This window comes from Neltuma alba, unplaced genomic scaffold, assembly GCF_004799145.2.
Source record: "Neltuma alba isolate B1F8T4 unplaced genomic scaffold, ASM479914v2 tig00010114_pilon, whole genome shotgun sequence".
Classification (NCBI taxonomy): Eukaryota; Viridiplantae; Streptophyta; class Magnoliopsida; order Fabales; family Fabaceae; genus Neltuma; species Neltuma alba.
The window spans coordinates 117,343-189,431 of NW_021635066.1; the positions used below are offsets into that span (position 1 = coordinate 117,343).

At 35.4% G+C, this 72,089-nt stretch overlaps 2 protein-coding genes across 14 annotated transcripts; one reads left to right on the plus strand and one right to left on the minus strand.

Moving 5' to 3' along the window:
• The first annotated feature begins 22,240 nt into the window (after positions 1–22,240).
• Positions 22,241–37,265, plus strand: LOC114754215 (O-fucosyltransferase 1). Of its 13 annotated transcripts, none has more exons than XM_028942984.1 (13): positions 22,283–22,300; positions 22,368–22,472; positions 22,609–22,727; positions 22,821–22,983; positions 24,059–24,137; positions 30,312–30,382; positions 30,625–30,713; positions 33,607–33,897; positions 34,571–34,694; positions 34,795–35,078; positions 35,963–36,092; positions 36,189–36,238; positions 36,341–37,265. In XM_028942984.1, exons 3-13 carry the CDS (start codon positions 22,720–22,722, stop codon positions 36,897–36,899), a joined length of 1,848 nt encoding a protein of 615 aa, XP_028798817.1. In that variant the 5' UTR covers positions 22,283–22,300; positions 22,368–22,472; positions 22,609–22,719; the 3' UTR covers positions 36,900–37,265. The 13 variants fall into 13 exon arrangements, with proteins under 13 accessions (XP_028798821.1, XP_028798829.1, XP_028798820.1 ...); XM_028942986.1 differs by having other exon boundaries at positions 22,372–22,472; XM_028942988.1 differs by having other exon boundaries at positions 22,241–22,472; positions 36,189–36,217.
• Positions 37,266–38,069: 804 nt separating this feature from the next.
• LOC114754218 (uncharacterized) lies at positions 38,070–38,537 on the minus strand. The gene has a single exon (XM_028942998.1). The coding sequence runs from the start codon at positions 38,535–38,537 to the stop codon at positions 38,070–38,072; it is 468 nt and encodes a 155-aa protein (XP_028798831.1).
• Positions 38,538–72,089: the final 33,552 nt, after the last annotated feature.

Sequence of the window (72,089 nt, forward strand, 5' to 3'; positions counted from 1 at the left end):
TAGAGAAAATGGTTAAGCCATCCAAGAAGGACTGGAGTTCACGTTTAGAAGAAGCATTATGGGCTTACCGGACTGCATACAAATTGCCCATTGGCATGTCTCCCTACCGCCTAGTTTTTGGAAAGCCATGTCACTTGCCAGTAGAGCTAGAACACAAAGCATATTGGGCGATCAAGCAGTGCAACATGAATATAGAGTCCTCTGGTATGGAAAAGAAGCTGCAATTGCAAGAGTTGGAGGAGATTAGACTTAAAGCTTATGGGAACTCCAGACTCTACAAGGAAAAGACCAAATTTGTGCATGATCGGGGTATCTTGAGAAAGGACTTCAAGGAAGGTGATAGAGTGCTACTGTACAAGGCTCGGTTGACTTTCAACCAAGGAAAATCCAACACCAGATGGGATGGGCCATACACAGTCACTAAAGTGCACAGTTTCGGTATAGTGGAGCTGCTACATGAGGAGACCGGGGCCAGATTCAAAGTTAATGGCCATCTACTGAAGCTCCACCATGAAAATTAAAAGCCTCCTTAATTCCCTGGTCGTTTCTTTCCTTCACTCATTTACATGCTTTTTCTTAATTATTGATCTTGCTATGTTTTGTGCATTGTATGTTGGATGAGTGTAGGGGAGAAACCATTTCAGTAGTATGGTAATGTAGTTGTTGTTTGAATTCAATAAGACCCCCTGCAAGTTTTGATCTCTACCCTATCTCATTTTATGCTTGTTGGTAATGTGGTGCTTGTAATGAATTATATGAATTAGATTGATTGAGAAAGCTTGTTTGTGGTATGCTGCTTAATCATGGAATTATTGAGCGCCTTTTGATCTCTTTTGGTGCACTTCAAAGTTTTTTGAAGTATCTAGCTGTCTCTGTTGTTTGTGTGTTGTGTTTCTCTGTTGTTTGGCTGTTTTTGTGCTGTTCTGTGCGTCTCTGTGACACTTCGCCGTGGCAAAGTGGTTCTTTGTCTGTTAGGTTGCTCTCTATGACCTTTCGTAGCAGCGAATTCCAGCCTTCGTCGCGGCAAAGATCATCAGTTTCTGGGTGTTGCTCTCGGGATGGTTTGGCCGCGACGAACTTCTACCTTCGCCGTGGCGAAACATCCTTTTCTCCCTTTGCTTTTCATCTCGGGAAGGGTTCACCACGGCGAAGCTGCCGCTTCAGCGCAGCATATTTTCATTTTAACCCTATTTTCCATGTTAAATCCCCACTTTACCCTCCATTTTTGTCAACCCACTCACTTCTCTTAATTCCATTTCTGTCTTTTCCCTTCCCCATCCCATTAAACTCCCACATTCCCTCTTCGCCTTCAATTTTCAGAAATTGTCGGCCCCCCTTTCCATATTCTTTTAGTTTCTTCTCCCTTCCTCTCAACGCTGTGCCTCTTTAGTCGCCCCTCTCCCTCACTCCTCTTCTCCCATTATCTCTTCCCTCTTCAGTTTTCTAGCCTCTCATCCCATCTCCGTATTGCATTCACTCCTTCTCTTCCTCTGCTTTCCTCATTCTGCGCTGAAGACTTCCCTTAGTTGTGGTATGATTCCTCTCTTTCTTTGTTCTTTCTTTTGTTTTAGTTCAGTTAGTTGTTGGTCTGTTGGTTTTGTTCTGCTGTTGTGTTGTTGGGTTGGGTTATTTTGATGTCAGTTTGTAGTTACGTAGCTCTTAGGCTATCTAATGATTCATGGTGCATTTTGTTTTTCTTTAATCTCTTTACTTAATTTTAAAAGTTTTTGATAAACTGAAAACCTATGAATCATTACATAGCCATTTGCTACTGTCTAGGTTGTGATTTTGGTTTTTCTGGGGTAGTGTTTGTTGCTATCTAATGATTCATGGTGCATTTTGTTTTTCTGGAGTATGCCTCGTACTAAGAACCTTGCACCTGTGTCTAAATCTGATTCTGGGGATGAGTATACCTTTGAGGAGTTATATCAAAAGATTGACCAGAGACCTCTCATCAAGGAGCGACCTTTTCCTTTAGACCCCCCTGATCACCCTTTTGTCCGCCAGCTCCATGCCTCCCAATTGACCGGTTTGGTCCAAGAGCATTCTATGGGCAATGACGCTTTTGTTCTCCATTTTTACACCTATGCCCGATTCCATGGTTCCATGATCGTCGACTTTCGCAATGTCCTTGTTTGCCATTCCTTTACCGCTGAAAACATCCGTTTCCATTACTGCCTTCCCCCTTGTCACCATTCGGGTTATTCGGCTTACAGAGACAACTACCCTTTTGATGATGTGGTCTAAACCTTGTGTCATGACAAAGCCACTTGGCATCGCCCCTGCACTACTAAGCAATACCTTAAGCGATCCGAGTTCTGACCTGAGGCTCACCCTTGGCTGTATTTTGTCTGCAACAACCTAGTACCCACCACCCACCTAGCCAATATTCCTAAGCGCCAAGCCCTTTATGTCTACCTTCTCATGACTGGCCGATCCTTTGATGTAGCCGACACCATTTACTCAGCCCTCTATGATGCCATCAACACCCCCAAACTCACCAACAGCATCATTTTTCCCCACCTAGTCACTGACCTTTTTCGCGCTGCCTGTAACATCTAGACTTTTAAGCCTAGAAGCATCAAAAGTAGCCTGACTTGGATAGGCTACCAGACCCTTTTTGAGCATAAGTCCCAAAGATGAGAAAGGAAGTCAAAGTAGTTTCAGGGACTAAACTGCAAAGTAAAAGTTTTTCAGGGGCTTCAGTATGATCAAGGTCAGAGACTCCAGTAAAGTCTTGAAGGCCTAGAGAGAGAAAAGAGACTAGATATAGGCCAAAGGTTAAGTTAGAAGCCTCAAAGAGATGATTATATGAAGTTAAGTCCAAGCAGGGACTAAACTGTAAATTCAAAACGTTATGACCAGCAAGGGCAAAAATGGAAGAGTGTACACAAAATTCCAAGAAAATCCCAGAAAATGGGAAATAATATTCTAAGACTCTTCTATTAAGAGAAAAGATGAAAATACCCCTGAGATAGCTTAGATGGAATTTATGAGATTATGACCAGTAAAAAGTACACTGTTTGAGCTAATTATTTAAAATAGCAAGAGACCTCAAAAATGTACGTAAAAATGAGGATTTATTTGGTTGAAAGGTTGTACTAATTTATAAAATTAGTCCTGTAACCAAAAGGCCAGTGGAATGGCTTTAATAAATTAAAGAGTAGATTATACCGATAAAAAGGTATTTTAGTAAATGATTTTTATACAAGGCTTAGAGGAAGTGTTATGGCCTAAGAAAATTCATAGATACTCTCTAGAATTAAAGGGAATTTATGAATCTGACAAAAAATAATTACAGAGGCCAGAGCACTGTAATTATAGAAAAGAAGTTAAACTCGGAGTAAAAGTGTACCGATAAAGTGTTAATCAGAGTCTTGCACTTTACTTGGCCCACAAGTCGCCACTTGTCAAGCCTTTAATTTAATGGATGGTAATTAAAGCTTTCCAAGTGTCAAGCTACCAATGGAGAGGATCTTGACTTTGGAATGTAATTATATTATGAATTAAGTTAATTAAGAGAGAGGTTTCAAGAAGGCTTAGGCATTTGACACTTGGACTTTCATTAAATGTGGTAGATGAGATATTTTGAGAGCACTAAGGAGCTCATCTCTCCCCTAAATCAGATGGGAATTTCGTCCAAGGCAAAGAGGAGAGGAAAAGAGAGGGTTTTGGAAGGAGAACCAAGGAAAGCTATCAACTTTGCTCATCAATCAAGGATTCAAGGTGAGATCTTGGTTCTAGATGTGTTCTTGTCTTGTTTTCCTTCTCTTTTAAGGTTGAAAAATCTGTCTTCTCTCCCTTTTGATGGCTGTTCAAAATGGTTGATGAGTGGGGAAGGGAGTTTGGTTGTTAGATCTTACTAGAACACCTCAAAGTATGGTAGATCCAAGTGGATCTATGTGAAAATTGGAAGAATTACGTGCTGATTTGATGCCTATTTCAAATTATTTACTGTTCATATCTGGTTATGAAATTTGGGATGCTTAAAGTACACTCTGTGAGCTTTAAATCCATAGGTAGAACACTTTATTTGGATATGTGTACGATTTATGGTGATTTTTCAAAGTTAGGGTTTGAAATCTGGAAACAGTGTTGAACTTTTGAAAGAGTTTCGAGTTCCGTACAATTCTGGTACTGTTAGGCATAGAATTGGTTCCTGAAACTATTTTTCCTTTAAATTTAACTTAAGGAGCTTTCAGTGAGACTTGGAAGCACTCAATTTGGATTTTTCTAGATTTAATTATGAATTTTCAAAGTTGAGCAAAAATTCTGGAGTTTCTGCGTGAACAGTACCCGCGAAGCATAATTTCCAGATTTGATCTTCTTGAATCTAAGGCCATCTAAAGTGGTCCTAGTTGACAAGAAATGGATCTTAAGGATGGGAAATGATGAAATTTATGTTAGAAAAGTTAGAAAGAAAACCCTAAGACTAAGAGAAAGGGTTAAGGTTCAAGAGAGATAGTCTTGAACTTTATGTAATCTAGTGGTCCTAATGGATTGTATGATCATTATGGTTATATTTAGGACCTCTGGAACATCCAAGAGGATGTTTGGTGATGTTGACCAAATGCCCACATGGTTGGAAAGTCAAGGGAGTCAAAGGAAAAGTAAGAGGAAAGTTTGAGGTGCAAGGTAGTGAACTTACCCTTTATGTACTTGACATGGTATGCTCATGTGTTGGTTTGTATTTGTTGTTTGAATGATGTTGTGACATGATGATTGTTGCTGGAAATGCTGATTTTAATATGTTCCCATGGCCATTCATTTTTATACCAAGCATAAAGCATGATGGCATGTCACTAGTTAACTTAAGTTTATTAAAAACTACATACCATACACTAGCATCCATCTTGTGCATGTATGTGGTAATGTTTGCTACTGAGATTCCCTCGAATCTCACCCCTCCGTAACCAACCATTTAGGTCAATCAATGATGGGTACTAATGGCATGAGAAGCAAGGAGAAGAAGTGGAGAATTATTGATGCTAATGATTGATACTAATATTCAATGTATAATTCTCCTATGTTATAATTATGTTGTGAATGCCATGTATTTAATTATAAAGCTTATGGCATGTATAGGAATGTATGAGAATGAATGGGAAAAAGTAAGCCCATGTTAGGTATGCCAAAGAAATAAAAAGAATTAAAGTAAAGAGATGTTAAGGGATAAAACGTAGGTCATGGAGCAGTTAGTTTCGAGCTTCAGTTTGACCTATCATATGAATTAGTTAAGCTACGGAATTTGGTATACTTATAGTACACATCCCAAGCTTTAAAATGAGTGGTGAATCACTTCATTTGGATGTGTATACGAAGAGATATGAATTTTCAAAGTTAAGGCGCAGAATCTGGAAAGTCCAGATTTTACCAAACGAATAGTAATATTAATCCAATAAACTATACGTTTTCAATGAGGATGAGTTCAGTTGAATATTTTTCCCTTAAAGAGTATTGAAAGAGCTTTCGGTAGAATTTTGGAACACCTCCATATGATTTTTCTAGAATTAGTTATGATTTTTCAAAGTTAGACCTGTAATATGAAAACTGGACAGTGAACAGTAATTTTTCGAAAATTAACGTCAAAATTGAAATTGTTAAGTGTAAGACCATCCAACATGGTCTGGAATGGTTCTAAATGAATGCTAAGGTATTATATAAGTAAGGTGTGACACTGCCAATATCCCTGAGTACAACAATGACAGTTACTTTGAGCCAACCCCTTTGTTTCGATATAACCGCCTTAAACAGCCTATCATTGGACCACCTCCACCCATCCACCTTGTTTATGATGTTGGCGCAGCGTATGCAACCGGTGCACCAGCTTCTGAAGGCCAAGAAGGACAGGAAGATCCTGAAGCTCCTGAACCTGTCACCTTGGACACCCTGGCTAATGATATCGATGAGCTGGCAGACCATGTCCACCAGTTGCGAGTCACCCTCCTTCGAGAGATGAAGAGGCAAAAGGACTGTGATACTCTTTATGATCAAGACCGATGTTACCGCCGTCGTGTGGATGCTCTGATTGCTGACCAGTTAAACTTCCTCCTACCTCTCAAAGAGGAAGACCCTTAGAGCGGAGCTGGAACATCTGGAGCGAGCACTTCTGGTACAGGACCATCTGGGTCTGGGGCGGATGATACTGGGCCTCAGTAGTAGTTCTTTCTTTGTGTTTTGTTTTGTTTCTTGTTCTTTATGTTTGTTTTGAGTCGGTGTCGCTGGTTACTTGTTAAGCTTTTGGTACTTTCATTTCTGTGATACATTGGATGTTGTTTAACTGTTTGGCTACTGATGGCCCTTTCATTTTGCTGTTACAATTACATTGTTCCCAATTGCTATTTTCCTTCTCCTCTTTGTTTTGCATGCAACCTATCACCTTCTCCCTTCTTTTTGTGAATTCGATGTGTTGTGCTTCAATTTCAATTGGACTTCACAACTTCCGGTTCACTTTGTGATTGGTTTGCCTATACCGTTTAAACATTGGGGACAATGTTGTGTTTAAGTGTGGGGGAGGGACCTATTGTGGATTCTAGCAAATAATTCTCATGCATCTATTTGATTTTGAGGTGTTTTTGAACTGATAAATTGGATGAATTGTGAATATTTTAAACTTAGTTTTCTGAAGAGTTGAAAATTGCACTGAATACTGCTCTCTGTCACCTTTCGCCGTGGCAAACATCTGACTTTGCCACGACGAAACCCCTTTTATCAGCGTTAATTTAGCTCTCGGCCATACTTTGCCGCGGCCAACTTATGTTTCACCGCGGCGAAGCAGGCCCTATCTCCAGGTTTTGCTCTCTGTGAGCTTCGCCGCGGCGAACCAAAAAAAAATTTAAGATAAAAAAATAATAATAAATAATAAATGCTTTGCAATTTCAGTTGCTCTTCAGAAATTTTTCCTGGCTTAGATTCTTTATGCTCCTGCATCCTTTTGAAATTGATGGAAAGTTCAATTTGTACTCGTGCTTTTAGAAAACTTTCCATGCTTTTAAATGAGGGTTGAACTTAGACTAGTTATTCTCATGTTTTTGACAAATAGTAAATGATGATATGCTTTGAAATTAGGACTATGTGGTTTTTAACCCTTGAGATTGATTAATTGAGATTTTAGCCTTGTTGGAAGGATTTTTGGGCCTAAAGTTATTAAATTAAGTGAATCTGCTTATTTCATATTTCTCTAGAACTAGTTTTAATTCTTAATCGAAGCTCAGTGAATCAATTTTTATAAAGATGATAGAGGCATTCGATTTCAAACCCTCACTTCCCAAACGCAAACCCAATCATTTTACCATTGTAAACCCCTTTAGACCTTCATCTTGAGTACATGCATGCAATTATTTTGTCATTATTGTATTATGTTAAAAAAAAAAGAGAAAAAAGAAAACGAGAAAAAGAAAAAAGAAAAGAAAAGATAGAGACATAAAAATAATAAAAATAAAAATGAGTAGCATCTCTCCTCATGTTTGTTTAGGTCAATTCTGTTTTAATAATTTGTATGCTTGTACTCATTTCTGTCACATCTAGCATTATGATAATTAGAAATAAGAAATATTCTCAAATTATTGAGAATTAAAATGATAAGGAGAAGTAGAAGAATTTTGGTGGAAAATAATTACAGTAATTTTTCAAGCCAATTATAGGAATTTGACTAATTAAGGAAAATTGGTCAAAAGTAATTATGGAGAAATATTTCCAAGTCTTGGAAAATTAAGAAAAAATGAGGATAATATCCCTTGAGGGTTATATGAAATTATAAAGTTGGTTTTATGACCAAATTACCCTTAGAGAAATTATAAGAGAATTTAAAGGGTGATTTAGGCAAATTAAGGGATTCTATTTGGAAAATTCCAAATAAATATTTTAAGAGGAATAAAATTCCAAGAAAATTCCTATGAGACTCCAAGGAATTATATGAGATTATGGAATTAAATTAAGACCCTCAAGTATCTAAGATTTTTCCCAATACTTGTGAAAAGTGGAAAAATCCCTAAAGAGGAGGAAATTAATTTTCCTTTTTATTTAATTATTAGGAAATTAATTTTGAGGAAAAGAGGGCAATTTGGGAAGATAAAAATGAGGAGAATAAATTAAGGATCTGACAGAAAATAATTATAGAGGCCAAACTACTATAATTATAGAAAAGAAGTTAAACTCAAAGCCACAGTATACTGATAAAGCGAGACTAGAGTCTTAGAAATCAAATGAATCACATTGAGCCATGTGTCAAGCCCCTAATGGAGAGTATTTGAACTTGCCAAGTGTCACTCCTCAAATGGAGAGGATCTTGACTTTTGGTAATTAATTTCATTTAGATTTTGTTAATTATGAAAGATTAAGCAAGCACTTGACACATGGCATAGCATTAAAGGGCGTGTCATAGCATTAAAGGATGGTAGTTGGGATATTTTGGCTTGAAGAGAAAGCCATTCCTCCCCCTAATTCAGATCCATTTCATGCAAGAGAGGAAAGGGAGAGAAAAGAGAGAGTTTTGAGAGAAAAGCAAGGGATAGCAAGCACCTTTGGTCATACAATCGAATATCTAAGGTGAGTTTATGGTTCTAGATGTGTTCTTGCTTTCTTTTCTTCCCTTTTTGTGGTTAAAAAATCTGTTCTTCCCTCCTCTAATGACTGGCTAAACTGGTTTATCTTGAGGGGAAGGAAGTTATGTTCATCACACTTGCTAAGACACATAAACACAAGTTAGATCCTAGTGTTTGCAAGTGAGTATAGGTTGTTTTAAAGCATTTTTCATGGTTGTTTCTGAGTGTTATTTTTGGCCAAGTGGTTGATTGAACCCTAGGATGATTTTTTCAATGTTTTAAGGCTTCCATGATGCTTAAAATAAGAAATGGTGTAGGGTAAACCAAAAGAAACAAGTGTTGGAAGCTTTAAAACAAAGTTGAAAATTTTGGGTCAAAACCCTCTTTGGTTCGTTCAAAGGGTAGCTGAAAGAAGCAATTTTATTTTCCTAGATCTAAGCACATATTTGGAATCTACATGAAAAACCATGTAGGAATGAGTCAAGAAGTGATTTTTAAGGTTAAAGAGAAATATGTCCAAAAATGGTGAACAAAGAAGGGAGCTTTATGGATCAAGAATCATTTTTTATTTATGTTCTTGCTTTCTCTTGGTTGGTTAATGATTTCTTGCTGCCCTTTTTGATAGATTGCATTGTTAGGGTTTGATATTTGTGAAGGAAAAGAGGAGAAGGAAAGAAAGCTAAAGCTTTTGGAGCAAGGTAGCAAGTTAAACCTAGCTACTAATACTAACTTAGCATTATTGATTATTGCATGATTAATTGCTATTATGTGGTTGGACTTTCTTGATTATAATGTGGCTGCTCTTTGTACTTCTTGCTTTGGCCTTTGCATGTTTGAGTTTGCCAACTGATAAGCATGCTAGTTCACCAATAGTAGTTAATATAATTGTGCATATTGATGATGCTTATTGGTGTTATAGTTGGTTAATTTGCTATTAGGATTTCTATGAAATCTCATTCCACAAATGAAATATAATATTTTAGGGCCTAAATCCTCTAAGGGAAAGCTGCATATTGAAGGCTAAATTGTGGGGTTGAGCCACAAAAATTCGTGAACTCATCTTGGTTATGTACATATTATACTAACAGTGCTGTAAGCACACTGACCCTGTCTAGTTCACATGACTTTTTGATTATGCTCCTGAATGCGTTTAATCATGAATTTTGGCATGATGAAAGATAACGTCCTGAGCTTCAAATTGATATCTAATATGTTAAAAATGGCCAAGTATATGATTTTTAATAATTTTCCAAAGTTAAAGGTCAGAATCTGGGAAAAAGAAATTTTGGCAATGGATAGTGCGGTATTTCACAAAAACCTAACGCGTTTTCATAAATAATTGGATCTTGAGATTATTTTTCCTTGAAAGAGGACTTAAATATATTTAAATATAATTTTGAACCACTCCAATTGGATTTGTTTGGAATAAGTTATGAATTTTTAAAGTTGGGCCAGAAAAACTGGATTTTTACCCGATGAACAGTAAAAATCCAAAATTTAGCGTTTTTGTGGTAAAAAGTGAGCCCAAGACCATCTAATATAGTTTAAAATGGTCTTGAAAGGAACCTAAATCAATATAATAGTAAGGTGTGACAATTTTCGTTTTCATTCTCATTCCATTCATTTCATTTGGCCTTCATTCAAATTCTGACCCCTAAAAGTCCTCTTGATTTGCAAAGTTTGCTTCCCGTGGTAGAGAGGTAGAATTATTACAAGCCTATGGTAGAAATTGGATTGAGTAGATTTAGAGTGAAATAATCCCAAAACAAGTGAGTTAAGAGCGAAACACTTATCCGTGAGATAGATCTCTTTTGATCAATCTTTTGGGTTAATTGTCCTTTGTGCTCATTTTCTTAGCATATCCTTGTTTTACTGTTGTCAATTCTTGTGAGAATTTCTTACTAATCTTCTGCTTTCATCTTTAAGCATGGTAGTGTTTCTCTTTGTGCTGGTATCTCTTTGAATTATTTTTGAGCTTTGTCCAAGAGTACAAAGGTCTAAGTGTGGGGGAATTTGATTGAGCTCAAATTATTCTTATCTTTTGATTACATCATCCATGGTTTTGTTGCATTTTCTGGCTCTTTTGGTTATAATTAAGCTTATTTTAAATTAAGAGTCCATGCATTGAGTTAGTGTTTTTTTTAGGGTAAAATCATCATAATTAGTTATTAATTGTATTCAATTAATTTCTAGGACAATTGATGCCTTAAATTGTTGCTTTTCAATGTAGGACACCTGAGATTGGAGCCAAGGTTGAAGACTCAAGGCACACAGAGCAAAAGAGGAGCCTCTGCCATGGTTCGTCGCGGTGAGCCCCTCATATCAGCATATTTAGACCTAACCATTTTGGGAAAAATTGACTTGCCCACTTCCATGAACCGACCCAGACACGTCATATTCGGGTTAGAAACCCTATTTTCGGTATAAATGAGGTCACACACTGACATCTAGCAAAAAAAAAACGTTTCTCTCTTTATCTTCTCTTATCTCTCCCACCAAAAACCTAATCCCTCACCTTCCACTATCACCTTCATCCATGGGCAACACTGAGTCAATTTCGGTGGAGATGTTTCTGCACACCATGAGTGGCTAGGCTTCCTCCAGCTCTTGAAGATGGATGATTGGCATGAGTTCTAAGAGCTTCAAAAGAGGAGTTTTAGTTTCGTCTTAGTTCTAGCTATGTATTTATGAATTCCTAGGTCTAGGGTTTGTAAATTCTTAGTGAAAGACTTTGATTGATCTATAATCATTAGTTGATGATTTACATTTGTAGTTGGATTGGTTAATGTTGAATTTCATGCTTCAATATATGTAGTCACATATATGTTCTTTGTAGCTCTCTTGATTCTCTTCATCTTGCATGGTCATGTTTTGATGATGAGTTGATTTTCTGTTGCATTGAACCAAATCTTAAGAGAACTATGATTGCCAAGAATTTATTTTCAAGAGGTTTTATCAATTGATTCAGTACTTGTTTTCCATCCATTTCATCTTAATCTCCCAAAAATCCAAAAATACATTTACATTCTATTGTATTTTATCTTAATTACAAGTCTCAATGAAAACCCCCAACCTTTTCCAGCTCAATTTGCATTACCATGGCATTTAGTTAATCTAGGATCATAATTTCGGCTCCACAAGTGAAATGACCCGAGGTTGTGCCTATAGTACAATCCTTGGTTTAAATTTTGAAATTGGCCCCAAGGTGTAAGCAAAGACAAGACAAGGCTATTTCAACATCCTGGTCGCACCTTTGACTATTATGCCGTCTCAGGCATATTGTGTATGTTTTTAGAACTCCATTTTTGCATTTTGGAAGCTCCATCCAGCTGGCATTTTTCCTTGTAATCTCTATCCAAATACTTCCAGATTGAAGGGGAATAAGTTCCAGATTGATTCAACACATAAATATACTCTTCCTCCTTTGTTTTTTTACACATTTCTTCTCATCCTCTCTCTCTCTCTCTGCGTTTTCTGTATATTTCTTGTGTTTCTCCACATTTTCTTTGTATTTTCGCATCTTCTCTTGAATCTACCATGTAAAGACGTCTATTGAAGCTTGGTGAAGTAAAGATTTCATCCATGAGTGGCTAGATTTCTCATTCTTCTCTCACAGTGCCAATGGCTAGAGCTTGGGCAACCTAGAGGAGTTTTCAACCGATTAAATCTCTTCCTTTTCATTGTTTTAGTAATTATTATGTCTTAAGATTGCTATTTTTATGTTTAGATAGATTGTATTGGATTATATTTGTGCTAGGGATTTAATTGTGTCTCTTTGGAATTTCAAGAATTGTGTTTGGCACTTGAGCTTTCATATCTTCAATTGGATTAGGATAGCCTTTGTATTGGAATTGTTGAGACTATCTAGTGGCAATTTAAGGTGGCTTAATTGTTAGATTCCTTTTATGTGTCTAATGCAATTTTTGATTCAAATTTTGCTAATTGTGCTTAATTAACCTAATTGTGGTTAATTTGTAAAACCCTTTACCCCAAACATTATAATCTCGTCATAAAACCACTACTATGGTAGAAAAGGAAAGTTGTTAAAATGAACTACCATAGTAGAAAGAAATTTGCATAATTTTAGAAATTGACTTTCAAACTCGGGTCAGATCCAAACTCAGTTGCATGCAACTAACATCAATCATTCACAACCACTGGGCTTCCGAGCCTCCAACCCGGGTAACACAAGATATTAAAATCAGCCCATATAAAAGGTTTCCAACAACGTAAATCAAAGTTCCACAAACAATAGAAAGGGCCTCCGGCCAATTAAAAGTGAGAAGATACACTCCCTCCGGTTTACAATAAAGCCGGGCAATCAAAATATTTCAAAGGACCTTAACTGTGGCAATATACAACTAGCCATACATAAACAAAGGCTAGAGGCCTAAAGCTAACCAAGCTCAAGCCTCTATGTCTCTTCCCAAAGGCGCACGCCTAGCACCTTCACCTGAAAACATTGTAAACCACGGGGTGAGACAAATGTCCCAGTAACCAACCTTTCCAATTCAAGGTACTACTGAAGAGAGCCTTTCTTATCGTTTGCTTTGGGGTTCTTAATCAAAAATAAATCCAAGCTATGCAGTATAGTGCAAACTCAGGTCGTTTCACTTTTGGGAGCCTTTATTAATTACCTAAGCTAGACTAAATGCCATGCAATGCAATGAAATGGGGTTTTTGGGTTTTTAAGATTTAAACGAATGGACCCTAAACTAAATGTAATGAAAACAAACCTAAGATACTATATTTTTGGTGTTTTAAGATAGTAATGATGAAATGGAAATTAATGATAGGAAATCTCTTGAAAATGGTTTTGGTGGCAATCATAGTTCACTTAAAATATTGGGAGTTTCACAAATCCATTAGGCTTTCTTAATAACAACCTCAATAACTCATTGAGTCCAAAGCTTACATTAATGAACTCATTAATGAAAACTTTGTTAAGCTTCCCTAATGTGTAATTTTGGAATGATCATGCAATTGGCTCAATGTAACACACAATCAACTCAGTACCGAAACATAACCATGCAAGATAGGAGAGAATCATGAGAGTTACAATAAGCATATATGCAACTACATATATTTAAGCACAAAATTCTACACCAATCAATCCAAATTACAAATGTAATCATTAACCAATAATTACAATATCAATCCCAAGTTCCTAACTAAGAAATTACAACTCCTAGACCTAAAAAGCTATAAATCATAGCTAAAAATTGCAAACTGAAACTAAACTCCCCTTTGAAGTCTAGAAACTCATGCTACTCCACCATCTTCAAGAGTTGATAAACCCTAGCCCTCCATAGCTTCAAGAAAAACTCCAACTAGAGTGAATCTGTCAACCATAGCAGCTGGGAATGGAAGGAAATGAGATGGAGTGAAGGAAAGGTGAAGGAAATGGATGGGGAAGAAGATGGAGGTGGAGAGGCAAGAAGATGAGAGAATAGAGGTGTTGGAGATGATAGAATGGAGTGATAGGTTGAAAATAGGGTTTCTAAGGGCTTTTGGGGTCCATCTGGGTCGGATCATATGAGTAGAAGGTCCATTTTTGCGTTCTGGATCTGAATCTAACGTTACTGATACGAAGAGGTTCGCCGTGGCGAACTCAAAAGTTTGCCGCGGTGAACTATTCCAGAGAGGTATTCTAGCAAGATTTTGAGAGTTTGCCCCGGCGAACCAAAAAGTTTGCCCCGGCGAACTATTCCAGAATAGCCACTGATGCACATTTTCAGACTTTTTGCTACAGCACAGCATTTTCTTGGAAACTCTCATGTTGTGTAATGTTTTGGTCTTCAATCTTGGCTCTAATTTTCAAGTGTCCTACAATGAAAAGCAACAATTTGAAGCATCAATTGTCCTAGAAATCAATTGAATACAATTAATAACTAATTATGACAATTTTACCCTCAAAAAGACACTAACTCAAAGTAAGGACTCTTAATCAAAATTAAACACAATTATCATTAAAAGGAGCCAAAACCTATGATAAAAACCCTTAAAATGATATGAAATAACATAGAATAATCGGGTTCAATCAACTACTAAATAAGTGCTCGTGAGGTGTCAAGTGGGGCAGTTCACAAGTAATATTATAACTGATAGCCACAACAATTCATGCAAGTGCAATGATGCAATTCCCATCAATCATATCCCTCACTTTGGGGGATTTTCAAGAGCCGAACCCGGCCTATCCCTCACTATGAGGGACGTAAGGAGCCATAAAAGGCCTATCCCTCACTCTGGGGGACGTAGGGAGCCAAAAGGCCTATCCCTCACTATGGGGGATGTACTGAGCCAACCATCATGCATTAATAGAAGCCTTACCACGTGGTAGTAACTATCAAAAACTCTCACCAATTCCCTATTCATGCATCATGCTCAAACCATAATTAGATAGTAATTGAACATTTCATAATTAACTTCATTCAGTGGCATATCTTTCACAATTTCAAGATTCATTCATCATCAATCGAAACCCCACAAGACGGTTTTCCTTTTTATATACAACATACACTTTGAACATAATTGTTACTCGAAGCACAAAACATAAATCTACTCACAATACCACAGAAGCATGTACTAAGGATTGGAAAGTGGTTACCTCTCGCCTGAGCAAGGAATAACAACCAACGATACGGTCCGTGCACCAACAAGGCTCACAACCGGTCTACACAAGCACACAAACACATAACCATCATGTATTAGCTTTCAAACTAATAATGTGGCCAAAGCAACACTTGGGGACACAAAATTCCTAGCTCCAACCAAAACTCTACCCAACTCAAAGGGTATAACCATCAAAACAACACTCCAAAGTCATAAAAGTCTATTAAAACATCAAATCCCCTTCCAAGCATCAATTAGGGTTCTAACCTCAAGAACCCACTATAGGAATTCTACACCCAAACATCCCATTTGAACAATTGAAGTTCTAACAACAATCTAAACCAATTAAACACCCAATTTAACCCTCCTTGACATAACCCAATTCACAAAACTCAAAATCAACCTCTACATTATCATCCTCAATCACAAACCTCCCATTTCCATAAACCCTAGCTTCAAAACTCAAGGTTCCTTAAATCCAAGAAAACTACACCGATTAAATACTTAGACTAACCCAAAGCAATCAATTAAACTCAAAACAATCGGTCAAAAACCTCAATTTCATCACAACCTAGAAAACTCTAGGGTTCCACCATAAATCCTCAGAAATTCCAAGAAAGAAAGTAGATTAGAGGTTAAAATCACTTACTTGAGGTAATGGATCCTTAGAAATGCCCTCTCCAAGCCAAAATACCGAAACCCTAGCAGAGCCTCTCTCTCTACCTCAGACTTTTCTAATTTTCACACAACTGAACCCCTCCCGCGACTATATAGATTCGGACTCCTTCGCCGCAGCGAACTAATCCCAAGAGGGATTACCCGCCTGAAAACCCGACTTCGCCGCGGCGAACTCCAATCTTCGCTACGGCGAAAGATTCCCGAGAGGAAACTCTCGCTCGCCCAGAAAAAAATCTTCGCCGCGGCGAAACCTTCCCGAAAAGATATTCTCCCCTGGAACTCCCGGTTCGCCGCAGCGAAGGGGTACGTTCACCTATTCCTCCAACATACGTCAATTCCAACCCAAACACCAAGATCAACATTTAAATCACTAATCTATCCTCAAAATAAACCAAAAGAGGTTATTAAAACCCGATAAAACTCAGGATGTTACATAATTCATATTCAAGGTGGCTTAGTATGTGTTAATTCATTTAGATCTAGGCTAAGAGGTAGCTCTTAGTGTTTTAATTGCTAGCTAACTTCTAAATCATTTGAAGTGAGGGAAGTCTAATTCATTGTGAGAGAGGAACATTCATATTATTGTTAAACTCTTATGTTTCATTTCTATCATTCAATTAATTTAACTATTTCAGTTCATTCTAAGAGATAAAATTCATAAACAAGTCATTTTAATTCATTTAGAATTACATAAAAGAAGACCCCCCAAATTTGTTAACTTTACATATAGTTTACTTAGATAATCATGGCATTTTGGCTCCGTAAAGTGATACAACCCGAATTGTGACACTTTATTGCATATTTATTTCCGGTTATTTGTTTTGAACCCCTAACGTGACTAAATGGGATTGTTCAATGTTATCAAAAAAAGGCCAAAAGAGAGACGGTGAGGACAGATTCTCAAAAAAAAAAACCCTAGAAGGACAAGAAGCGCTAGCACGTCGTTCGTGATTAGAACGTTGTTCATGTGGATATCGGTAGAGGAAGCCGATTTAAGTTGTCGACTTCTCATGAACAAAAAAGGAGAGCATAGGCATCCCGAACGTCGAAATCCCCGAGCCACCAACAATTCGAATACCGCAGGTAACACCTCTTACTACTTAACTTAAACACAATCGGTAGATGCAGGCAAGGGATTGGAAAATTTTAAAGTTATTTTCCGCTGCGTGTCTTTTAATTCCTTACAATGAGGTCGTGACTTGAGTATGTGAAGTGAAGCTATGTGTTTTGGAATAGGTTTTTCAACTTCTACACTTAGGGGGCAAACACCACGAAGAACAGACTCTCCATTCTGCAGATTTGAAAAGGGATGAGCCTCCACCATATTCTCTCAAGTCTCCATTGATCCCACAGTCCAAACCTTTATTTTTCCTCACTTCTTCATCATTTCCAGTGATTCTGACTGATTAAACTACTCTCAACCCCTTCTTCTCTATTTTTTCAACCCCTTTTTAGCATCACTCATGGCTGATCATACCTGGAGCGATTGTGACTAGTTTGAAGACATGAGAGGCTAAACCTTTAGCCTTTTGATGATGGAAGACGAAGCTTGAGCTCAAGGACTTAATAGGGGAGTTACTTAATCTAAACCTATGCGTAAATTTTGTATTGAACATTTCTAGATTTAGGGATTTCTACACTTATATAAGACTTGATTTATGATTGTAAATCTTGCGTTTAGACTACTATAATGTATTTGGATTGGATGCTATTTAATGTTGAATTACCTATATGAATATTTCAGTTTTGAATCCTTGTGTTCAATTGATTGTCAATGATCATTGATGATTAATCTGTTTACTTGGTATTCTTTGGTTGCTGATTGACAATTAGAGGGCGTTTGCACCATCCATTCATTTACACTCTAAGTGGTTTTCAACAATGTTTTAAGACATGTTAATCAACTTTGATTAGAGTGAGTTTTCATTAATTAAAACTTTGGACCCAAGTGATTACTCAGACTTATAAATTTCCAAAACTCCTAATTAATTTAAGGGCAATGATAGCTGAGTTTTTATCATCAAGAGACTAATCCTATCATAACTTCCCTTTAATCCAAAGCATATCTTCATTCATTTAAAATACCAAAAAGATTTACTTCTTTGCAATTTACATCTACTGCACCATTTTTTGAATAATTAAACCCCTTTTTTTTTATAACCAAATCATCATGTTTTTGATAACTAGTTTAATCTAGGTTTTTCCAATAAAGCGCTCCTTGAGAAGAACAATTGGTTGTACCCTAGACTACATTATCTGGTGCAATCACAATCTTGATAACCCAGAAGGCGACATTCTGGTCTGATCAGGGTTTAAGGAAGGATGTTGTACAAATGCTTAGTGATTTTTGGTCTGGAAATTGAAACTTACTACAATTTCGATTTCTCCTCCTTCTCTGTAAGTTGTTGCTGTTTGTTGAAGCTTTGTTCGAGTAACTAAAGGTGTATTTGTTTGAATAACTTAAAGGAGGAAGCAAAAAATATAGGAATGAATAAACAATGAAACTGAGTGGATGGCAATAGAAAAAGCCAATATGAGTTTTTTGTTGCTTCTAATTATTTCTTCACCCTCTTTATTTGAGTTTTTTTTGTTGATATTGTTATGGTACATTTATTCAAGGCCACAATAGAAATAAATTAGTCTTCTTTGCATCTTGTTTGTAAACTACTTAACTAATAATAGCAAAGCACTTAATTGATAATGCCTATTTTCGACCTTGAAGGCCTAGGTAGCCTGTTTATGGTTTTTCAAAAAATACAGGCTTTCAAACAGGTTTTAAGTTAGGCTAGGCTTGACTTTTGTATAGGCCAAACTTAAACTGAAAAGTAAGCCTCTAACAGGCCACAGGCCAGGCTTAGACTGATTTGTTACGAGACAGGTCGAACCTGTCAAAAGGAAAGCCTGGCTTGGTCTAGTCTGTTTTCACCCCTATTTGTAAATCCCCATTTTATAACTCATAATTAATGTTAGAATAATGTATTGAAAAAATGTTTTATTCTTGCAAGTCTTGGAAAATAATGTCTTGATCTCATTTTATTTTTGACAAACTATCAATGGTAGGGAAGAGATTTGCATTATCAGCCTTGATGCTCTGGCGAGGTGATGACGTGATCCCTTGTTGCGCATCTAACAATAATAGACGCTTCTTTCATATCAACAAGCGTATAAGAAAGATGTGCTCAAACTTAAGTTATATACCGTGATACTGTGATGCATCTCTCAGCAAGGAAGCAAATTTGGTTGGTGGAATGAAGATTAATGGTGAGGCAGCTAGCTAAAGCTATCGTTGACAGTGTCATGCTTGGACATAACTTACTTACTAAACCTTGGAATGCAATGAAAGAACACAATGAAACGTGGGCACTAAATGCTACCGTTAAGAATAAGAGGTGCTCAAACTTAATTGCCACCGTCTTTTGCATATAGCATGTGATTCTATTTAGAGCCGGGAAAACGGGCCGAGCCCGTTGGGCCGGCCCATTTAAGCCCGTTTAAGTCGAGGGCCGGGCTTATATTTTGGAGCCTTGAAAGGGAAGTCGGGCTTAAAAGGGCCAGCCCTGTAGGGCCAAAAAATAAACGGGCCGGCCCTGTAGGGCCGCGGGCCGGCCCGTTTAGGCCCGCCAAATTATTTTTTTTTTAAATTTCTGTCTTTTTTTCTTAACTTAAAAAAGAAAACTCTAACATTTTAAACATAGCATACTCTTAGTTTTACTTATCTTGGCAGCTCACATAGATAGCATTCACAAAAAGAAAAAAAGAATCACTATAGCTGTGGGAAAAATAACCAAAAAAACATGAAAATTGCAAAATTTAAAACTAGGTATATTCATAAAAATATATTGTTATTTATAAGTTGTCAAAACCTATTAAAATACTGTATCTATAATTTTTACAGTCTTTATTTATCATTCTCCCATATTTTTTTATACTTGAAATATAATTGATCAAAAAATCTTTTAAACTAAAATAAAGATCTATATCATTTTTATAGTAGAAACAAATTTAGAACTAAGAATGATGGACTCTTTTCTTTTTTGTCGGTATGATAAATGATTATTCTTTATGTATACTATGTTTGTTAGTTAAACTTTTTTGTTAATTATTTATAATCAAACTAGATCATCCGTATTGTAATTATCTACTGAACTTAATGCTTATTTAGTTGTTTATGTCTGTCCTCTATTTAGTTTGTTTATTCAATAGACTTTATTATACTGTAATATATGTTTAGACATGATAATGTTTATATTTGTGACTCAATTTTATTTATATTTATACTTTTTATTAGTAATTTTTATTGTTTCATTTTTATTATTTTGATAAAATATATAAAAAAAATAAAAATAATTATTTTAATTAAAAAGACCAGAAGCCCGCGGGCTAGCCCGAGCCCGTCATCTCACGGGCCAGGCTTGAAAAAATGACTTATTTTTGAAACTCGGGCTTAAACGGGCCGGCCCGTTTAAGCCCGAGCCCATCACGGGCTGGCCCTGCAGGGCCGGGCCGGCCTGTTTTCCCAGTACTAATTCTATTGTGTATGATGGGAATCTCCCATGTGAATGTGCCTGTGTTTCGTGTAGAGATCTGATACGAAGCTCTCTGGCGAAGCTCCTATTTTGCCCTAACTCCTTTTTGTGAACATCTCTGTGTTTTGTTCTCTGCCCTCTTTCTTTCTTTATTTTTTTTTTTTAAATTTTTTTAAACATCAAGATCACACATCACATTAGTCACTTATTTTCCGCATCATATAGCACAGTCAGCAACCAAATCAGCAATTTCAACAATGTTAGTGATAGCTAAACGTATTTAACAGTGTTAAATTTGAGGCAAAGTTTTTTTAAAAATAGAAAGACTAACGTTTTAAATAGAATAAACTAGAAAGAACTAAATAATGATTTGAAATTTTAGAGACTAAGATTAAAATAAATAAAAATCATAAGGACCTATTATTATATTAACCTATAAACATAAAAAAGCTGTGAAAATCTAATTAGCAATAATATAAAATTATAAGCACAGTTAAATTTAGTTTTTAAAAATGTTTGATTACAATGGGGAGCGGCTTCTCTCTGTTGCTGTTATAGTCATGCCCTCTCCTGTTCTTGATGTGCACCGTTTTCTTTATAAAATGATGGTAGGAAATTCAATAATATTGTGTAGACATCAGTGCAAAGCGATCTAAAACGTGAGAATTAATGACTAATAAAAAGTCAGCCACACTTTTCAATTTTGAAGTAATAATTATTAGGGTTTAAAAAATTGGAACTCAACATTTTATATAAGGTGTATTTAATATCCTAAAGTATTTTCTAATATCACTTAATATCTTAAAATAATTTTTAATACAATTTTACCCTTAAAATATTTTTTTCAAGAGTAATTTTACCCTCCTATTTTCCAAAAAGATAAAATGTATTCAACATCCTAATCTAGTATCCTAAAGTATTTTATGTAATATCATAAAATATTTTTTTAAGTAAATCTAATATCGTAAATATTTACTTTACGGTGTTAGGTGTATTTGGGAAAAAGTTTCATGATGTAGAAATACTGAGAGATTGGGGACACCTGAAAAACATCTTTACCTTTCTTGAAGATAAGAGGGTAAAATTATTTTTGAAAAAAATATTTTAAGGGTAAAATTATATTAAAAATTATTTTAAGATACTAAGTGAAACTAAGAAAATATTCTTTCCAGTTCAAAATATAATATAAACTTTATCTATTTATGTTTATTAAGAAATTAATTAAAATTAGTTTAAAACAATAAATATGTAAGGTATGTATTTTTTCTAAATATATCATTATTCATGAACGAAAATAAGTAAAAAAATACAATAAATGGTTTAAAGAGAAGAATATGGGAAGCAAAATTGGAAAAAAATTACTAAATATTTAGACAAAAGTAAATGTTATTTTGTAAAAAAATTACACTCCTCCAACAAAGTTTACCTATACTTTAAAATGGAGGGAGTACTTATGATACTAAATACGCGTTATACAAAACTTTGAGTCCTAGTTTTTTAAAACCCAATAATTATTAGTATTTTTTAAATTTCAGGCCTTATGTCTCCACTCTCCACAACGTTGTTGAATTTGCCAATATCATTCTACAAAGAAAACAATGTGCATAAAGAAGAGGAGGGTAGCCGTTGGTAACAGCAGCGCATAAAAGCTGCTCCCATTACAAAGATATCTGGATTAAGATCAAAATTATTATTTTAAAAATATTTTTACAGTATATAAAATAAGTATGTAAAAGGTTTATCTCGATAAAAAGTGTTTTTACTGAAATACCCTTTACATTGCATTGCAATCCTTTGATTCAGCGAACCAGACAGGCGGTAAATAAATAAAAACAAAAAAACAAAGAAGAAAAAATCCCCACGTTCCTTCCCGAACTGCCTGGAGATCTGAGTTACGGGGAAAATCATTGGATCATATCCGTCGAGTGCCCGACCCACACGGTGAGATCTGTTCTGTAATAACTAGCCAGCAACGCATAGTGATGGAATCTGATTACTTTTGTCACAGTCAGACTCTTGCTTCCATCTTCGCAAAGTTACGCTTCGCCTAAGAACTTGTTTGTGATCTGCATCAACCTTCGTCTTTCAAAGCGGAGTGCTTCTCCTCTTCATGGTGCATGTCTTCTCATTTCTGATCTAGGCTTCACAATTTGCAAATTAATTGTAGCTTGATGAGCTTTCAGCTTCTTCTTCGTATATGCCAATGCGTAGCATGACGTCTAACCAACTGGTTATGCCATTTATTGTAGCAATTGTTGGTGTTTAACTGGCGCATCAGTCACTGACGGGTAATGCTGGAGAATCATCGCGGTCGAAGAAGGGAGCAATACTTCTCAAAACTGCGCTTCTGAATTTTAACTATGAGAAGGTAGGCAGAGACAAAGATTAACGCTGTATTTGATTGTTTATCTTTGTAGGGGTTATTGTTCTTTAAGCAATGCTGTTTTGTTATTCTTTGCAGAGCTGGGTTTCACAGGCAGTCTGTGAGGCAGGGAACTGGGGGAGGGTTGAAAGGGATGATTGCGAAACTATCAATTGCCGTTCTTGTATTTTTAATCTGCACAATTTCGTTCTTGTTTTCCTCAACAAGCACTCATAGTGGTCAATCCAACTACCGCTCGGAGGTTAGTGAAAACTGTGTTGTGAACCAATGTTTCTTACCATTACCTAAAAGGGAAAAGGAAAGAAAATGAAAAAAGATGTTATGACCAATAAAAGAAATTTCGGATTCTTTTATTGCTTCATTAATCTAAGGTAAACAATGAAATCTCAAATATGAATGTCTCACAATTTGACATTTCATATTAAGAAGCACTTTGGGTATATTTTCTAGGCTTCTGGTGTTGTATTATGAATTAGCTTCATGTTGGAGATGCCGGTGATTGTGAAAGGCTTTGCAGTCGGCATTTCTGAATTAAAAAGGTGATACATTTGAACCTCTGGAGTTCGACTGATAGGACTTTGCAAAAGTTGTAAAAAGGATTCTATGCCACTAGGTACTATGACAGGAGGCATGGCGCCTCTAATTGTGTGCTGCGATGGTGCTGAGCATTAATCGTTCAAAAGGATGATAGATAAGACGAGTCTAATAGAATTAGAGTTGGCTGTTTCAAATTATTGGATACCCTTTTCAAAAGACTATCACATGCCCAACAATGCTTTGCACCATAACCACACTAGGTTCAGGTTCGGCAACTTGGAATAAGCATTTTATAACAACTTATTAGAAAACTATGGAGACTTATTGACTATATTTTGATTATTTATGTTATGATTGTTATATATCATGTCCTATTCTATGAGTAACAGAGTCATATTATGTTAACTTTATTTTGGTTTTTCCAGTGCTGTGATTTGTTTGTATGATTTACTGAAATTAAAAAATCAGCAATTTTTTGTACAATGATTGAAATTTCAAAGAGTTATTGGATTATGGTAACGAGGTACATATTTTTAACATCCATGTTTTAGATGAGGGGTTGAGGAGAAAATTGTTTTTGTTTCATAACAATAAAACCAAAAGATCAAGTGTCATCATGGTTTAACTGTGACCTATAACAGAGTACGCAGCAGTAAAGAAATTTATTTTTATGCTACAAAAGTCTGGTTCAAAAAATGGCATTTTTGCAAATGTTTATTGAGAATACATGTGCCATTGATTGAATACTTAGTCATTCATTCTCTTTTGTCTTTGAACAGATCCGTATAGAAGAACTCTGGAGTAATGCTGATTCGGGTGGTTGGCGGCCATCATCAGCTCCGAGATCTTACTGGCCTCGTATTTCCTTTTTCTTTCAAGGGTAAATTATATATTTGTTGTTCTTGAAAGATCACAAAATTTTCAATTTGGCCCTCTAAATTGTAAGCCTCTCAATTTTGTTTCCAAATAATTTTTGGGCAATAAATTTGTAGTTTTGTAATTTGTACTATTCGTTTGTTAAGCACGACCAACTTGATGCTTCTGTGACCTTTTAAATATACAGTAACCAAATTCGTGAAATTCTTGCAATTTTTTTGTTGTGATACAGGACGGGCTTAGCCCGACAACTAGAAATTAGAAACTTGTGTTGGAACTCCTATTCCATCCAAGTCCTCTTTTAGGATCTCTTGCACAGCCCCTGGGGGTGTAACCCAAATCATGTATTGTTCAGTTTGGCACAAGCAGGGAGAGGCCAATTTATCTGCGCATCAATTCCCTTCCCTATAAACATGTTTAATTCGAGCTTGCCATTCCTAAAGAAGCAACTCCTTAAGAAGTCAATGAAGCTCACTATGCGCTTTTATATTACTCCCTCCGATTCAAAATATAAGATAAATTCTGTTGTAAGGGCTTGGTTTTTTTTATAAGATAATATTCACTTTTGTCTAAGCATTTAATGAGTCCCCCCCCCCCCTAATTTTACCACTAACATATATTCCCTTTCCGCTTTGATTCATTTATTGTATTTTTTTACTTATTTTCTTCATTAATAAGGGTATATTTGAGAAAAAACATACGTACCTTACATATTTATTGTTTTAAATTGATTTTAACTAATTTCTTGATAAACATAAATAGATAAAGTTTATCTTATATTTTGAATTGGAGGGAGTATCATTGATATCTTCGACTGCTTGTGAAGAATCACATTCTACTTCCACTTTCTTAAATTCTAGTTGCTGCCATAATTTGAGTCCCTCATCTATTCCCCACGTCTTAGTTTCCAGTGTGTTGTAGTTTTCCAATTTAACAGAGTATCCATGTAGCCATTCTCCATAATCACCCCTTATAACTCCCTTGCATCTTGCCTAATCTCTATAAGAGCTCCATCTATCAGTGTTCAATTTACACCAATCTTTTTCTAGAGGTTGCCAGCTGATCATTCTTACTTCCTCTGTTTCCTCTGGTCTTGTAATTCTATCAGCTTTGTTCTTATAATTCCTCAGGTACTATGTGATTGCTTTAGCTGCATTGTAAGGGTGAGTGTACTGCTCATCATGCATTTGTAAATTTCGCATCTCTAAATCAACCAGCACCCCATAGCAATTCTCTTTGGCCAGTCATAGTCTTCGACTTTTTTCTTGCGATTGCTGTTCCTTTTCAACCATGTTCGCCCATTGACATGGAAGAAGAGTCGATCATGTTTATGCCACTCCAACATCCTCCAGGCGTATTTTACTTGAGGGTAGTCTTGTGATGCATGCATCCATTCCTCTCAAGCACTGTGACACAGTTCACACATATCAAAATTACTGTTCCACTTGCTTGTAACTGCTTTAGTAGGTAGCCTCTGATTGAATGATAGCCATATGAAAACTTTGACGTGCTTCGATATTTTCCATATTCATTTCCAGGGACTAAGTGGGTTTGTATCTCTTTTATCCTTCAGCCATGCATAAGCACTTGTTGTAGTGAAAGTGCTGTCGTTTGTTAACTTCCATATAGGTCTGAACTCTTTTTCCTGTATCTTCTACTCCAGTTTTGACTGGAATTGCTTTCTCATTTTTGCTAGTTCTTTCCATAGCCTGGAGTCCCCTTGTTTGGTTGCAAACTCGCTTCCTTCAACCTCTTGCCTACCATATTTGCTGTGAAGCACACGAACCCATAGCTCATTTGGTTGTTCGTGAATCCTCTAGAGCAGTTTAAGGAGGAATGCTTCATTCATTGTTGATAGTGTTTTGATGCCTAGTCCATCTGTTTTTGGTTTGCAAACTGATTTCTAAGCTATTGGGTGCCACTTCCTTTTTCCCTCTTGTTCATCTCACAAGAATTGTCTTTGCGCTTTTTCTAATTCCTCAATCACCCTTTTTGGAATATGATCACGTTGGATGGGGTAGAGTGCCATCAATGAAGTCACTAAGTTAATGTCATTCTTCCTGTTAATGACAAGCTAGATGCTTTCCATCCTTTTAATTGTCTTTGTACCTTGGCCACAATTGTTTTGTACCTATCCTTGTGTTTTCGAGGAAATGAAATTTCGACACCCAAGTACTTTCTCAACTCATCAACCTATCTAAACTTACTCCGACTACTATAATTTTCCTAGTTTGCAAACTCACATTTTTGGAAAAATAAATGAGTTTTCTCTTTACTCACTTTATGCCTAGAGATCTCTCTAAATACCTACAAACACTAAGCAATTATATCAATTTGGTCAGGGTTAGCTTTCGTAAATAAAACTAGATCATCTACAAACATTATGTGAGAAATGATTGGGCCTTTTCGACTCTAGCTCTCACACCTTTCTATTTTCTCTCACTCACTCTATCATGTATTAAATGTGAGTTTCTCCCTGCCAAGCTCAAGAAGATGGGGGAGATAGGGTTTTTTTGCCTAAGCCCTGTCGATGAGTTCAATTCCTCTAGTTTTTCTCCATGCCCGAGTATTTTAGTGGAAGAAGTGTGAATACATTCCATGATTCTTCTAACGATATGATCAGGATAGTCAAACTCCTTTAATACTTTTTCCATGAATCCCGAATTTATTCTATCATAGGCTTTTTCTAGATCTACTTTGATTGCCATAAAGCCTTTCTTTTCCATCTTCTACCACATTGAATGTATCATTTCATTCACAATAATGATGTTATCATTAATGTTCCTTTCTGGCACAAAGCTCACTTGAAAAGGTGATGCAATCTTGCTCGTGATATTCTTCAATCATTTTACAATGATTTTGGAGATATATTTGTACGTGATGTTGCACTAGGGGATCAGTGTGAGTTGGTTGACTTTTTTCAAGGTAATCAACTTTGGGAATAAGAGATATGAGGGTTGTATTGACCTTTCTTAAGTTCTTAGTATTATTCTACATGTTCTTCACCTCTTGACACACACTATTTCCTACTATCTCCCAGTTTTTTGGGAAGAAAATCGCTAGATAACCATCAGCTTCTCGAGTCTTTAATCTTCCTGTTGAAAACATTGCTTGTTTTATCTCGACATCAGTAACAGCTTCAAAGATTCCTTGCCATTCATCCCTCAAAACTTGCAGTCAAGAGTGGTGTGTTTGTATCCAAGGCTTGTTCTGGTTATCTTCTTGAAATAAATTCTTGATGAAACCATTCACCACCTTACCCACTTCTACTTTACCTTCTACCTAATTATTTGCTTCATCTTTCAACATCGTTACTTTACTTTTCCTTCTCTTGATGTTGGTTTTAGTGTGATAGAAAGAAGTGTTCTTGTCCCTCTCATTAAGCCATCTTGTTCTAGCCTTTTGAAACCAAAGAATTTCTTCTCTTTCTAGTACTTCATTAAATTCTTTTTTGAGCTGTAATTCTAGAGCTTCTAGATGTTCATTCGGCTTTCTTTGCATTGCTTTTTGAATACCTGGTATTCTTCTTAGTAATTCTCTTTTCCTCTTACCAACATGCCCAAAGACATTTTCATTCCAATTTTGCAGCTTTGGGATTAGAGAGGACAATGCTTGCCATATTTCTCCTAAGCTAGACTAGCATGCTTGCAAAAATTGATTGAAACTAGAGTGTTTTAACCAGGCTGCTTCAAACCTAAAAGGCCTTTTTTCTCTATTGCCTTGTTCATCTGTTAGATAGATCAAGAGTGGATGATGGTCCAATTGTATCCAGGGTCTAACTTTTACAAAAGCTCCATTAAATCTTCTTCTCCCTTCACTGTTGCATAAAGCTCTATCAAGCTTCTTGTATATAGGGCTAGCATGCTTGATAATAGGGCCTCTCCATGTGTACCTTGGCCCCTCATATCCTATATCAATCAGATCACAACAATTAATATGTTCACAGAATCTCTGGCATTTTCTATCATTTATTCCCACACCACCATGTTGTTCTTTGTGATTTTGTATGTCATTGAAGTCTCCTGCCAACATCCAAGACTTAGAAATTCTTTTAGCAAGATCTTCTAGTTTCTCCGACATCACTTGTCTCTCTTGTTTTGTTGGGCTCGTGTAGATGGCAATAAAAAGCCATTTCTCTCTTCCTAAACCTGATTGCTCTTCAATCATTTTGATCTTTATGCCATCATCTTTCCATAAAATCCAAATACTCCTAGACATGCCATTAGCTTCTACTTATAGTTGATTTTTAAAATACAGCCTTTTAATGACTCTCTGCTCAGTAATTCCACTACACTTTGTTTGTCTACGTTCCTTTAGAGCAAGTCCGAACTCTTTTCCAACTGCTCCTCTAGCATTCAAAACCATAGTCGTGGAAAAAATCACTTCAGAGTAATAAAAAACACACATGATTAAGCACTCCTATTAGCTCTGTTGAGCTGATTCTCCTCTTCAACCATTTTTCACTTCTCCTCCTCTTTCTCCATGGCCTTGGAAAAGTCTGCCTGCTATGCTGCTCTATCTCTTTTTTCTCCATATTATCTTCCTTGGACTCCAAGACTGCAAATCTCAAGGAGGAGCCAGCTTTAATGGCCAGCTTGGCATCTTTTTTTTGGCCATCGAATCTGCTTTCCATCTTTGGCAACATTTCTTCTTCCCCGTCTTGTTTCTGGCACCATCGTCTAATCTCCATACATATTCGCCGGCGATTTGTCAAAGATTTAGCAAGGTTAACGGCCCCTTCCGTTTTCTTCTTTTGTTTGTTCGATTTGGCTTGCAGTGTCTGATTACTTCTTCAACGGATAGTGCTCTGTAACATGGCCAAACTTATCGTAAGGAAAACATGTGAGATGAAGTCCCTCATATTCAATCTTCAACTCATTCCCATCTACTTTATAAGAAGGTAGCAGAGGAGCATTTAGACCTATCTCCACACACATACAGGCATACATTGTTCTTGCTCTCAATGCAATCATTTCATCCACTCTAATGTCTCTTCCTATCTTGCTTCCTGAGTTGTAGAAGAATTTCTTATCACAATAATCTCCTGGAAGACCTGGCAGCCGCACCCGTGCGGCTATCTTTTGAATTTTTTCATTCCACACATTGAAATTTCTCTTCCACGTTGCCACTGTTAGGTAGTGATTAGCTATGAGCCATGATCCTCCTTCAAGTGCAAAGAAGTAATCCTCTTGAGATTGGAAAGTTGCTATCATGTAACCGTTCCCTATGTCCGAAAGATCAACATTTCCACATTTTCCCCATAGACCTTTCTCCTAAGTTGCATGAACCCAATTGAACCTCCCAAAAGTTTAATGATAAGAGAGTCTTGCCATTTCTTTTCTAATCTCCTTCTCTCCTTATCAGAAGACTCAAGTCTTGGACCCCTTTTTGTATCAATAATAGTAGCTCTTTCAGTGAGCTTTCGGGAGTTTCAACAAATTTCCATCTCATGGTTCTTCCTACTCCCTTTCTTGTTCTCTGTTTCTTTCCCATTCTGTTTGTGGTTTCAGAGCCTCGCGATACGAAATTCTAGGTTGTTGTTTTGGAGATACTCCAATCCTCCTCCCTTGCAGCCAGTGAAATTTCTCCAGTAAAACTTCTTGCTGTTCGTTGCACCTCACCCGTTGCTTCCATTTCTGTACCAGTTTCCACTTTGGAACCCTATACCAAGGGTTAAGGTAAGGATTGCCTATTTCCCTCTATCTCATAGGCGCTTTGAATCATTTCATGTCTATCTTTGCTCGCATGAAGAGCACCAAGAGGACGATCAGGAGGGAGTTTCTGAAGGTTTTGGTCATTCATGTTCAAGGAAAAAACTCAGCGGCTCTCTCTAACTTTCTCTAACTTCACTCGAAATTCTTGCAATTTTCCTGAACTTGGCAGTGCCACTTCTCCATGATCACGTAAACATTCTGTTAGGCCAAGTCACCAGCTCAAGTTCATGTCAATAAACAAAAAGGACATAGTCGATTGAAGGATGAAATTGTGAGGCTTAAACTAGAGAGGATTAGAATGAGAATTGTGTTATCTTTTAAGGATGACAAGGGTAATTTACTCTTCTTTTAATTATTGCCTTTTGATATAGGACTTATGTTTGAACGGAGAAGTCTTAGAATTTTCTGATGCTGTATCAGTCTTGAATTTATGTTATGGCAGCTCCTCCCAGCAAGAGCAATGGTTATTTGCGTGTTCGGTGTAATGGTGGCCTAAATCAGCAGCGAAGTGCGGTTGGTAACTTTTTCCGAGTCTGCATTAGATTTTGTTTCCATGAGCATTCTTTTATTTATTTATGAAGGCATAAAGTGAAGAAAAATATTTGCTTTTAACTGCTAAGTTCGTGTATCTGTGGCAAGGAAGTTATAATAAACACTGATTTTGAAACTAACTGAATCTAGTGATGTTGCTAGGATGTCCTATATTATTCTTTATTATGCATGTATTATTAATATGTTGTATTTCAATCCTGTAGATCTCTAATGCCGTTCTTGCTGCACGAATCATGAATGCTACATTAGTACTACCTGAGTTGGATACGAATTCCTATTGGCATGATGACAGGTGACCATCATAATATTCCAATTCTTATCCTTGAACAGCATAACACCCATTTAACAAATTCTGGATTTAGATTGTTATTTACGGGGAAAATGGAACCAGTCATATTTTTGTTGAACATATGCATTTGTTTTGTGATGTTGGTGAGATGAATAAACCGGTACTGCCAAAATCATTATCGTATCCATTTATTTTCACTGAGAGAGGGTATATAATATTTTTCACTTTTCCGATGACATTTAGAAGATATGTTCTATTAAAGTACGTATATTTCATGGCAAATAGTTTCTAGACTACGTTTCCTTGGAACATCACAGGAGATAACTAGCAGCAACAGTCATCATCCACTGAGCTTTTTTCCATTTTTAGTCAGATGATGATGTAAGAACCTTTTTATGTGTCTGTTTTAACAACTGATCATCATTTTTGAAATTGTTGGTATAGCTGTATTTAGATTTTGCGCTTGTTTGCATCACTTATATAAGTACTTATAATCATGTTTCATGTAAACCGAGACAAAGTTTCTCTCACATACTTGCCTAATATTTCTCAAATCACGATTAAAAAGGCTACTTGTAGGCTACTCCAAACGAACCATTTCCCCTGCTGGTTTTTGTGTCTGTCTTATAACCTGTAAAGGGAAGAAATGCAGAAAAAATAGGGTGAGGAAGAAAGGAGAGCAAGAAGGAAACTATGATATTTTAGTGATTCTCCAATACTGTGGGAGAATCTTTACTGATTCTAGAGTCTAGATCTCTCACTGGATTCTGTCTCAAGATTATCCAATCCCCTTTAAACCATTACGTCATTATTCTTCATTTTTTGACAGACTAATAGTTTATCTCTTCCACCATAGATCTTCATACAGCAATTGACGGAATTAGCCATTTGGCCCCAGTTTCCCTTTCTTCCCCTCCTACCATCGGAGCAGTCTTATTTCTCAACTACTGTTGCACATTTCTAGCCTTATATTAATGATCAGCATTATGCCCATCATTTTGCTTCTTCTTCTTATTCCTCAAGTTAAAAGTCTTAGTCACAGTAAGTTATGGAAACTTAAAAAATGGGAGAGAGAAAGAGGAAAGAGAAGGGAAAAGAGAAATAGACGAGAATTAGATAGGAATAGAAGATCAAGAGAAACTAAATAACTTCTAATCACATTGCAAAACTGAGTTACAAAGGATAGTAAGTACTTATTTATATGTAAAAGCCCTAATTGATATAAATCTAAGTAAATATCCTCGTATTATCTAAATATTATCTAGATATCCTAATCTATCCAAGTCCTACTAATATAGTTGAAATACTATCTAAATCCTACTAATATTATTTAAATCCTTTTTATCCTACTTATATCCTATTTAATTATTTTCTTATTTATAATTATAATTACCTAACAGTCCAGTAATTCCAAGCCCATCAATATCTGCTTCATCAAGGTAGAAATGAGAAAACTGCAGTTTGATCATGATTGAACTCTCTCCTGTTAGAATGGCACGCAGACCTGAATGATGGCTAAAGTGTAGAGGTACTTGTATAAGAGTGCAGGTCACCCCATGGCTATGCCGTGTACTTACAAACTTGGGTGATCCCCTCCGAATACTTCAGCCTGGCCATTCACTGGCTTTCTGACCTTTTGTACAGTCCCAGGATGCACCTGTAGTTCAATTTTCTCAGTGAGAGGAGTCTAAATTTGCTGCTTTGAAATGTTGGGATGTATGGTTTGCTGAGCTGACACATGGAAAGCAAATGTTCAGGCCCCCTCATGCTGCAGCAGTGGTGAAGTTAGGTATTCTGCCCCAGTTTATCTTTCTATCCATCTAGCGACCTTATCACTCTTCTTCTACAATACATGCGCACGTTTCTAGCCTTAGGTGAATTATCAATCACAGGCTCACCTTTTTTGCCTTCACTTTATTCGCTTGGAACCTTAATAGACATCAGTCCATTAACCCCTGGCCCATCATGTATGTTATAAATAAAACACTTGCCCTTTCCTCTATTTAGGTGCCAAAAGGCGAGTACCATTTGGCATGTAATTGAAGCCATCACCTTTCTTACTGTGAGAGGCAACGAGGTTGCTTGGCACCTCACCTTAGTCCTTTGAGTACACTGCCTTGCCTTGGGTCATCTTGAGAAATCTTAAGTATTCTTTAACCATCATACAATGTTCTTGATTTGGCTTGTTAGTAAATATGCTCACCATGCTGACCCAAGAGGGGGGGAAAAGTTTGCCACACTTATTGGGAACTTTGATACTAAGTCTGACATGTCAGCGGTAAATTAATTTATCTACTGGTCCTTGTTACATCCTAGGGTCAACTAGAGAACTTTCATTTTCGTAGGAGTGTTTTCTAGTTTGCATCCTTGTGTGCCTATCTCCTCAAGTAAATGCAATGTGTAATTTCTGAGATACAGCAATGCCCTCCTTTGACCTGGCAACCTCCATTACCAAAAATTAATATAAGTTTTCCAAATATTTAGCATTAAATCCTCAGCCCAGAACGCTTTTTAGCTCCCTTACTTCATCAATACACAGACCAGGCCATCAACATAACGAAATCCAACCAAAATATTGGGAATTGCTTCAGCCAAAGTTATTTTGAGTTAACGAACTCTATGTATTGTCTTCAAAGCTAGATGGAACCTCCATATATACTTCCTCCAAACCTGTGTTTAAGAATGCATTCTTCACATTGAGTCAATAAACAGGCAATTACAATTTGTTGCTAATTAGAGAAGGTGTATAGTGTTTAACACTGCAATGAGTGCGAAGTCTCATGAACAGGAGAATGGACTGTTTGGGATTGATTGAACCCTTTAATTGCTAAACCTTTCTGTGTGTAGACTAATATTACCATCCAGATTGTCCTTAATTCTGAATATCTACTTGCTGCCAGCAAGGTTCTTCCCCTTTGGTGGCAAGCTTCCATGTTCAATTTACCTTAAGAGCATTCATCTCATCTTCGGTGGCTCTCCTCCATTCTGGTTTCTTCATTACCAACACTTTCAGGCATCTTTTTGTTACAAATACTTGCTGCAAAACTTTCATGACTTGGAGCCAACCTGATGTGGGAAATTTTGCAATGTATAGTAATAGAGTGATCGGGAATCAACTGGGATGGGCAGAAAACACAGGAGGCTGTAAATGGAGGAGAGTTGACTCTCTAAATAAGGCAACTAGATAGTGGGTATCCCTGGCAATAACCAAATGGCTCCTAGTGTGAAAATAGCGGGACAAAATTAAGCATTGAATTGTCTAGTTAGATTGTGATATTTAGCCTATGACAATTAAGATTAAATGAGAGGTAATTTGGGGCATGAACAAAGAATGACACAGTGCTGACTGACACGCACACTTTAACAATTCTACGTTTTCCTGATGGTTATCGCTATTGTTGTACCCTATCAGCTTTTAAAATATTTGAAATGCAGATTAGTTGGCTCTTTCATCTTCCTGTTTTTTCCTAAATTTTATTTTACTTTTCTTTCTGTTACTATCGTATTTTACTAGACATTTGGCTCGATTAGGCAAATTAATTGCCTCTTTTAGGCTATTCATGTAAACCTTAATGTAGTAAAGTTAGTTAGTGAGTTTTTTTATATTCTTGTATTAATTTGTTTATATTTTGTAATTTAGAATTTTATTGTGCTTGTATTTTTTTTTTTTTTTTTAAATATTATCATGGAATGGAGCACCTTGCCAGCAGGCAACCATTTGTCCATTATAATTTGGTGCCAGATTATATAGTTCTGTGAGCCTCTAATTTTAATTGAACCAAAGGTTCCGTTTCTATTTTCTTATAATGCAAGTAGTTATGTACATGTAATCATAAAATTGGTTTCATTATTGCACGCAGCGGTTTTTATGGTATCTATGATGTCGAGCACTTCATCAAGACACTGAGGTTTGATGTTAGAATTGTTGAAAGCATTCCAGAAATTCACAAAAATGGAAAAAGGAAGAAAATAAAGGCATTTCAGGTAGAATATAATGATTCCATTGTATTCTAATTCAGGTGATCAGTTGTTAGAAATTATTTTAATTTCTTGGATAACACTTTCAATTATTATTTTAATTCAGCTTCGGCCTCCTAGAGATGCTCCTATAAGTTGGTATACTGGTATTGCTTTAGCAAAAATGAAGGAACATGGCGCCATCTATCTTACTCCCTTTTCACATCGCTTAGCTGAGGAAATTGACAATCCTGAGTACCAGCGATTGAGATGTAGGGTTAACTATCATGCGTTAAGGTTCAAGCCACATATCATGAAACTGAGTCAATCAATCGTTGATAAGCTACGGGCACAAGGCCACTTCATCTCCATACATCTTAGGTTTGAGATGGATATGTTGGCGTTTGCTGGGTAAGTGTTAGAATCCATTATTTAATTCCTCATTTTCACTGGTCCTGTTATCACCATTCTATTTATGTTTGTTGGTTGCTGATTTTGTGTGGTTTGAGGCTGATGTGGAACACCAAGGGGAGGATAAAGGGAGAAAGGGAAAAGATGGCAGCAGAAAACAACTATTCTTAATTTCAAGTCAACAAAGTTAGGCAAAAAAGAATAAGCTAGGACTATTTCCAGGAAGCCCAAAACCTAACTTAAAGTAAAAGGATGTATAATAAAGAAAACAAGATGAAGTCAGAAAAAAAATTAGTAATATGATGGAGCCCAAGCCAAATGATAGAAATCTAACACAGAATTTATATTAAATATTCCAAATAGTTGGTAGTAAGAGATTTACAGCAGAAATAAGCCTACACTCAGAAAATAAACTGCTGAAAATGGTAAAGCAACACTAACCAAAACATGACAGATTATGCTCTCAAGCATAAAAGAAAAATCATGAAGAAAGATGAACTTCCTTCACCCCCAAATTGGGTTTCGAGAGACCAGGGCTCTTCCTCACGAAACCACAATCTGCTTAAAAAATTTCACCAAACCCCTCTGCCCAAGTATACATCACACGGCCCTCTCTCTGTCTCTCGTGCGCATGCATACTTGTGTACGCATGCGCACGCACACACAAACTTCACACACTCTTCACCTAGGCTTGGCACATTAAATGTGGGTTCATTAGCTATGGGTCCATCGTAATAATACAAGAAATACTAAAAACATGAAATAAATCAAACCATCAGAATTTCCACACATGCAAGTGATGCTGATCCAACAGTAGACAAATGAGCTCATTTATGAGAATTCTTTTTCGGGATTGCTCATGTTTTGTACAATTTGATTTGTAGATGCTTTGACATATTTACTCCGGAGGAGCAAAAGATTTTAAGAAAGTATCGAGAAGAAAATTTTGCACCTAAACAATTGATCTATAGTGAAAGAAGGGCAATTGGGAAATGCCCATTGACTCCTGAGGAGGTAAACAAGCATTGACCAGTTTTTTCTTTTCTCTTTTTTTTTTTTTTTTCCCGCTTCATATTGTTCTTTTAACTTGTTTCTCATTGTTTGCCCAAGGGAAAAAACCTTCTTGTTGTGGGTCAAAGGTATTTAACTTCGAATACAAGGCAGTGATTACTTCTGTCAGAACTTGAAGGTTGTTATTAATTGGACTTCGTAATGCAGGTTGGTCTTATTTTGCGTGCTCTGGGTTTTGACAATTCTACCAGGATATATCTTGCAGCTGGGGAGCTATTTGGTGGGGATCGATTCATGAAGCCATTCCGAAGTTTGTTTCCACGACTTGAGAATCATAGTTCTATGGAGCCCTCAGAAGAGCTTGTGGAGAACACAAGAGGGTTGGCTGGTTCTGCAGTGGATTACATGGTCTGTCTTCTTTCTGACATTTTCATGCCAACATATGATGGTCCAAGCAACTTTGCGAACAACCTCCTTGGACATCGCCTTTACTACAGCTTTCGGACCATAATAAGGCCTGATAGAAAAGCTCTTGCTCCAATATTCATTGATAGGGAGGCTGGGCGCACAGCAGGTTTTGGGGAAGCTGTAAGGAAAATCATGCTCAAAACTAGTTTTGGTGAACCTCACAAGCGTGTTCCACCAGAGTCTTTTTATACAAATTCTTGGCCTGAATGCTTCTGCCAAGCATCTGCAAAGAATCCTGTAGACAGATGCCCCCCAAATGATATTTTAGAAATCCTCAACAGCCAGTTGGAGCAAGAAACAACAGGCCACTCAAATTCAACACTATCTTCGGCATACATGTAGAAGTTGTTGCTAGCTTTGTGCTGATGATTCTTTGCCCCCAAAATGGAAAGAAATTATTTCCTATTTATTATATTCAAATTTTTATGTGATATATTTGTTTGAGAACTAAGGTCCCATCTGGCATGAATCATTGAAAATAAGAGGCAGGATTAGGATTGCAATTGAAAAAAATGACTAAAAAGTATTTAGCATGAATGATTGTTTATTACATGGAATTAGGCAAAATCATAAAGGTGGGATTGGGAAATGCCATTTTCTTCTATAGTATTTCCTAATCCCACATACATGGGATTGTTTATTTCTATGTAAGAAATAATCTATTGTGTTAAACTCTCTTTTAATAGATTTTTTTAGTTCTAATCTCAATTTACATTGTTCATTTTTAATGCTTTGTATGAAACGGAACCTGAGAAGTTATGTTGTGCATCAAAGGAGTGATTTTGTCACATATAAAGATACTAATTTCCATACATGCCTTTACTTTTGCTTGGACCATTGTAGTCTGATGACTGGTTTGGATTAGAGAGCTGTCACAATGTGACTGGAGTTTGCTTAGTAAAAGAATCAAACCATGAAAATAATAACCTTCCTTTGTAGTATTCCTGTATGAGGAAAGGATTCCTCATGGCAAGGGTCAAATAGATATATATTGGAAATTTGAAATTCTGAAAGGAATGCTTGTATTGATTAATGAAATTTTGAAAGTAAACATCGATATCATTATTTGGAGACATGCCTTTACTTTTGCTTGGACCATTGTAGTCTGATGACTGGTTTGGATTAGAGAGCTGTCACAATGTGACTGGAGTTTGCTTAGTAAAAGAATCAAACCATGAAAATAATAACCTTCCTTTGTAGTATTCCTGTATGAGGAAAGGATTCCTCATGGCAAGGGTCAAATAGATATATATTGGAAATTTGAAATTCTGAAAGGAATGCTTGTATTGATTAATGAAATTTTGAAAGTAAACATCGATATCATTATTTGGAGGTAGGTTTCATTATAGTGATTTTTTTTTTTAGGTGAAATACTCTGTGATAGCAACCCAGGCCCAACACATCATCTCGTAGAATGTCGAACACCTCAACAGGTGGCCTATTCCAAATCCTCTTTTCTGTCAGCTGTCTCGCACTAAGCTATGTAAGTCTATCCGCACATCTGTTAACTTGTCAGTAGACATGTCTGATCTCTATCTCCCATTCCTTGTTCAAAGCCTTTCTGATTTCCTTTGACACAATAGAGTTCCCTTCAATATCTTTCCTTTGTTGCATCGATTCCAATACTTGCTTAGCATCACTCTCAACTATAATTTTCCTGAACCCCATAGACCAGCAAATCCTCAAACCCTCAAGAATTCCTCTGGCTTCTGCTGATAGTGAGTTTTGTCTTCCTAGCTTCAGCGAGTAACCACACAGCCATTCTTGAGTATCCCCTCGTATTGCTTCTGTGCATCCTGCCTCTCCTGAACTCCTTTGCATACCGTTAGTATTCAGTTTGCACCATCTAGAAGGTGGTTTCTGCCAAGCGATCCTTTTGACTTCTGTTCGCAGGACATCCTTAGTATTCAATTTGCACCATCCAGAAGGTGGAACGTGGTTTCTGCCAAGCGATCCTTTTGACTTCTGTTCGCAGGACATCCTTTAAGTCCTGAATTCCTTTGATTTTATAGGAAGAAAAATGGTGCCTAATTATTTCTTCTGGTTTCTCCGGTAACTTGAAATCACCGTTATGAGTTAGAGAATTTCTCCACTTCCATATTAGCCAACAGTTGGTTGCAAATAACTCTAGCCATTCCGGATCCTCTTTGTCAGCTCGTCCTTGTCTGAGATTACTCCAATTCCATGCTTTCCCTGTTTAGTTATAATGTGATTTTTTTTGTCACAAATAACATCGTGCAACATTTGTTTTCCAACAGCATCTACCAACACAAATAGTGACTAACAAGCATTAAACTGTATTCCATAGCCTCAATAAGTTTCTCAGCGTCTACCTCAATAAAAATATGGGAAAAAGACACTAAAATACTTTTAAAAATATTAAATGACAAATGAGGGTATCTAAATTTTAAAATCCCAATTCAAACCCTAGGTATTTTTTTGGAATTTTTAAATCTTATAAAATTATATAAATACACTTTAATATTTTGTTCACCTTTTTTTTTTTTAAATATTGCCACCTCAACAATTTCAGCCACCAGAGCTCCGGTGACCTATCGCGGGAGCTCCGGTGACCTATCGTTGGAGCTTCGGTGACTACTCTTTCTTATGTATTGACTACTCTTCTTTAGCTATTGACTATTTTTTTTTTAAACTTTGATGACGTGTGACCGGAACTCCGGTGACTACTCTTTCTTATGTATTGACTACATTTACTTTTAAAATCTGATGACTATTCTTGTTAAGCTACTGACTATTCTAGTAATGCGATTTATTACTCTTGTGTAGTCAATAGCTATATAAAAGTAGTCACCGGAATTTTGAAAACAAAAGTAGTCAATAGCTATATGGAAGTAGTCACCGACAATAAGGACAATGTTGTCATTTTACAAGATTTGAAAATTCCAAAATGGTACCTGGGGCTTAAATTGGGATTTTGAAATTCATCTACCCTAATTTGTCATTTAGTAATTTTGAGGGTATATTACTATCTTTTTCCCTAAAATTATTTTTATATGAAATATATATACAATTTTTTATATTTGGCTCGAAATATGGAGAAAAACATTTTTGGCCTTTGCTCACTATTTTGATCATAACTTTAAAATTACAAAGCATTTTTTGAATGGATCTTGTTGCATTGAAAAACCTTAGAGTGCATTTCAATGATAGGTCATTTGTCCAATTTGAATTTAAATTGAGAAAGTTATGTCAAATTAAAAATTGCTCTGTTCGTTCAATACATTGGGAAAAAAAAAGTTTGAGTAAGACGCAATGAATTTTAATTTTTGTGTGAAAGTTAGAGTGTATCATGCATGAGTTGGGATTTGTATCCTCGATACAAATTCCAATTTAAATCAATAAACCTACAGTTGAGATTTAAACTATAATAATAAAATGAGCAAATTCAAATTTGATGCAAGAAAATGCAAATTTTTGTTACATCAAATTTAAATTTTTCTTGTGTAGCATTAAATTTTATATGAGAAAAAATTGAATTTTATACATCAAATTCAATTTTACTTGCTCCTTTTCTTGTCATATTAAAACTTAAATTTCATCGGATATAATCTTATCAATCTAAATCTAAATTAGGCAAATAACCTATCATTGAAAAGCTATTTAAATCTAGTTTCTAATGAAATAAAAGTCATTAAAAAAATTCTCTACATGGTTATGATCAAAATTGTTATAATATCTCACAAACTATGCATACTTTTAAGGTGAAACTTATTTGATGTAAGTGTTAACTCAATAAATTTTTGAATCACATCTGTCTATATAATTTAATTCCGCAACGTTACTCTATTTTTTTCGTAAACATTTGTGTGACCATTGCTCACTGTCTCGATGACAAATCATTTGATCTATTTAAATTTAGGTTGAGAAATATATATCCTCTAAAAGTTTACATTTTAATCGACTTTATTTATATCCATTTGGATTTATAAATTGATTGATCGTGCTTCCTTCCTTTTCGCCAGTTAATTTATTCACATTCTGTGTTCAAGCTTCTCTGTTATACTTTACTTTTGTGCATTATTTTTCCTAGTAGTGGACAATACTGCATCTTCACTTACTCTTCGAATACCCAACTTTCACTTTTCACTCTCTCCCTTCTTTTCTCAAAAAATTGTTTTCACTTTCCCATCTTCAATTTCTCACCGCCTTCCTCAACGCAACCTTTTACTTTGCCTTGAGTAAAAATCTGAAGATTGGCGGCAGGGTAGAAGTAATCATAAAAGTAAAAGCTAATTATGACAGAGATCAGATCTCTATTTTTTCTCTATTTCATTGAAGTTATTTTAGTAGTCTTTGTGTTATTTGAAGTGACAAACATGGTTTAGATAATAGTGTATAATCAAATAATTAGACACATTCCGTCAACTTTAGGCATGAATAGCTCCTGGATTTGTGTTGAGGCAATCAAAACATGAAATCTTATCATGTGCGCGTTTTCCATTGCATTGCATTGCCCAATAATTTACTGTTAAAATTGTGAAGGGAGTTTGGATTGGCAATTTATGGGCGTCACTCAAGCATGTGCAGATTATTTTTACTTTTTTTGGAAAAATGAAATGTAAATGGGTAGCATTTATGAAGAAACAATTTACTATCTATTGCAGTAGTCACAATTTACCATTCAAAAGTTGAGTTCCAATTATTTAAATTGGCTAAATTCTTTACTGCTATTATGACATATCTCTCTTATCAGTTACAAGAATGAAATTACAGCTTATTTTTCTAACACGGCTAATCAAATAAAATTATCATATTATACAAAACTAAAATAGGACGTCCTGTTAATGGGTACAATGAAGTGACTGTTCATCTTTCTTTTGATGTCAAAGATTTTTAATTTTACAAATATGTAAAGATTTAGAAAGGAATACTAAAAAGAAACACTATCTTTTAAATTAAATTAGCATTTGGGAGGAATTACAATCAAGTCCCACAAAAGAGAAATAATTGTCAAAAGATCCCAATAACAACCTCAATGGCCTATAATGACAAGTCCTATAGTGAGAATGACAACCTCTGGGACCTGTTTTTTAATTGTTTTCCTTGTTTGGGACCTCATTGTAATTCTCCCGTTTTTTATTACTACCTTATATATTCCTTGTCAACTTTACAAGTATAATTAATACAAGTTAGCAAAAAAAATATAATTAATACAAGCTAACTTTATGTACCTAAATTCAATCATAAAATATACTCTAGTCCTATTTATAACGCATAGATATAATATTTTTCTTAGTCTTATTTATAAGTCACTTCATTAAATTTTTAACATAAATATATTATTTTGTCCTTTATTTATTATATTGTATATAATTATTTTTTAAAAGGTGCATATATTAAATACAAGTAAAATTAAAAAATTGTTATATTTTTAAGAGAGAATTAATATAGTCTAATATTTTACTTAGTCTGTATAAAACATGTTAAAAATGCCCTATTCCATTTGTAAGAAAATGGGTCAGTCCACCCTTAGTGGATTGGACCCAATACCATTGAGTTTGGGGTTCTAGTGAAAATAACAAGAAACGTGGGTCATTAGTTGCGATTTTCCCCTTCTTGTTTTTGGAACCACACGGTTATGAGGAATGGATAAGTGGAGGTAGTTACAAAAAGAAAGAAACTGCCGCCATGTATAATTTTAGTTTCTTTCCTCTCCATGAAACACATCGTGGGTTCATTTTTCTATTAACACTACCTCCTTTCGGCTGTCTCTCTCTCCCTTGGTGCATTTGCTGTAAAAACCCAGATCCGACTCCGTCACCGTGATCGGACCTTCGCGTGGTTATCTGATTTCGTTCCAGATTCCAGGTATGCCCGAAATCCTTCATTGGCATCAAAGCCTGGTTTATTTTTTTTCTGCTGCCCTGTTCAACTTCTGCGTTTTCGTTTTTGTTGTTGTTGTGTGCCTTACGGTTTGGCATTTCAGTCCATCTTAAGTGATTTGCTCTCAGATTTAAGAAAATCCTCTCTTTATATTCAGTATAGTAATTGTCTTTGGTGTATTTAGATAATTTAGTGTTGTTTTTCTGAGTTTCTCATTGCTTCTATGGCCGTCGGTTATCATAAATTTTTGTCTCCAACTATTGTATGTTACTAGTCTGTATGGGAGATGACCGAAAACAATCAAAAACATTTGAAAAACAGTAAAGACGTAGGTTTGGAAGCATGAAACTCATAATTTGAAAGACCCGTTTTTGAACAGTTAAGGTTTTCGTTTTTTGGGTGTCTGAAAAATGAAGTTTTTAGGCTTCAAAAATTATCCCATTGCGTAGAGCTTGGAAAATTAAGAAAATGACACCAAGAACGTGAAGAACGGACGAAGGACGGAGGAGATATGGGGGAGAGAATATTTCAGGTCTGACAGACCCGACCCGCGAAGGAATCCGGGTCGGTCAGACCCGGTTGGAGGTTGAAGACAACCTCCAGCTCCCAAACGACGTCGTTTTGGCGTCGCTCTTAAAAAAAAATAATAAAGGACGGCTGAGACGATTGGGCTGGCTTGGTCCGGATCCGGATAGGACCGGACTAAGCCCAACCTGTAAAAAAAAACAAAAAAAAGGAAATTTTTTTAAAATTATAATTAATTAAATTAATCTTTTTTTTGCTAGAATTGCCACGTGGCACGTTCCGCCACGTGGTGTAACATCCAAACTTTTAGGCCTAGAAGTTCCAGAAATAGCCTAAATTAAATAGGTTACCAGACCCCTTTTTAGTAGAAGTCCCAAAGATGAGAAAGGAAGTCAAAGTAGTTTCAGGGACTAAACTGCAAAGTAAAAGTTTTAAGGGGCTAAAGTGTAATAAAGTTAGAGGCTCCAGTAAAGTCTCGAAGGCCCAGAGAGAGAAAATAGACTAGATATAGGCCAAAGGTTGAGTTAGAAGCCTCAAAGAGAGGATTATATGAAGTTAAGTCCAACCAGGGACTAACCTGTAAATTCTGAAAGTTATGACCAACAGGGGTAAAAATGGAAGAGTACGAAGAGAATTCCAAGAAAATCCTAGAAAATGGGAAATAATATTTTAAGGCTCTTCTATGAAGAGAAAAGATGAAAATACCCCTGAGGCAGCTTCAACAGAATTTATAAGGTTATTACCGGTAAAAAGTATACCATGTGAGGTAATTATTTAAAATAGCAAGAGACCTCAAAAATGTATACAAAAATGAGGTTAAAGGGTTGAAAGGTTGTACTAATTTATAAAATTAGTCCCGCAACCAAAAGGCCAGTAGAGTGGCTTTAAGAAATTAAAGAGCCGGTTTTGCCGATAAAAGGGTATTTTAGTAAATGCATTTTATGCAAGGCTTAAAGGAAGTGTTATGGCCTAAGAAAATTCATAGATACTCTCTAAAATTAAAGAGAATTTATGGATCTAACAGAAAATAATTACAAAGGCCAGAGCACTGTAATTAGAGAAAAGAAGTTAAACCCGGAGTAAAAGTGCACCGATAAAGTATTAATCAGAGTCTTGCACTTTACTTGGGCCACAAGTCGCCACTTGTCAAGCCTTTAATGGATGGTAATTAAAGCTTTCCAAGTGTCAAGCTACCAATGGAGAGGATCTTGACTTTGGAATTTAATTACATTATGATTTAAGTTAATTAAGAGAGAGGATTAAGATTAAGTAGGCTAATGACACTTGGCATAACATTAATGATGGTTGGTGGGATATTTTGTACACATTAATGAGCTCATCTCTCCCCTAAATCAGATGGGAATTTCGTGCAAGGCATGAAGAGAGGGAAAAAGAGAGAGTTTTGAGGGAAAATCAAGAGAAAGGCATCAACTTTGGTCATACAATCAAGGTTCAAGGTGAGTTCTTGGCTCTAGATGTGTTCTTGCCTTGGTTTCTTTCTCTTTTATGGTTGAAAATATGTCTTCTCACCCTTTTGATGGCTGGTCGAAATGGTTGATGAGTGGGGAAGGGAGTTTGGTTGTTAGATCTTGCTAGAACACCCCAAAGTATGGTAGATCCAAGTGGATCTATGTAAAAATTGGAAGAATTACGTGCTGATTTGATGGCTTTTTCGAATTAGTTACTGTTCATATCTGGTTCTGAAATTTGGCATGCTTAAAGTACACTCTATGAGCTTTAAATCCATGGGTAGAACACTTTATTTGGATATGTGTACGATTTATGGTGATTTTTCAAAGTTAGGGTTTGAAATCTGGAAACAGTGTTGAGCTTTTGGGAGATTGTCGATTTCCGTACAATTCTGGTACTGTTCTGAGTAGAATTGGTTCCTGAAACTATTTTTCATTTAAATTTAACTTAATTATCTTTCAGTGAGACTTGGAAGCACTCAATTTGGAGTTTTCTAGATTTAATTATGAATTTTCAAAGTTGAGCAAAAATTCTGGAGATTCTGCGTGAACAGTACCCGCGAACCAAAATTTCCAGATTTGATATTCTTGAATCTAAAGCCATCTAAAGTGGTCCTAATTGATAGGAAATAGATCATAAGGATGTAAAATGATAAGATTTATATTAGAAAAGTTAGAAAGAAAACCCTAAGACTAAGAGAAAGGGGTTGAGGTTCAAGAAAGCTAGTCTTGAACTTTATGTAATCTAATGGTCCTAATGGATTGTGTCATCATTATGGTTATATTTAGGACCTTTGAAACATCCAAGAGGATGTTTAGTGATGTTGGCCAAATGCCACATGGTTGGAAAGTCAAGGGAGTCAAAGGAAAAGTAAGAGGAAAGCTTGAGGTGCAAGGTAGTGAACTTACCCTTTATGTGCTTGACATGGTATGTTTATGTGTTGGTTTGTATTTGTTGTTTGAATGATGTTGTGACATGATGATTGTTGCTGGAAATGCTGTTTCTAATATGTTCCCATGGCCATGCATTTTTATACTAAGCATAAAGCATGATGGCATGTCACTAGTTAACTTAAATTTATGAAAAACTACATACCATACACTAGCATCCATCTTGTGCATGTATGTGGTAATGTTTGCTACTGAGATTCCCCCGAATCTCACCCCCTCCCTAACCAACCATTTAGGTCAAATCAATGATGGGCACTAAGGGCAGGAGAAGCAAGGAGAAGAAGTGGAGAATTATTAATACTAATGATTGATGTTATTATTCAATGTATAATTCTCCTATGCTGTAAATTATGTTATGAATGCCATTACTTCAATATATATGCTTAGGATGTTATGGCATGAATGAAAGTATATGAGCATGAATGGGAAAAAGTAAGCCCATGTTAGGTATGCCAAAGAAATAAAAAGAATTAAAGTAAGGAGATATTAAAGGATAAAACGTAGGTCCTGAAGCAGTTAGTTTTGAGCTTCAGTTTGACCTATCAAATGAATGAGTTAAATCACGAGATTTGGCAGACTTATAGTGCACATCCCAAGCTTTAAAATGAGTGGTAAATCACATCATTTGGATGTGTATACAATGAGATATGAATTTTCGAAGTTAAGGCGTAGAATCTGGAAAGTCCAGATTTTCACCAAATGAATAGTAATTTTAATCCAATAAACTGTACGTTTTCAGTGAGGATGAGTTCAGTTGAATATTTTTCCCTCAAAGAGCATTGAAAGAGCTTTTCGTAGAATTTTGGAACACCTCCATACGATATTTCTAGAATTAGTTATGATTTTTCAAAGTTGGACCTGTAATCTGAAAATTGGACAGTGAACAGTAATTTTCCGAAAATTAACGTCCAAATTGAAATTTTTAAGCTTAAGACCATCCAAAATGGTCTGGAATGGTTCTAATGAATGCTAAGGTATTATATAAGTAAGGTGTGACACGTGGCACACCCTTCGACACGTGGACACCACCACCTGACAGGTGGTGGCGTGTGGAGGCCGCCGACACGGCGCGTGTCTCCAGCAGCGGCTGCATGGCGGCGCGTGACGTACACGGCACGACAGAGAGAGTGGGCGAAGATTTTTTTTTCAATTTTTCACTAATTCTTCCTTCTAGGGGCGCGTGTAGGCGCGTGAATGGTCCAATTGGGGTGTGGTTTGTCTCTAAAAATCCCTAAAATCAAGATCTTCATTTTAATATATACTTTGATAATGTTAAAGGCAATTTAGGATCCATTTATGAGTATTTTAGTGCGTTTTCTGGTGTTTTTATATGGATAAAAATTCCAGAATATTCAAAATAATTTATATTATTTTGTTCTAGGTGAAAATAGAGCAAGAGGCTTCTAGTAGCACTGAAAATACCGATCATGGTTCATTGGAATATTCATTCCTAGGTGATGGAATTCCAAAATATGAACCTGAGGATGAGGATCCAGAGGAGGACCCTGAAGAGGTTCCTCAAGAAGACCCAGAGGAGTTAGTGGATTCCGGACCTGAGTCGGAAACTATGTTCCCCACTGAACCCCTCCCTATCGAACCTCAATTAGTCTATAAAGATTCACTGGATCTCCCTAATGAAATTGAAGTTGAGGAAGGAGAAGAGGTGAACCAACCTTTGACCCTCGCATTAGCTATGAGTATAGCTGAGACAGATGCAGCAAAACTGACAAATATAAAAGGAATCAATGGCATGCTCGCCAATTACATCCAATACATGACCGATAAGAAGAATACAGAATTCTACCTTAAAGTCATAATGGAGTACATAAGAGCAATAAGGGTTAGAGGCGGACCTAAAGGGAAACCCATAAGGAAATCTTACTGGATTTGGGCCATAGAGCTAGTATCTTCCTTTATGAACAAAACACGCAAACTTAGGAGCCTGAGGAAAGCAATGCTTGATTACCTTTATGTTCATATCTAATGATGTGATATTTGTATTCGTTCAATTGATGTTTGTTATATTAAGGTTTTGGTTTCATGCATTATAAACAGACTAAGTATGTTATTTCATTTAATGAAATTACTTGTATTATTGTTGTATGATTATTTGTGAATATTATGTGTATGCTTTTTATAAGTGGGAGCTTTTAGAAGATAAGACTTCTAAGAGCCACAATCTTTGAAGTGCTTATATAAAATCCTTGATAGGACATGATGATTATTGCCTGTATCTGTGTGATGGGAGGTACAAATGTATGCTCTTGATCATGGACCTTGCAGTATCATTACTTTCTGATCAAGGATGATATAAGTACAGGACATTGTATACTTCGCTGTGCTGTATAACTGAAATGTTCTATGGTACGTCTCTTTTTTAGAGAAAACATAAAATAATGTGGGATAGATTTGTCACAGAACTAAAAAAGTCAACCAAGAACATAATTGTTGAGCTTAATAAGGGAGAAAAGCTTAACGGGGACAACTAGGGCATCTGGCACCGAAAGGTCCAATATATCCTAGAGGAACAGGATGCAATAGAGCCTCTCACCACTGCTATGGTTGAACCTGAAGCTGGCAACATGGTCCAGCATAGGAGAGACCAAGAGGCATATCTAACCTGGAAAAAGAAGAATAGCATAGCAAGAATCACGCTTTTGAGCTCCATGGCTGACGACCTGATGTGTGAGTTTGAGTCGCACAAAACTGCACAGGCCATGTGGATAGCATTGAAGGATAAGTTTGGCGAAGTCTCTACGACCAAGCTTAGAAGGTTGACGATTAAGTTCGATACCTATAAGCTCAAGCCAAACAATCCTATGAAGCAACATCTGAGAGAGATGGCCAATATGATCCAGGAACTGAAGGAAGCTGGACATAATCTGTCTGATGAGCAGCAAGTGCAGGCTGTTATCAGGTCACTCCCTGCAAGTTAGGAGCACATGAAAGTCAACCTAACCCACAATGAAAACATCATCACTTTTAATGATGTAGCTAAGCATCTGGAGCTGGAAGATGAACGTCTAAAGGCTTACAAGAGCTATGGACAGACCTATTTGACTGAGGATGCTGGTACTTCCCAGTCTAAGCTCAATTTCAAAAAAGGCAAGAAGCCCCAAAAGAAAGGGAAGAAGGGCGGTCCTCAATTTAAAAAGGGCAAGAAACAATTCAAGAAGAAGGGAAAGAAAAGTGGGAAGAAGAAGCTAGACCTGAAGAAGGTCAAATGCTTCGCCTGCCAACAGATGGGCCATTTCGCATGTGACTATTTCAAACAAGCTGAAAGCGAAAAGGTATTAGTAAATTATGTGAATTCACATGTTTCATATGTTTCAAGTACTATTTTTCTAACAGAACCTGTTTCTTCTTCTTGGATTATAGACTCAGGCTCCACAGACCACGTAAGCAGGGATCGGGGATCCTTCGTGGAATACTGTCAGTTGCCGTATCAAAGCAAGTGGCTTTAGGTTGGGAACAATGCGAGAATCGAGGTTCGAGGCATTGGCACCTGCAAACTTGCTTTGCATGGTGGAAAGACCTTGATACTCCATGATGTGCTTCATGCTCCCGACATCCGACGAAATTTAATTTCTGTTATTTGCTTAGTAAACTTTGGGTTTAATGTTAACTTTCATGATAAAGTTGCATACATTTCCTTCAACTCAGAATTTTATGGTTCAGCGTTCAGATTCCAGAGATTTTTTGTTATGGATCTTGTTTTTGGTTTTAACGCTCATGATTGTTTTGCTATTTCTTTAAGCAATCCTGATATGAATATCTGGCATGCTAGACTAAGACATATTAATCAAAATAGAATGATTAAACTGGCAAAAGAAGGAATGTTGGGCGCAATCCCTAACATGGAAATGTCCTTATGTGAAAATTGTCTAGCTGGTAAGGCAACTAGAAAACCTTTCGGTAAGGGAACAAGAGCTGAAAATCCATTGCAATTAATCCATTCTGATATCTGTGGTCCAATGAGTGTGAGGGCGAGACACGGAGCTTGGTATTTTATTACCTTCATTGATGATTTTTCACGATATGGTCATGTCTATTTGATCTCACATAAGTCTAAAGCTCTTGAGTGCTTTAGACGATACATAAATGAGGTAGAGAATCAAATAGACAGTAAAATTAAAGCATTACGTACTGATTGAGGTCGTGAATATTTATCTGATCAATTTAAACAGCTCAGTGAAGAAAAAGGGATAATTAGGCAACTAACTATCCCTGGCACTCCACAACAAAATGGAGTTGCTGAAAGAAGAAACAGAACTCTTTTAGACATGGTTAGGTCTATGATGGCTCAAGCAAACCTACCAATTTCATATTGGGGTGATGCTTTGTTAACGGCAACCTTCATACTTAATCGTGTGCCCTCAAAATCAGTCGCTTCCACACCCTATGAATTATGAACAAAACGCAAACCGGATCTAAGTGTCCTAAGACCCTGGGGGTCAGCGGCATATGTTCATGATAATTCCCACAAGCATGGGAAATTGGGTCCTAGAGGAAAGAAGTGTATCTTCATAAGGTACTCTGAACAATCTAAAGGATATGTTTTCATAGGTGAAAACGAAGATGGAACAGTGACTGAAATGGAATCAAGAGATGCCATATTCATTGAGACTGAATTTCCTAAAAGAGAAGATGTTGACCGCACTGTATCTCTTCATGAGACACAAGAACAGGACAGTACAGAACAAATTGACAAACCAGAATCGTCTAGGTGTGCCAATCTGAGTGGGAGCCAAGAAAGGTCAACACCAAGGCCTAAACAAAGGAAAAAAAAAAGCAAATAGCTCCCGTCAGAAGGAGTAACAGGGAAAGTGTTCCCAAAAGACGCTTTCAAATAGAAGGCGAATCTCTCTTAGTTACTCCAGAAGGGGATGATGAGCCCCGTTCTGTACGAGAAGCCTTGTCAGGTCCTGCAAAAGATGAATGGATGAAAGCTATGGAAGAAGAAATGGACTCAATGAAAAAGAACCAAGTTTGGGTGTTAGTTGATCTTGATCTTCCAAAAGGGCATAAAGCCATTGGGAACAAGTGGGTTATCAAAATTAAAAGAAAAGTGGATGGATCAATTGACAAATACAAGGCTCAATTAGTGGCAAAGGGGTACACACAACAGGAAGGAATAGATTATGAAGATACATTCTCACCTGTTGTACGTTTCAATTCTATTAGACTTATTCTGGCAATAGTAAATAGTTTGGATCTAGAATTACATCAGATGGATGTAAAAACTACATTTCTGAATGGTGATCTGGATGAAGAAATCTATATGGAACAACCATTAGGTTCCATTGAAAAAGGAAAAGAAAATAAAGTTTATAAACTCAAAAGGTCCATTTATGGATTGAAACAATCATCCAGACAGTGGTATTTGAGGTTTCACAAAGCAATAACCTCATATGACTTCCAAATGATAGAGGAAGACCACTGCGTCTACATTAAGCAGTTTGAGGGTAATTTTGTCATATTATCCTTATATGTAGACGATATACTATTAGCCGGAAATAGTCTAGATTCGGTGGTGGCTATTAAAAAATGGCTTTTGTCGAATTTTGAAATGAAAGATATGGGTGAAGTAGAGTATATACTTGGAGTTAAGATCCAAAGAAATCGTTCAAAATGAATCCTCTCTCTTTCACAAGAGAATTACATCAACAAGATTCTTGAACAATTTAACATGAAAGACTGCAATCCCATGAGTACACCTGTTGCTACTGGAGTGGCTTTGAGTTCTGACATGTGTCCCAAAACCGAATCTGACAAAAAGAAGATGGAAAGAATTCCATATGCCAATGCTGCTAGTAGTCTGATGTACGCAATGATGTGTACAAGACCAGACATTTGTTATGCAGTGGGACTGGTGAGCAGATTCTAGTCTAACCCCGGTGAAAAGCATTGGAAAGCAGTGAAGAGGATCTTGAGATACTTGAAGGGCACTTCCAATTATGCACTGTGCTACGAAGGAAGTGACCTGCATCTTGTTGGGTACTCCGATGCTGATGTAGGTGGAGATGAAGAAGAACGAAGGTCAACTTCAGGTTATACCTTCTTGCTCAACAATGGCGCCATATGTTGGAGTAGCAATAAGCAAACGTGCATTGCCTTACATTCAATGGAAGCTGAGTTTATGGCATGCACTGTAGCAGTGCAAGAGGCTTTATGGCTGAAGAGATTTATAGAACACCTGGGATTTGAAAACGAGAGTACCAATCCAGTGATGGTATAATGTGACAATACTGCAGCTATAGCCTATACTAAAGATCCTAAGTATCACAGCAAAACCAAGCACATTGACATCAAGTATAATTTTGTTAGAGATTACATAGCACAAAAGATTATTACTGTACAATACATTTCAACCAAATGTATGGTAGTAGATCCTCTGACAAAGCCAATAGGCGAAAAAGTTTTTAAAGAACATGTACAAGCCCTTGGCATACATAAAGTGTAATATGAATGCTTCATTAATGAAATTATATTTCGTTGTCACTTTATGTGTCTGTCCGAAAGTATACAATGTCTAGTATGTCGTACAAGTTAAAAAGGTTGGCTCTCTCACACGAGCAACCGCCTTTGACACTCAGGTGGAGTGAACAAAGATGAGACATTTGTGTTCACCAGTAAAGCAACAATGAATGCTGATATGGTAGGGAAGAAACACAAACTTTATGTCGCCTTGACTAAAGTGTAGCAAGTCAAGATGAGATCCACGTTGACAAAGTTGGATCGAAGTTTGGAATCCCATTTCCATAATACCTGTAGCCAAACAACAAACTCTTCAACGTCGACGTCATAACAATGAGTAGAGTTGAAGAATTAGGGTTTAGATACTGAGTGTGTTTGGACCTAAGTTTGTACGGTGTTAATAATAAATCCAAATCGACATACACTCTTATAGTAAAAGAGTAACACCGTAGCATGTGTTTCATACCACATGTGCTGGGAGAACCGCAAAAGGGAAGCAAGTGAAAGATCCCTGCTTCATTGCTGTGTGAGTCCCAGGGAGGAATTATCCTCCTGTTAGTGTCCTTTGACTTTGACAATATCATAAAGATATGTTTAAGTGACTGCTACTTTGGCATGTGTCCTATGGTCATGATTGATGCGATCTAAGGTAATATGCTAAGAAAGCGACTGATTCATGTCAAAGTGATATTTAGGCGAAAGGAAGATTAACTGCAATATACACGCCTATGCTAGTGTCTGTGACATGTCCCTTATGACATTTTGTGGTTGTAAGTGTGGATACTAAACATAAGAGAAAGGTAATCTGAGTCAACTATTGACTCGAGAGGGATTAGATTTACCATAAAAAAGTGTATATAAGTAAATCTGGGACATCTGAGGCATAATATTAAAATTCAAGCTACACAAAGGAGAAGGTGACTTGTGCTAATCCTATAAAAAGGATTTCTAGTACAGGGACCCAAGCGAAGATGTCATGCCCATGCGGTCATGGCAAAGTACTTTGTATGAAATTGAGGTGAGAAAGAGACTAGACCCATGACATCTAATCCACCAAGTGTGAGTGGGAGATGTAAGAAAATGGGTCAGTCCACCCTTGGTGGATTGGACCCAATACCATTGAGTTTGGGGTTCTAGTGAAAATAACAAGAAATGTGGGTCATTAGTTGCGATTTTCCCCTTCTTGTTTTTGGAACCACACGGTTATGAGGAATGGATAAGTGGAGGTAGTTACAAAAAGAAAGAAACTGCCGCCATGTATAATTTCAGTTTCTTTCCTCTCCATGAAACACACCGTGGGTTCATTTTTCTATTAACACTACCTCCTTTCGGCTGTCTCTCTCTCCCTTGGTGCATTTGCTGTGAAAACTCAGATCCGACTTCGTCACTGTGATTGGACCTTCGCGTGGCTATCTGATTTTGTTGCAGATTCCAGGTATGCCCGAAATCTTTCACCATTCACTTCTCATTTCAACAAGGTAGAAGATGGACAATACTAGTCACCAGAGGAGCATTTGTACAACAAGATTCCTTGCCCAAAACAATTTATTTAATTTTTTATGTTAGATGCCTTTGAAAAAATCACATAAAAACCTTAAAAATTGAAAAATTACATACAAGACCTATTTATAAAAACTGTTGTCATTTGCATATCAAATGTTGTTAAAGTCAATACTAATGTTTTAATGGGTCCCTATTTATAATTTTTTATTTTTAAAGTTTTTTTTTTACAATTTTCCCGGTGTCTTTTCAGTTAAAAAAAAAAATTAAATGCATTCTTTGAGTAATTATATGTTAGCACGTGAAACACAACTTAGAAATTAAGAACGGTATTGTAGCCGAAGAAGTTGGAAAGGCCATTTAATTTTTGTTAATCTAAAATATCTTTTCATTTAAATTAAAAAGAAAAATGGCATTGTTCAAGGATCATATATCAGCATTATGGACCAAGTACAGCATTGAAATTAAAAAAATATTTAAAATTATACATCAAATACCCAGTATTATTTTTTAAAAAAGAAATGAAAATACACTAATAAATATTATTATGTGTTATTTTTTAAATAAAAATAAAATGAAATGGCATTGTTTATGTTCTAATGATTATAATTATCAAGTATTTTACACTTTTTGACTTAAAAAAGAGGCAATCAAATAAATATTTTAAATATTTTTAATTGTTTAAGTATTTTTTTTTTCGGTCTAAACCATTCGGTATCCAACTGCGCTTTTTCTGAGCCCTATTACCAGGTGCCAGAGCGATCGACTAGTCCAGATTCGGGCCGGGCGACAAGTAAAGCCCTCCCCGGTACCCTTTTTAACAAGTGAGGATTCGAATCCCTGCCCTTAAAGAGCAGAGACTCGCCTCACTTGTGACCTAGCCAGTCACCACCAGGCCAGGAGCAGTCGGGTATTGTTTAAGTATTTTATATTAAGTTCTTATGTATTTTATTTTAAGTATTAAAAAATATTTAAAATTACATGTCAAACGCCTAGTGTTATTCATAACATACGATAAAAAACATAAAACTTTTGATATGGTAAAACCGTTAATTTTAATAGTAATTTTAATAACATGAAAGATAATAATCAAAGTACTAAAAAGAATTAGGATCCTTAATTTAAACTTTTGGTACAAGGTGCAAAGTTACCCCAGAAATATACCACCAGAAGTTTTTGAAATCTTAATGTGGTCCTAGAAGTTTAAAAATTGTAGCAACGTCCTCTTGCCCTTAAACTTCGTTAATTTTGACTGTTAGTTTGACTAAATTGCTTAATGTGTGGCATACCAACTCATCATTTCCTCTTTTTTTCTCTTCCATGTCACCCTCCGGCTCATTGTCCCCTTCTCGCTTCGGTCTCTTTCAGTTTTAACGAGAAAATCAACCAAGAACCTAGAAAACACAAGCAAGCATACTTCGAGAACCCAGAATATTCAAACCGTCCCTAAGCATACTTCAAAAGCCCAAAAAGTCAACATGAGAGGATGAAATCAACAAGAAGAAGAATTAACAAGCAGCAAATCAGAGAACAAAAATTAACAAATCACAACTCAAATTTGAAATCAAATCTACGAATAAACCCTTGATTTCTTGAAAGTGAAAAAGCAATCATAAATCATCAATTTTGTCGTCCATGCACCTTTAGTGGAGTACAGAGTTGAGAGACGGAGAAGAAGCAAAGGTCGCCGACGTGGATCTTAAAGGACGGTGACCTTACTTGAAGCATAACCTTTGCACCAGCAGCACTACTCGCGACAGTGTTGTCATCGACGGTGCAGCTTGGTTAGAGTGCCCAAGTCCACAGCATTGACGGGTTGATTTGTCCACCGTACAAGAAAAAGCAAAGTAGAAGCATAATTATTATTTGGTTCTCTGTAGGGGTTCACATTCTGATCACTTCTCTTGTTTATTTCGTGGTGGCCTTGTGGAAACAAGAAGACAAGACAGAGTCTTCAAGGACTCTAATGGATTCCGATGGGGCGCGACGGCAGAAGCGACGGTGATGATGCAAATAGATCTTGAAGCATGACTTGGGTCTGAAAGGAACTTGAAGGACGAGAGAGAGAGAGAGAGAGATTTCTAGAACTTGAAAGGGAGAGGGGGAGAGGGGGGGTCATCTTCCTTCAATCTTCTCTACTCATTGTGAACGTGTTCTTTTTCTTGTTCTCCTTTGGTTCCCATTAACAATCCACAAAAAAGCCTGCAGTTTTCGACAAATCGGTGGCCAAGGGCCTCGAAGCTCTCACTAGTCCTGACTCCGACTTCGTTTCTTCCTTTTGCCTCTGCAACATTCCAATGCCGTTTCCGTCGATCTTGGCTCTTTTGGTCTTATATTATGTTTTTTAAACTTCCAAAATGACTTCAAAAACATCTGTATACCCATAGCTCCTGGCTATATACTTTCAGAGTAAATGTACACCTTATCCCCAAACTTTTAAAAGTTAAAGAGACTATATGCAACTGACATAAAATTTTGGGGCTTTTGTATTTTAGTCCTTATACATAACCAATTTTATGTATAACATAGTAATTAAGCTTGTAAATATACGTTGGCAAAAAAGAAAAATGTAAATATAGATAATCATCTTTTAATGCATTGAATACTATGCTATATACTTTGGCAAAAAAAAAAAATCACCTCATAAAAAATTAATGTCACTATAATCTATATGCAATGTAAGAAACAAACCACAGAGTCGCAAAACCATATACTCTAATACCAAAATGAAACAACCTTCTCAAATAAACTGATGAGCTTAACTTTTTCATACTAACTTCAAGAAATAACTTTCTTAACTCATTCAAATGTAAACCATATAAAAAAGGATCAATCTCATCTAATATGTTTATAAAACAACATATTATGCAACTCATAAATCGAAATAGTAAGAATTAAGTCTTAATTTATATTTTATAATAAATTCATAATAAACAGATTACATGCAATCCTAACCCTCTTGCCAACTACCAACATACATACCAAAATAGAACAAATCAAATGACACAAAAACATGATAATGCATGAAGCACAGTTTATCATAGGAAACAACATAACTCATAGATTGAGAAGGCATTGCATGTCGCTAATGTAGCTTTACTTCTCCTGAGCCTTTCCTGACATCCCTCCTCTAAAGATTTCACCTGAAAAATATTAAACAACAAGGGTGAGATAATGTTTCAGTAACTGAATTCCTACCTATCACACACACTAGCATGGCCTAACGAGATGTCAGGTGGGATACACAAAAATAACTTCTAACAATACAAACGATTTCAACCCTTTTCAAAATAGCATCCCATAAGATATTTCACATTAAACATAATATACGTATACAAAAATTGGTCATAAAACCACTCACCAAGCTCATACTAGAGCATGTAACAGATAAAAATTTAGTTACCTGATCTCCTAACTAACAGTAAAATACAACTAAGGCTCGAACTTGAAAATGCCACGATAGGGTTTATATCTACAAATGATATTCAAATGTTATCTTTAGAGTATTAGAGTAAGCTACTCATAAAGTTCTAGCATCTAACTCTCCTTTTAAGAGCTTCAACTATTACTCAAAATTCTAACTCGAAACGCTTTTTTCTAAGGTTTGGAGTGAGAACATATGTGTGTGTGTGTGTGACAATTTAGATTCAATTTCTAGGTTCTCTTCTTTAATTATTAGTTTATATCATTAGAATTATCAAATTTATAACCTAGATAGAAAACTTCCAATTTATATCTTATGTTCTATTTTCAAAAAGGTTAGACAAACAGATTTAATGCAAGTTAGGCTATTCTCATTACAGAAGTTAAATCATTTATCTAACCATTGAATTTAATTTCTTATCTATCGTGAGTCTATTCTCCAAATTATGGCTTAATGTAACAGTGAACAAATTTAAAAACAAGAATTTACTATTCAAGGTTCTATCTATAAAATACAAAAAAATGCGTTAAAGTATACCTAATAACTTATATCTCAGAGATTAAGGATATAACTGTTGAAATTGACAAGTTGGATGTGACAAATAGGCTGATAAATATTTAGCCCGATCCAACGATTTACAAACTCCAAACTGGTACTTTTCTGAGATGGCTTCAGATGTATGCGAAAATTGTTTGGTTTATTCTCAACTATACTTACTATCTCCTATATATAGGCTCCTAGAGCTCCCTCATTTTAGTATTTAGTCTACATGGGATTTTTATCTATTTATTTCTATAATATTACACACATATGTTCACACACACAGAATCATGATTAATTAAATTTGCCTATAATTTGACCTCCCTTAACCTTTTGTTTTTTTTTTTTTGCTAAAACATGTTTATTTATAAATCTTATTAAATTCTGGGCATAATGATTTAGGATGTTATACAAGATTCATGGATGGTTGCTCAAATTTCAAATGATAGGCACAAGCACTGAATTAGCAGAGTCTTTACCCCAAAGGAACTAAAGATGATGAAGAAAGTATTTATTTCAGTTTTGAGAAGAACAAATAGCATGTTGACGCACACAAGTTAGAATCACACCTTTAAAAACAGAGTTGGGTAGCAAAATTATATAGCAATAGTGGCAATGTGGTTTAATTACAGTCGCTATTAGAAAGCACAGCTAGCAAACATAGAATTCAAGAGTTAAGAATCAACAAGGCACATAACACAGAATTTGACACTCAATCATACAAATTCCTAAGCCTCATTGCTGTCATTGGCTTTTACCTAGAAGCCCCAATTCGAAACCCCATAGGGCCTGAAACTGTGCAAAGAGAGAGGAGAAGATCTAGAGAGATGAGGTAGAATACTAGCTAGATGAACGAAAGGAGACTGAGAGGAGAGATGTGATTTGCGAATGAGAGTTGAGAGCAGTGGTTGGCGAGGGTGATCATGAAAGTTGAGGGCAAGGGACGACGACATTAATCATCAACTTTGTCCGTGAGAGGCGAGAGCGGCTTGAGCCATGGGAGAGTGAGGGAGATCTGAACTTTTTATTTTTTGGATTACCATGGGCACGCATATTAAATTTTGTTTTTAACAAAAGGCTACTCAAATTTGAATAAACTCACATTATCCAAAAAAAGAAACCCATCTTTGTTCTTAAAAAAAAACATAAAAATATATTTTTAACATATTTGGATTTTATCAATTTTAAGTATTGAAATTTGGAAGGTATCGAAAATTTTCCTTTTGATAAAAGGGAAAAGGAAAAAAAAAAAAGACCTATCGCATGCTACATGACAGAAAAGAACTAAGGATATCCAAAAGTGCAAAATGGAAAATAGGCAACATTGTTAGTGCTCATTTCGCCAGATTGCCAACTTCACAATTATTCTCTCTATTGTAATTATGTGCGGGGAGCTTTTAAATATAGAGGTATTTTATTTTAATTCTAGTTAAAAAAATAACTCAAATCTTTCATGCCAAGTAAATATCTCAAAATAAAAAAAAATTTCATGAATCTACTAAAGCATGACAATCTATACATTGCAATTTCACGACGCATAAAAATTACATGTTAAATGCCTAGTGTTACTTTTTAAATGACATAACATTCATTCAAAAAATATAAAACTTTTGACCTGGCAAAATCACTTAAATCTAGCTAACAGTAATTTTAACAACATGGAAGTTGATAATTAAAACACAAAACATTAGAGTACTTAATTATTGAAACTTTTAAAAGTTAGGAAAGTCAGTTTTGACTTTTTTTGTATTTTAGTCCATATAAATATATAAATATATATATATATATATCAAATTTTATGCATAACATAGTAATTTAACATGTAAATATAATAATAATCTTGTAATGCATTGAATACCATGCTATATACTTTGATAAAAAAACCATGTTACAATTGTAAAACAAACCGTTTTATATCTAACTATCTATATAATAGCATTAAGCAAAATTAAATTGTTATTAAAATTAGTAATTAGTAATTAATATTTGAATTTGTTAATAATGATATGTCGGTAAAGACTCAAATCTCCTTTGAAATTCAAGAGGCAAATAAATCGTGTAAATTTATTGGGTGATGAAAAGGATTGACTGATACTTTTGCATTTTCGATTGTAAACTTCAATCATTTCTCAAAAATCATGTATTATAAATAGATTATTTGCTTAAATGTACTGGATGATGGAAAAGTTGAATCATTTGAGTGCCACTTTGGCATTTTCACCACAATCGTTTTAATCCTTTCCCGTAAATCACTCATTATTAATGAAATTAAACAATAGAACTTATTTGTGAAATTGTATCATTTTCAACTATCATTCTTGTTCAAGTGTGTCAAGAAAAATAGAGGAGATTTACTCACAAATAACTAGGCTCTGTTATCGGTTATTAGGATATTTGTGCTCTGATTCATTAAAATATTATTTAAATTTTTTATTATTATGTGAAGGGATTTTCACAATAACTGATTTTTCAGATTAATTCTAAGGATTCTAAAGCATTAGCGGCTAATAAATCTTCAACTTGGTAGGAAATCATCTTGCTCTCTCTGTCTTAGTCTTTCATAGAGAACAATGAGCAGAAAATTGAAGCCGCAAAGAAAAAGAGACTTTCATATGCAAAGCTAGAATAACGAAGCGAGAAGCCATAGCCCTTGTCTCTAAGCCCAAAATATACAATGAAGGTCGAGAGAGAGAGAGTAATCAAGGAAGAGAGAGGCGTAGGTCTAGAGAGATGAGGTAGAATACTAACGAGATAGACCTTGGGAGAATGAGAGGAAAGACGTGATTCGCGTATGTGAGAGTTGAAAACAACAGCTAGTGAGGACAACCGTGAGAGTTGAGGGCAGCGGGCGGCGATAATGACCATTGACCCTGTCTATGAGAGGCAAGATATCCGATTAATATTGATAAGAGTGAAAAGATATATCTGAAATTTTCAAAAATTCTCAAAAAATCATAAAAAATAAAATAAAATGTATGGACAGTATTTGAAGCCTGAAAGATAAAAACAGAATGAAAATAATTTGTTTTAGAATTTGCAATATTTTCTTGAAATTTTGGCTAATTAAGAAAAAATTGGTCAAATTGAATTATTTAAAATACTTAAGGGCCTCAATAACTTATAAAAAATTTAAAAAAATCATTTGAAGAATTATTATAAATTTTAAAATTTTTTTGGCCTCTGAAAATGTAGAGGGTAGCTTTAAAAATATTTAAAGCTTAATTTATATTGATAGAATGCCAATTTCAAAAAATTTTAATTAAAGAAGTTAGAGGTTAAAATAAAATTTGAGAAAATTAGGAGAAAATCTCCTCATTAAAAAGAGACTATCTAAGCAAAGAAATAAAGTTTTGAAAGCAGTAGATTTAATAGGATCCAAAAAAAATTCAATTAGTAATGGGAGATTATACAGTATAATGAATATATGCTTGGTAAGACAAAATTTCTCTCTATTTTTTAATGGAAATGGTGCAAATTTTGGGGGGGGGGGAGAGAGGACCTAAATAGAATAGTACAAATTGTTGAAGGATAAGCTTGAAGGAATGAATTATTAAATAAAAAAATGGTAATTCTTGTGTATGGAGAATTGGGTGTCCCCTTAAGTTGGCATCTAACATTTAATTAAGGAGACACATAAGTGGTGTATGTGGCAAGATCATGAAGGAGGATGGATAAATATTATGCCAAGCGTTAAGGAGTCAAATCTCATGGTGAATGAAAGAATTACCAAGGGGTGAATTTTGGTGTATTATAAACAGATGACTACCTCCTTTCAAGGGCCATTTTTTGGCCAACTAGAGAGAAAAGGAAGGAGAGTGTTGTTCAGCCAACAAGAGAGAAGGAAGAGGAGAAGAAGATCAAGCTAACCCTTGGTCAAATCAAATACCAAATCAAAGTAAAAGCTTGGATTTCCCTTCTAATTTAAGATGCCTAGAAGTTTGATGGTTCAAAATGTAGTTTTGATCGAGTTTGAAGCATGAAATGGTTAGGATTGATGCTATCCAATTTAGTTTATGTTGAGCTATGGATGATTCAAAGTTTTTTTATGGATTAGAAGGTAGAAAATGCTTGGATTATAGTGTTTAAACCTTGTTTTAGAAAGAATTCTAATTTGTGAAATCAAGGGGTTCAATTTGACCAACTAGGGTCATTAAGGTAGGGTTTGATTTTTATTGATTTGATGCTTTCAATGAGTTCAGGAGGTAAAATTACATAGGAATATGTGAAGAACATGTGTTTGGAAGCATTAAAATTGAAAATACAATTTTGAACCCTAATATACACCTATTCAGCCAAAGTAAAAAGTATTGGGAAGGACTGGATTTTGATAAATCTAAATTCATATTTAGATTCTACATGAAAAATCATACAAAACAAGCATATGGAAGTTAAATTAAAAAGGATGATGCTAAAATCGTAGATTAAAGGTTAAAGGGTTACAGTTTTAGGTTAAAGTGTTAATGAAGCTATTGAAGTTTATTGGAATGCCATTGTTATTGTTTGATTGATAGGAATTGGCATTGGGCAAAGAAGAACTCAAGGACAAGAGAAGAGAATTAAGGAATCAAGGCTATTAAGAGGGAACAAGAACTTTCAATTTTAGTGTTAATTTGTCTTGGTTAGTTGTGTTATGTGTATGTGCCATGATGTGATTAAGTTATGAATGTGAAATTGTGATTAACTCCTTACATTGATGTCTTGGAAAATGTGTTTAGTTAAGTTGTTGAATGGTATGTTACATACTCCATTTCCATGGCATATTGATAGTATATTTATGGCATGTTAATGCTCGGATTTAATGCTTGTATATAACATGAATTGACTTTACATTTTAATGCTATGATTGTTGTTCTTTGCTACTGGGGTTCTTTAGAATCTAACTCTATTATATTTGAATTCTAACCATTTAGGGGATGAAAGCTCCAAAGAAAAAGGCAAAAAGGTGACTTTAGCTTGACGATTTTGGTTATGTCTAGACAATTTGAAACTTTGATATGTATAATGTGTAATTATGAGTGCTTGACTTTTGGTTATTGTATGCTGCATTAAAGTATAGTTTTAAGTTGATTAGCATGATAACTAATAGATTTGAGATGGCAAAACATTATGGTGCAAGATTTGGTTTAAAAAGGATGAAATTTGCATCTAAACTTTGACCTATGACTTTTTGAGCAATTGGACAATTTAGACCATGAAACTTGACAGTCTAATAGATCTCATTTTTAGTTTTAAAATGAGTGATAATTCATTAAAATTAGAGTTTTGTGCAAAAAATATATTATGCCTATCCAAAGTTAGGCATAAATTCTGAAAAATTTAAAAATTGATCGAATAAATAGTGCACCTTTATGTGGAAACTTGGCACGCATGAGATGGATTCATAACCTAAAAGTATTTTTTTCCCCTTAAGATCCCTCTGAAAGCTTCAAATAAAACTTGAAATCACTTTATTTTTATTTTTCTAGAATTAGTTATGATTTTTCAAAGTTGATCAACTTTTTATGGTCATATGAATAGTAACCCGAGAAGAAATGTTTTGAAATTTGAAATTTACTAACTTAAAGACTTAACAAATGGTTCCATTTACTTCTATTTGATTTGAAAATGGGTTTGAAGCTAAGGTATTATAATGTCCCACTAAGCTCCTTCCTCCACTGCACTCAAACAGATATGTGTTTCTTATGGTTCACCACCAGCATGCATAATTTTATCTAGTGACTACTTTTTTTCGTAACAAAAATCTATTAAAATTTGAATAGACTCATGTTATCAAAAAAAAAAAGAATGAACCACTACAAAAAAATAGTAAATTACCAGCGGTCCATTTCTAGCGATTAAAAAAATCGCTATAAAAGTAGACATTTCTAGCGGTTATAACATAAACCGTAAGAAATCTGCAACGCTTTGACCAGAAAGTGTGCAGAGCCCACACATTTCTAGCGGTTTTGAACCAACCACTAGAAATTGACCGCAACAACTGTTGGTGCCATTTGGCGCAAAGTTGGTGCCATATTTCCAGTGTTTAAATTCTAGTGGTTTTGTTGCTAGAACCGCTAGAGAATGCAAATCGTCATTGCATTTTCTAGCGGTTTGCATTGAAACCGTTAAAAATGTTTTATTTTTTTCCAAGGAGGCCTGACACGTGGCTTCATGCGGGTGGCCGCGGATTGGCAGTGCTACAAATTTCTAGTGATTTTCGTATAGCTGCTAGAAAATCGCATCCTATATATACCCCCCTCCGCCTTAGTTGCACACTTTTGGCGAATTGTGAAGTGAAGCTCTATTGAATTCTCTCCACAAAGTATATCCAGATCCAGATCCAGATAATATTCCACATTTTCAGGTAAGAAGAGAAATTTATTTATAAATTATTTTCATTTTATTTATTTTGTTTTGTTTTTTATATTGAGTTTAATAGACTGGTTTAGTTAGAGTTAATAGAAATACTTTTTTTATAATAGACTAGTTTATTTAAAGTTAATAGAAATAATTATTTTTTTAATGAGTTGATGGCAAATTTAAATGTATAAATATATGTTTTTCAATTATTATTATTTGATATTATTATTTAGAGTTAATAGAAATAATTATTATTTGATATAATTGTTTATTTTTAATAATTGTTAGTTGTAAAATATATTTTTCATTACAATTGCTATTTGTTATTATTAGGATGGCTCGTCGACTAGGGAAGGAGCCACTTGATCCTGATAGAGGAGGACCGAACGAGGATCATGGTGCCGGGGGTAATGATGCTAGTAAGCTATTCCCAAGCATTCGTAACTATGATTTGAACGAGGACGATGTCTTAGGCTTCATGGAGCGTGATGATATCCAGCCTACTGAGGAGGCTCATTTCTCGAGGGATGAACAAACCCATGTTGATGTTGGTGAGGAGGAGGAGGAGGAGGAGGTTCAGGGGAATGAAAATCCCCATAATAAATAGCGTCTTACTCCAAGACGCCAAACCGGTTTTGAAGTAGAGTTTGTGAGTAAGTATTTATTTAATTTTTTTAATTTGACAACTATTTGATTTATATAAAAAAATTTAATTTAATTAATATATAATTAATTTCCTAATTAAATTGTGTAGACTCTGAGAGGAACAGGTCCTATAGGAGGCTGACAGCCAGAGATCTGTCGATGATGACGAGCGGACAAGTAGTTGTGCCGTTGAATGAATTGAGCCAACCGACTAAGAAAGGTAGCAAGCTATATAATAAGTATGTGCGCCTTCCTGGTCAGCAGTGGACCTTGTTCCCTATTTACGTGAAGGATTGGAAGAAAATCACTACAAAGAAGAAGCAGCAAGGTTAGGAAGTGATGAAGATAATTTGTTATTTATAATTTTATTTAAATTAATTAAATGAATATATATTTTTAATTTGAATTACTTAATTGTTTGATTATAATTTGTTATTTATGTAATTAATTTGTTATTTATAATTTTTTTAAATTAGTGAAACGAATATATATTTTTTTATTTAAATCACTTAATTGTTTGATTATAATTTTTTATTTATAATTTTGTTTAAATTAGTTAAATGAATATATATTTTTATTTAAATTACTTAATTTTTTTATTATAATTTGTTATTTATGTAATTAATTTTTTATTTATAATTTTTTTAAATTAGTGAAATGAATATATATTTTTTATTTAAATCACCTAATTGTTTGAATATAATTTTTTTTATTTAATTAATTTGTTATTTATAATTTTTTTAAAAATAGTTAAATGAATATATATTTTTTATTTAAATTACTTAATTTTTTTATTATAATTTTTTATTTATGTAATTAATTTTTTATTTATAATGTTTTTAAATTAGTTAAATGAATATATATATTTTATTTAAATCACTTAATTGTTTGATTATAATTTTTCATTTATTTAATTAATTTGTTATTTATAATTTGTTTAACTTAGTTAAATGAATATAATTTTTTATTTTTTTAATTACAGAGTAAATTTATCTTGTGAGAAGAGTTGAGGACGGATACCATCAAGAGACTTGGGTGTGGCATTGAAGAACAGAAGGGCTGACTTGTGGCGAGAGAAGAAAGGTGACAGGACGAGGCCCCTGTAGGAGATACTGGCAAATATACCTGGTGGAGTCCCAGAGCAAGACTGGTCAAGTTTTATGTATTTTAGGATGTCGGCTGAGCAGATGGTATGCTATTATTGCATTAATTATAAAAAAATTTTATTTTTTATCCAATTTGACTAATTTAAGTTTTATACATTTTGTTTCAGGTTCTTTCCTAGAGAAATACTGGGAACGTTAGGCAACAAATAATGCGTCATAGGGCTGGATCTAGAAGCTTTGCTATCACCTATGATAAGATTGTAAGTACATAAAAAGAATTTGTATGTTGTGTATATGTATTTAATTTGTAATTAATAATTTTTTTTCATTTCATTTACAAAGGGAAAAGACACTGCAGGAGCGGGGATACACGCCTACCTATAGAGAGATGTGATCGAGTTTGTACAGGCCTCGAGATGGGTCTCCTACGTCAGATGAGATTGAGGAGATGGTGGTAAGTAATTAATTAACTAAATATTAATATCGTAGTATAAATATTCCACACTAATATTTTTATATTAATTTTGATAAGCGCGGATGACTAAGGTTGATACCGAGCTATGGGAGTCTCAGAGGTCTGCCTTTGATCCCACCACCTCACTTTTAACGAGTCATGGCCGAACGTAGTACCTCGGCCGAGTTAGCAGGCTTGGTCTTGGACCCACACCTAGTAGGCTGGCCCGCTCAGGTGGTTATGGCCCTTTATACACTGTGGGGAGTTTTCAGTCAGTAATAGTGTCCTATCGGGCGAGCGTAAGAGCAAAGTGGCCAAGTTCCTTATCCTCAGATGAGTTGCGAGAGGAGATCAGGCGAGAGGTAGAGGCCAACATGGAGGCCATGGTGGAGGCTAGGATGGAGGACAGGATGGAGGAGTGTGATCGTCAGTTGCAGTTACAGCTTGACTAGTTTAAGGCAGCTGCTATGGCCATGTAAGATGTGATGATCAGTTTCATTCCAAACATCTTGTTTCTCGAGTTCCTTGACATACGCCTGACACTAGCCTAGCCCCAGCACGACCAGCATCCTGCCCAGCCTCAATAGGAGGATTCAACGCCCGACGATCACAATGATGCTGTTTCTGCCCCTCACCCCTAATTTACGCCCTTCTATTGTATTGGATTTTATTTGGATTTTATTATGTTATGTTTTATATGGATATTTATTTAAATTTTATGTTTATTTATTTAAAACCATAGCTGTTTAATTTTATTATTAGTCACTCATTCTTTTTTTTTATTTGTTACTTTTTTCTTACGCAGATGAAATTTGTAATGGTTACAAACCGCTACAAAGGTTACAAGAAATTTTAAACCCTAGCTGACAACTTCTAGTTGTTAAATTTCTTATTGTTACACTTTGAAATTCAAATTTTCCTCCCACCTCCACATTTCTAGTGGTTACAAACTGCTAGAAAAATCTTGCCATTAGCAAATTCAAATTTTCCTCCCACCTAAACATTTCTAGTAGTTACAAACCACTAGAAAATTCTTTGGAATTCAAATTTCTAGTGGTTCTACCTGTTAGAAAATGTATATAAATGCTAGAAATTTCTAGCGGTTAATAACCACTACAAAATATTGACCCTTATCTATTTGTTGGCAGCTTCCTTTATAAGCTGAAGAACTTCATCTGAAATTCATTTTAACTTCCCTTTGAGCTTTTCATCTCATATGTTTATGAAATTTGAGCAATATTAGTGATGGATAGGTTGTGGATCAACTTGTACTAGTCGAATCCGCAATACTTGGCTAGTCTAAACTATTTATTGGATTTTGCTTTTGCCAATGCCGCTATAAACGATAAGATTTAGTGTCCATATCCTAAATGTAATTTCAAGAAGTGGCATCCAAGAGATATTGTTAGAGAGCATTTGATATTTAAGCCCTTCTCACGAGAGTATGTATTTTGGCAACTACATGGGGAATGACCAGATATGTTTGCTGAGTCAGTTCCAATTGTTTCATGGATGGGAGTTTAAGCAGAAGAAGCTGATGTTGTGAACGATGCTACGCGTGATGTTTTTGGCATTCACGAAAGTGAGGATCTCAATAAAGATAAAGTAGAGGGGCCTCAACCAGAGTTCCTTAGAAACAAAACTGCCCAGGAATTTTTTGACCTCATGAATGAAGCTGATAAGCCTCTTTATTCTGGGTGCACAAAGTATTCTAAGTGATCATTCTTGGTGAAGCTTTATCATGTCAAATGCTTGTGTGGTATGACTAACAAGGTGATGTCCATGCTATTGGAATTACTGGGAGATGCTTTCCCTTAAGCTGAATTTCCTCCATTTTTTTATGAAGCAAAGAAGATTATTAACAAGCTTGGCTTGAACTACAAGAAGATAAATGCATGCCCAAATGACTGTATGTTGTACTAGGGAGATGATGCAAACAAGGAGATTTGTACGAGATGTAAGACATCTCGCTATAAGTCATGGAAGGGGAAAAAGCATAAGAAGAAACCAATCAAAATTCTTAGGTACAATTCATTATAATGTGTTACTTGTTCCGTCTCTAAATATTTGATATTTGAAACGCTCAATACAATTCATTATAATGTGTTACTTGTTCTATCTCTAAATATTCAATATTTGAACTTCTTAATACATTATTTTGTTAGATACTTTTCTTTGAAACCACGGTTGCAAAGAATATATATTTCATCAAAAATGACTAAGCACATGAGGTGGCATGTGACTGAGAAAAATCCAGATAGTAGGTTAAGACACCCATAAGATTCAAAGGTGTGGAAAATGTTTGATGGGAAATTTCCAGACTTTGTCGGTGATCCTAGAAATGTACATCTTGTGTTGGTAACCGATGGTTTTAATCCCTTCAGAAATATGAGCACAAGCTATAGTATCTGGCTGGTGGTGTTCATTCCATACAATCTACCACCTTAGATGTGCATGAAATAGAGCTCTTTTTTCCTTTCCATGATCATTCCTGGCAAGAAAGCACCGGGAAATGATATAAACATGTACCTGTAACTATTGATACACGAATTGATCGACATATGGATAAATGATGTTGAGACATATGACTCATATGATGTTAGGATTAAGGTTTTGATGATAACAAAGTAAGTAATTTGTGTTTTAGTATGTTGATCGATCATCTGGTCGATCAAGGTTTTATCGATAAGCTGATAGATAATATCTCTATTCAATTAAGTAAACTCAGTAGAAACTTTGATCGATAACGTGTTAGATAATGTGTTGATCGATCATTCTTAACTTAGTAGTGTATGAAAATCTGGAATAAATTATCGATCACTTGATCGATAATCTGGATGATCGAATATCAGGATACAAATTTGATAGGTATTTATCGATCACATGATCGATAAATCGATTATCGATGAGAAGACAGATAAATGGTAATGCGCTTTACTCATTCTGTGTTTTGCTTTTGTCGCCATTTATCGATCACATTATCGATTAGCCATTTATCGATAATATGATCGAACACTGCCTCATAACTTTGCGTGCAGGTATTTACTTTAGTGGCTTATCGATCACTTGATAGATCAGCAAATTATCGATCGCATGATCGATAATCAGCACATTATTATTGGTTCGAGGCTCTTCGATCACCGGATCGATAATCAGATTATCGATAATATTATCAATCACCACACTTTATGTTTACCTTGTTTTCACATAACATGATCGATAAATCAACTCTTTTATTTTACAAGAATAAATCTCTTTATCGATAACATTATCAATCAGCCTTTTATCAATCACCTATTCGATCAACCTACATAGCCTGTGTTTTCACTAAATATACTTTTGCTTATTGATTATCGATAAGGTTATCCATCATCTATTTATCGATAAAGTGTTCGAAAATTAGTGATTCAAAATTTATTTTTATAACACTTTGTTTATCGATAACCTGATCAATCAACAAGTGTTCGATCATGAGGCGATTTCAGTTTAAACTTTAACTAGTCTCCACGTTTTTCAAAATGTATCATCTATTTCATTCGAGCTTTTCTCAGCCTTCATAAATGTCTTAATTCACTATTTAAAAAGTTTCAAAACCAAAAGTGACCTTGATCTTCCTTTTCTATGCATACCAATATGATGTCACTATCTCCTTTTATCAATCATTTGATCGATAAACTATTAATCCATTACTTGATCGATAATCTTAGTTATCCGTTTCAAAAGCTTTCACTCAGAATAATCGATCACCTGATCGATCAAGTAGTAATTGACCATCACTTCGATCAAGCACGTTCAGTTATTATCCAGCATATTTAACAACTGATTGATTCTAACCGTAAACTATGAGTATTCATTTTATCATTTGTTCAGTTCTACTTTTGATCTTACTCTACAGAGAAAAACTTATTGAATCAATATATTTTTGCAGATTACGAAGAAAATCCCAACGGCTCTCCAGCGGTTGTCCAAATAGCCTGTAACCTACCTTGTCAGAAGCATTAATGGTGAAAACCGTTGCAACTGGAAAAACACGCAACCGGACTCTTGATTTAGCCCAATTATTCTATGTTATTTCATATCATTTTAAGGGTATTTATCATAGATTTTGGCTCCTTTTGATGATAATTGTGCTTAATTTAGATTAAGAGTCCTTGCTTTGAGTTAGTGTCTTTTTGAGGTTAAGATTGTCATAATTGGTTATTAATTGTATTCAGTTGATTTCTAGGACAATTGATGCTTCAAATTGTTGCTTTTTATTGTAGGACAATTGAGAATTGGAGCCAAGATCAAAGACCAAAGGATGTGTCACATCCAGTATTATGATAATTGGAGACAAGAAATATTCTCAAATTATTGAGGATTAAAAGTAATAAGGAAAAGTCAAAGAATTTTGGTGGAAAATAATTACAGTAATTTTCCAAGCCAATTATAGGAAATTGACTAATTAAAGAAAATTGGTCAAATGTAAATAAGGAAAAATATTTTCGAGCCATGGAAAATTAAGGAAAAATAGGGATAATATCCTTTGAGAGTTATATGAAATTATAAAGTTGGTTTTATGACCAAATTACCCTTAGAGAAATTATAAGAGAATTTAAGGGTGATTTAGGCTAATTGAGGGATTTTATTTGGAAAATTCCAAATAAATATTTTAAGAGGAATAAAATTCCTATGAGATCCCAAGGAATTATAAGGAATTATGGAATTAAATGGAAACCCTCAAGTGTCCAAGATTTTTCCAAATAAATGTGAAAAGTGGAAAAATCCCTAAAGAGAAGGAAATTAATTTTCCTTTTTATTTAAATATTAGGAAATTAATTTTCCTTTTTATTTAAATATTAGGAAATTAATTTGGGAAGACAATAATGAGGAGAATAAATTAAGGATCTGATAGAAAATAATTACAGAGACTAAGTTATTGTAATTATAAAAAAGAAGTTAAACTCAGAGCCTAAAGTATACCGATAAAGCAAGATTGGTGTCTTGCAAATCCAAGGGATCCTATTGAGCCATGTGTCAAGCTCTTGAAGGAGAAGATTTGAATTAGCCAAGTGTCATTCCATGAATGGAGAGGATTTTGACTTTAGTAAATAATTTCATTTGGAATTATGTTAATTAAGAGAGAGGAATCAAGACTTAGTAGGGTAATGACACTTGGACTATCATTAAAGAAGGTGGTTGGGATATTTTGAAGCCTTAATCAAACTCTTCTCTCCCCATTTTCAGATGTTCATTTCGTGCAAGGGAGAAAAATAGAGAAAAAGAGAGAGTTTGAGAGGAAACAAGGAGAAAGGGAGCACTTTTGATCATCCTAGCAAGGTTTCAAGGTTAGATCTTGGTCCTAGAAGTGTTCTTGCTTTGGTTTCTTTAATTTTTATGGTTTAAAATCTGTCTCTTCCCTCTCTTAATGTGGACCAAACTGATTAATAAAAAGGGGAAAGAATTTTTGATCATAACACTTGCTAAGACACAACAACACAAGCTAGATCCTAGTATTGGCAAGTGAGTTTAAGTGATTTTAAAGCATTTTTCATGGTTGTTGTTGTGAGAGTTATTTTCGGCCAAGTGAAGAACTGGACCCTAGGATGAGCTTTTCATTGTTTTAAGGCTTCCATGATGCTTAAAATGAGGAATGGTGTAGGGTAGACTAAAAGAAACAAGTGTTGGAAGCCTAAAAGCAAAGCTGAAAATTTTGGGTCAAAACCTCTAGTGGTTTGGTCAGTTTGTGGCTGAAAGAATCAGTTTTATTTTCACAAATATAAGCCTATTTTTGGAATCTACATGAAAATCCATGTAGAAACAAGTCAAGGAGTGATTTTTAGGGTTAAAGAGAACCAAATCTAAAACTAGTGAACAAAGGAGGGAACTTTATGGTTCAAGAATCATTTTGATGTATGTTCTTGCTTTTTCATGGTTAGATAATGATTCTTGCTGCCATTTTTGTTGAATCACATGGTTAGGATTTGATATTTGCCAAGGGAAAGAGGAGAAGGAAGAAAGGCTAAGACTTTTGAAGCAAGGTAGTAAGTTAAACCTAGCTACTACCACTAACTAGCATTGTTGATTATTGTATGGTTAATTGCTATTATTGTGATTGAGCTCTCTTGATTGTTATGTGGCTGCTCTTTATAGTATCTTGCTTTAGCCTTTGCATGATTGAGTTTGCCAAATGATAAGCATGTTAGTTCATCCATAGTAGCTAATGTGATCATGCATAATAATGATGCTTGCTTGGTGATATAGTTGGTTAATTTACTA

Bases quoted from the DNA above. Each gene is read 5' to 3' on its own strand.
- LOC114754215 (XM_028942984.1), top strand. The intron at 24,138-30,311 runs GTATTTCCTTTT...ATGTTATGGCAG, and splicing joins TCCGAGATCTTACTGGCCTC to CTCCTCCCAGCAAGAGCAAT. The intron at 36,239-36,340 runs GCAGTGATTACT...CAATTCTACCAG, and splicing joins TATTTAACTTCGAATACAAG to GATATATCTTGCAGCTGGGG.
- LOC114754218 (XM_028942998.1), bottom strand. From the start codon at position 38,537: ATGTCCTGCGAACAGAAGTCAAAAGGATCGCTTGGCAGAAACCACGTT.